Raw genomic sequence first — 70,151 nt, 5'->3', positions numbered from 1 at the left:
AGTTAAGGCATTACTGCCTGTTACTGCTCAGTGATAGACTTAAAAATAGGTTTTGTTGGAGTTGGGAGGTTGGGAACAGCATGCAGGGAGTATCACTAATTATTCCTCACACGGAATTTGATGTCTAGTTACTAATACTACTAATATTCAAGAGCAGTAAATTGTATGTCCTCTTCTTACTCTTCCTCAAAAATCAAATTCTCCTCAAATGAAAAGTGATCAGAGATCAAGGCATTTGCCCCCAAACATTGTTTTTTATGAGCACAGAGTTGTAGAATATCACTCTGCATAGAGTTTCTGTGCTGGGCAGCTGCAACGGTAAAATATGTGTCCAAGTCCATTGGCCACATCCATTGAACAAGTAGTCGTTAAGCATGTTATGTACCAAGCACTGTGCTAGGTGTACAGTGGAAACAATAAGGGCATAAGCTCTGTCATCATGAACTTTAATGTGCAGAAGGAAGTAGACCACATCTTCACACATATCAATGAACACTTTGAGAGAAGCATTAATTTCCTAGGGTCCCTCTAGTGTGGGGTCTGGTAGCTTCATTACATGAAGAGTGGGCAGAGGACCTGAGTGTATGGCTGTGTTCTAATTCTTGGACAGGGTCTTGTCTGTAATTCCTGCTGAATGTAGAACTAAGACTAGTTAAAGAAACCAAGGTAGATTCTGGCTCAAAATCAAGTAGTTTCTAGAGGGTTTTGCCACAATGGAACAAGTTGCCTCAAGGAATATAGTTTTGACCCTTGAACAACATGGGTTTGAACTGCGCAAGTCCACTTGTATGCAGGATTTTTTTTTCTTCACTAAGTATATCTACAGTACTACATGAACCCTAGTTGGTTGAATCTTTGGATTCAGAACCGTGGATGTGGAGGGCAGACTTTAAAGTTACACACGGATTTCCAGCTTCTCGGAGGATCGACACCCCTAAACCCATGTTGTTAAGGGGTCAACTTTAGTTGGTGAATTGATCAAGCAAAGGCTAGCTGTCAATGACAGTTATTTCTGATTTTGTAAGAACATTACATTCCAGGATCACTAAAATTATTTAAGCCCTGTTAAAGACTATATAGATAAAATGATGTGGAAAGATTTCCTGCCATCTAGGAACTTGCAATATATTAATTGCTAAGCATTTCTATGATAGATTTGAGGTAGATTTCCTTTTCCCACTGAACTTGTTTAGACTGGGTCTTTGCATTTTTATAACATTCATCACAGTGTTTTTTAGGTTACAGAAGTAACCTGAAAACACCAAGAGGAAAGTAGAAAGAATACACAACCCATTTAACAGCAGTGAACATTTTTAGTGTACTTCTGAGGTTTCTTTCTGTGAACATTTTGCATATATTCATTTTTAACAACCTGTCATTACTCTACTTTGCCTGCCTAGTAGACGGGCCAGGGGCAGAGGCCACCACTCAGATGTTTGGGGTAGAGGTCTCTGGGGATGGAGCTTGTAGACTGTGGAAGTGGGATGTACTCGTGGAGAGTAGCACACACCCTGAATGAGCCACTCTCTTTTGTCATTCTGATTTAGATCAAAATGACTAAAAATTTACATCTATGTAAATTGTCACATTTTTGTTTGAAATGTTCTGACTTTTATTACCTTTGTTGCTGTAGCGTAAGCATAAGTTTCAGACTCAGACATTTTCAAGTGCCATATTTTCTGAAAACATATTCAAATAGAGAGCACTGCAGTGACCGTCATCTTCACAGTAAAGTGCTTTTCATTTAGTTGTTCTATGCCACAAAAAGGACATGAAAGGAGACTGAGACTTTGCCCAAAGTAGGTTGCAGATCCTGCAGCTGTCACCACTAAAGGGTCTGTTCACTTACATTTATTGAATGGCTTGAATGCCTTTATTCCTGTTCTTTAATGTCCCAGGAAGTGGGGAAAGGCAGAGAAAGCAACTTAGCTGCAAACTGTGCTCTTTCCTTTTCCAAGCACAGTTGTTTCAGTTTCAAACACTAGCACTAAAATGTCCCCTTCTTTGCAAACAGGGCATGTTTGGAGGTTGATTAAATGAGGCTTCCTTCTTAGAAGTCATTTCATTTGGTGTACAATTCACGCCTTTGTCCTTAAAACTATAATTCTTGAATTTGGCACTTTTCTCTGTGTGTGTGTGTGTGTGTGTGTGTGTTACTTAAAATTTAGTCAAAGCTGGAAGAGGCCCTCAACCTGGCAACAGAATTCCAGAATTCCCTGCAAGAATTTATCAACTGGCTCACTCTAGCAGAGCAGAGTTTAAACATCGCTTCTCCTCCCAGCCTGATTCTAAACACCGTCCTTTCCCAGATAGAGGAGCACAAGGTAACAGTGGCATTACGATGCTGCCCTCCTTTTGAAAGCACCAATTGAAAGTGATGCTCCTTGATCTTATCTCCAGTTTAAAAAGAGCAATATTTTCCCCTCAGGTGTTTGCTAATGAAGTAAATGCTCATCGAGACCAGATCATTGAGCTGGATCAAACCGGGAATCAGTTAAAGTTCCTTAGCCAGAAACAGGACGTTGTTCTGATCAAAAATTTGCTGGTTAGCGTCCAGTCTCGATGGGAGAAGGTTGTCCAGCGATCTATTGAAAGAGGGCGATTGCTGGATGATGCCAGAAAGCGGGCAAAACAAGTAAGTTGTAAAAGAAAGATACTAATTTACTGAACAACCTTGGGCTGCATGTGTTGAGTCTCTGCATTGGTTCACATAAAAGTGCTGTGTAATGTGCATAGTCATTCCTGTTATAACGTATTTCTTACATAATTTTAGTTCCATGAAGCTTGGAAAAAACTGATTGACTGGCTAGAAGATGCAGAGAGTCACCTGGACTCAGAGCTGGAGATATCCAACGACCCAGACAAAATTAAACTTCAGCTCTCAAAGCATAAGGTACAGCAGTTCATTGCTCTTAGGTCCTGAGCTTGGTATTCACTGATGATTGTAGCTTGATAAAAACAAAGAACTAGTCAAAAGAAAACTAATCGGTTAATGTTAAACAGCCAAGATCATAGAGCCATTTTGTATCTGGACAGTGTCTAACCATGACAATTGCTCATTTAAATAAGAGTTCAAACAAAGTGACTGTGGGAGTAACCAGCTAAAACTGGGGGCTTTTAGAAATAGTCATGCACTGCTGTATGTGACACAGACAAAACCTTATAAATTTCTTCAGGGTAAGCTGTTGTTAATTTTAGTTCAAGAAGTAGTGACATTCATACTATTTCTGGTTACCCACCTGAAAACTCGATGTCATCTGACTTTTAGCGTGGTTTTGTTTTTGTTTTTTTTTTCCCCTTTCTGAGAACAGGAGTTCCAGAAAACTCTTGGTGGCAAACAGCCTGTGTATGATACCACAATTAGAACAGGCAGAGCACTAAAAGAAAAGACTTTGCTTCCTGATGACACTCAGAAACTTGACAACTTACTGGGAGAAGTCAGAGACAAATGGGATACTGTTTGTGGCAAGTCTGTGGAGAGGTGAATGTGAATGTCCCTTTCGTGGATCTGTGTGTTATCCCCAAAGTAACCAGGAGACAGTGACAGGATTCTAGAAAGTGGTAATAAAGCTAATGTATCAGTAACAGTAGCATCTTGCTATCTCCAGTTAATTCAGTGAGAGTTATGAAATAATTTGAATCAAATATATTAAAATTATCATATTTTAAACTTGAACCTTACTGTATTACAAAGAGAGAAGCCTATAAAATCAGGCCAACAGTAATAGAAGATCTGTAACTCTAAATACATGTAAATCACAAATTTGTAATGCCAGTAGCTGTCTCACTGAGTGTCTCTTGTGTCAGACGCTGTACAAATCCTCCAATGTAGTATCTCACTTAACCATCTTGAGGCTCATTAACCCTCACAACAACCACTGAGGTGTGGGTACTGTTCTTCCCATTTTACAGATGAGGAAATGGTCACAAAGAGGTTTCTTAACTCCCCCATGCTCACTCAGCTAAAGCGGCAGAGCTGAGATTTGGTTCTAAAAGTTGTACTTTTATCCACTTGTACCAGCTATGCTATGTAAGCATTATGATACCTCTGTATTATTTGTACTCCCAATTTTTCAGATGAAGTGACTGAGGTTCAAAGAGACAGCCAGAGTCTCACAACTGGTGGAGAGTTAGGAGTTGAACTCCTGACTCCAGATCGTTAATAGAACCACCACCCTCTACTGGAGTGGTGTAATGTAAATAAAAAGACCTTGGGTTGTAGGGTGTGCATAGCATACCGTGTGCATAGCAGTTGGACTCTAAAATGCCAGAAGGGCATCTACACCGGCCTCCTGCACTATGCTTAATCCATTTTAGAGAGTGGTTTAATTTAAAATGTCTAAACATCTCTTAGTCACTTTTTATAGTATTTCTAACTGTTCTAACACAGTGGTCCCTCTCTAGATAAACTTCAAGCAGTATTCCTGTTCAGTGGTCAGAATTGTGAGCCATTCATAAAAGAACCACTAAAACCAGTGAAGTTTGTGTGCTTTTCTCAGGCAGCACAAGTTGGAGGAGGCCCTGCTGTTTTCGGGCCAGTTCATGGACGCTCTGCAGGCCTTGGTGGACTGGTTGTACAAGGTGGAGCCACAGCTGGCTGAGGACCAGCCTGTGCATGGGGACCTGGACCTCGTCATGAACCTCATGGATTCCCACAAGGTGAGGGGCGAGATCTAGGCTGCGTGGAGGGCAAAGCCATTGGGTCCTGCACCTGTGTGTGCCTTTGGCTCATGGTACCCTTCTACAGCTCCCCTAGAAAGAAAGTCTGAAAGAGCCTGTGTCTCTGCTTGTCAGAGAGGCAGCTCCCTGCTCTGTGTGTTTAAACAAACTGTTACAGGGATTCTGCATCAGCCACAAGGAATTTACCAAAGTTGGTTTGATTCAGATTTGCCAGTGTGTAAACTTCACATTGAGGGCCCCCCCCAGTTTCCTGTTTATATCTCTCAGTTGAGTCAAAATGGATTTAAATTCAGGAGACCCTCAAGATATCCATTTCCACTGATTCTTAAAATGAAAATGAGTGCTTTTTAAACTACTTCTGAACCTGACAGGCCAGCTCCGTGCACACCAGCATTTAGTGTAACCTATACCTGTATGTTGAACTACATACTGTCCTCCTGCTTCAGCACAAAGCGTTGAGCTTTACCTTGAAGTTACACCAAATTCTTATGTGCGTGGCAGGTGGGCTCTTACCAAGGGGGAAGGGGGGAGGGAGGGATAAATTGGGAGATTGGAATTGACATGTACACACCACTACATATAAAATAGATATCTAATAAGAGCCTACAGTATAGCACAGGGAACTCTACTCAATACGCTGTAGTGACCTATATGGGAAAAAAATCTAAAAAAGAGTGGTTATATGTATATGTATAACTGATTCACTTTGCTGTACAGCAGAAAGTAACACAACATTGTAAATCAACTATAAAAATTAATTTAAAAAAAAAAAACCTCCCACAATTCTGGAGATGCTAGTACAGCATAATTCCTGTTTCACAGATGAGGAGACTGGGACTCCAGTTAAGCAGCTTACCCAAAGTCACGCCACTCACATTCAGAGCCACATCCTGTGGTGGTTCTTTCTTACTTGTGGTCCCACCTCCGTCTGTGCATAAAAGACACATAATTGGAACCTACCAAGGAGAATTGAAGGAAATGACTACTTTCTGTGTGGTTTTACTTCTTGAATTCAAAACATTTGTAAGACAAACTAATTCTCCTGTTTTCTTTTCCAGGTTTTCCAGAAGGAACTGGGAAAGCGAACGGGAACCGTTCAGGTCCTAAAGCGATCAGGCCGGGAGCTGATTGAGAACAGTCGAGATGACACCACTTGGGTGAAAGGGCAGCTCCAGGAACTGAGCACTCGCTGGGACACCGTGTGTAAACTCTCTGTCTGCAAACAGAGCCGGCTTGAGCAGGCCTTGAAGCAGGTCAGACAGCGCTTGGGGGTGGGCCTGAGCAGAGTCAGTCTAGCCTCTTTATCAGGATCGGTTTCAGCCAGTCTTGTAAGGAACACAAAGTCAAAAATTGATATTCTAAATGTTCAACAAGCTTTTAACCCACATCCATATAAGAGAAATAATGAATTTAGTTGGTTTTTCAAGTTGTGCAGATGAAAGATGACCTTTGTGGGGCTTTGATAGAGCCTTCAAGTGCCTGTGGTACTCCATTGAGTTCAGACCAGACCGTTCCCTGTCATACCGTGTCCTGGACCTTGGCTGCAGAGAGAGGTTCAGTCTTTTGTGCTTGGTTATTTCAGGCAGAAGAGTTTCGGGACACAATTCACATGCTGTTGGAATGGCTTTCTGAAGCCGAGCAGACACTGCGTTTTCGGGGGGCACTTCCTGATGACACAGAGGCCCTGCGGTCTCTCATCGACACTCATAAGGTAATCCAGCCCCCGGGTGCAGGGACCCATGCCACCCACATGGGGAGGGAGGCCCCGCCACCAACGGAAAGCAGCTTTTGCTTAGAAACGTTACACCTCATGTGAAAAGGAGCAAAGCCAGAATGGGCCCAGCTTACTCGTTATCAGGAATGAGAGGGAAACGATTGGTGGGTTTTGTGACCTCTTAAAGATCACTCATCCACTCATGCTTACAAAAGTAGCACATGCTGGTTGTAAACAAGTCAAACAGCTGGTGTTAATATAGAGGAAAACATGGGCTGCTCTACCTTTACGCCCCACCTGCACACACCTTGTGTGACTTTCCTTACGTTACCAGCTCCAGGCCCTGATTTGTGCCCCTAGAACTGCTCACCAAGCTGCAGAATATAATACAGTGTCTGGGGCTTCAGTGTGACTGTGCTAACAAGGTGGGAAATGTTTCCTTTTTTAATTTTGGTGTTTCCCACCGAGAGATTTTCATCATGGTTTTGTCATTGCATTGTGTTGTAGGTATTTTTAAAACGTTGTAGTGTTGGCAACAAAGCAGATTTGCCTTTGAAATCTGTAATGTAATGTGCATATATGAAGTTTGGGAAGAGGGGGTTGAGGCACCTGGGGTGATTCTGATGGGAAGACAGGGCTGGGAGCTGGTGGAGCTCACAGACGTGTGTCTTCAGGAGCTTCCTCTCTGGTTGTTAGGAAGGACACTTGGTCTCTGAGTCCAGGAGAAAAGCTGTGGTCATTTGATTGCCTTCTGTTCTATTAGTATTCATAATCTTTTTCCTATCTCATCTTGAACAACAACAACAACCAAAAAAAGTCATAGTGTTTTGTATCTGTCACTATATGTGTCCAAGACAGCACCATTTACACGTATGGAAATGAATCCAAGCAGGAATTTATAAAAAGAGAGAGAGATCAGGGAAAGGGTCATGCCTCTGTCTCTCTAGTCCTTATCATCTGTGCAGAGAAAGTCATTTTTGTGAAATCCCTCGCTTCCCCCCACCTCTGAGAACTGGAAAGAAAATGACAGAGATGCCTAAATGCAGGCTTTTAGAGTTCTGTGTCAACATATAGAGTGGAAAAACACACTAAAGTTGTTTTCCCCTCTCAGTGTAAACAGCGCTGCTAGACGAGGTTTAAGGTTTTGGTTTCAAATCTTGTTTGTTTAGGAATTCATGAAGAAAGTGGAAGAAAAGCGTGTGGATGTTAACACAGCAGTGGCCATGGGAGAAGTCATTCTGGTGGTCTGCCATCCTGATTGCATCACCACCATCAAACACTGGATCACCATCATCCGGGCTCGCTTTGAGGAGGTGAGTTCCTAGTTTTAGGGGAAGACCGCATGTGCCCCGTAAAATGGGTGAACAGCAGTAAAATACTCCAGAGCTTCCCCACCCCCACGTAAGGAATCTTTCACTCACTGTGAATATCTCAACAAGAATCAAGTTATTCGCATTTTAGTAGTGACTGTTTTCTTGATAATGTGCAGAAAACTGGAAGGATGGTGCTGGTGTTGTGATGTGTTCCTTGATGACGCCCAGTGGACACGTGGTGTGTTCTTCCCTCCTTCCTGAGAAGTTCTGTGTCTAATACCACGTGCTACATTTGGTTTCAGGGGAGCTGATTTCTTATTCCAGCTCTGTCCCCAGAATAAGAGTGAAGCCTCTTGACTGCTTGGGTGGTCTTTTCCCTAAAGTCATTGTTAAGCTCACACAAAAAAGGGCTTTGAAAACGAGGGATGTGCTTGACTGAGAGCCGACGGGTTCCCTCCCCCGCAGGTCCTGACGTGGGCCAAGCAGCACCAGCAACGCCTCGAAGCCGCCCTGTCAGAACTGGTGGCCAACGCCGAGCTCTTGGAAGAACTTCTGGCGTGGATCCAGTGGGCCGAGACCACCCTCATTCAACGGGACCAGGAGCCAATCCCTCAGAACATCGACCGAGTTAAAGCCCTTATCGCTGAGCATCAGGTATCCTCACCACATCGTGTGGTCGCGTGTTTCCTGCATGGCTCACGGAGCCCGTTTCCTTGGCCCTGTGCATCCGTGTTTTAATTGCTGCTGGACATACTCCCGCAGACTTAGCAGCTTAAAACACGCTTACTGTCTCAGAGTTTCCGTGGGGCGAGGCTCTGGGCCTGAAGTAGCTGGTTCCCCATCTAGGGGACCAGGGGACATCTTACCAGGCTGAAATCAAGGTGTCGGCCAACACTGCAGTTCCCACCCAGGCTCTTTCAGGTTGTTGGTGTCATTCATTTCACTGCAGTGTAGGATGGAGGTCTCCCTTTTCTCGCTGGCTGTCAGCTCCTGGAGGCCACCCTCAGGTCTTAGGCACACGGCAGTCTCACAGCATGGCAGCGTCTGTCTTCAAAGCCAGCAGGAGACCCTCCATCCTGCTCTGACAGATCTTATATAATAAAACGTAATCCAGGGCTTCCCTGGTGGCGCAGTGGTTGAGAATCCGCCTGCTGATGCGGGGGACACGGGTTTGAGCCCTGGTCCGGGATGATCCCACATGCTGCGGAGCAACCAGGCCCGTGCGCCACAGCTGCTGAGCCTGCGCTCTGGAGCCCGCGAACCACAGCTACTGAGCCCACACGCCTAGAGCCCGTGCTCCGCAACAAGAGAGGCCACCGCAGTGAGAAGCCCGCGCACCACAATAAAGAGTATCCCCTGCTCGCCGCAACTAGAGAAAGCCTGCGCACAGTAACAAAGAGCCTACTCAGCCAAAAATTAATTAATTAATTAATTAATTTTAAAAAGATAAAATCCAGGGAGTGACTGCCCACCCTTTCCACAGGTGTTGCCCACACTTGAGGGGGAGATTACACAGGACATGTATGTCAGGAGTCTTGGGGCCTGGCTTAGAAATCTGCCTGCCACATCCTGTTTCTATTGACTTGCCTCTATGCCAAGGTCCCATTACCTGGGACCTATCCCATTACACCTGGATTCAGAAAGACGTCTTGCATGAACTCAGAGATGGCCAGACAACACATCAAACTAAACTGAACAGAGGAAAGCTCAGTTAGGAGACAAATGTGGTTTTTAACCATGATAGTTTACACCAAATGCAAGCATGGATCTTGCCTAGTTATGCTGTGGACATAAGGTCTTTTTAGCTATGTAATTAGCCTGGCCAGTGAGGACTCCCTGTACTTCCCATCAAGTTTACGTACATTGACCCCTTCTCTCCTGAGTGAGATTATCTTCTTCCATCAGGGCCAGTCCCTCTCCCTTCTGTTATCACCTCTCATTCCTTGTGCCTTTAAGCTCCCCCTTCTTGTGTCCCCCCCATCTCTCTGACAATTCTTTCTCAGTCTTCTTAGCTGGTTCCTCTTCCTCTATCCACTTGTTAACGTTGTTCCCCGAAGTTCCATTCTTGACCCTCTTCTCATACCTGAGGTTGTATCTGGCCTGACACCTTCAGCCAGCACCTGTACACCAAGGGCTTCCACATCTCCTGGCTTGTCTGCAGCATACAGGAAGCCAGAGGCAGCTCTGAAACTCCATTTCATCCCTGCTTCCTGGCCCTGACCCCACCCCTCCCTTCCACACCTGCCTCCTCTCTCCTCATCCACCCAGTCACCCAACGCAGGAGTGACTCCTTTTTCTTTACCCCCTACATTTAGCCAGTCATCAGGTCTTACCTGTCCTACTTTCAAAACTTCTTGGCTCCTTCTCTCCTGCCCTGGCTCAGGCCCTCACTGTGTTTTGCCTCAGTTACTGCAATGGCTTCCCAACTTGCCTGCCTCCCCCCTTTCCATCCTCCCTCCTACACTGAGGCCAGAATGATAGCTCTAAAACAGAGATCTGATGGTGTCTCTTCTCTGGATTGGAATCCTTCAGTTGCCCTCCCCCCGCCACACACACACAGATTGCTCTCAGAATAAAATCCCAGTCCCTTAGCCTGACACAAGGCCTTTCTGGACCTTTCTCCTGCCTACCTCTCCAGCCGTCCCTCTTGCCTCTCCTCTGATTGTATCCTCAGCTCAGCCAGTGATCAGCAGGGCTCTGGCTCGCTCCACTGTCAGGCGTCCGTGGGACTGCCCTGCCCCCAGTCTTTGGCTCATTCTTCATCCCGCAGCACACAGCTCAGGCACCAGCCTCCGGGCAGCCTTCCTCCCCACCTCGGGCTGTGGGTGCCTGTCCTAGGCCTTCTTTCGGAGCCCTGGGTGCCACTCATTGCTCTGACTGCCTGGTTTCCTCACTCAGCTGTGAGCTCCTGGAAGTCAGAGCCATGTCTTATTCCTTCAGGTCTCCAGCACCTGATGAAGTGCCTCACTCAAGGCCACAATCATGTTTCTTGAAAGGAGTGCAGCCGTGTACGAAGGCATTTGCAATTGCTCCATCTGTCACAGGCTTGGCCCTTGTTAGTAAGAAGTTGCCTAATTCCATCTTAGTCCAAGAAAGCTCTCAACCCTTTTCCTTGTTGTTTGTGTTAACAGACATTTATGGAGGAGATGACGCGCAAACAGCCTGACGTGGACCGGGTCACCAAGACGTACAAAAGGAAGACCGTGGAGCCAGCCCACGCACCTCTCGTGGAGAAGTCCCGTGGTGGCAGCAGTACGTGGCAGCCCCTCGCGCAGGGCGCCTCCCTCCTGCTCCTTGATGAGCGCTGCCCCAGCGCCCGGCAGAAATGTCTTTGTCATTTTCAAAAACCATATTGGATTTGAACGAAAATCATTTTTTGAAACTCACTTTTCTTACACTGACGAGCAGTAACTAGGCTCCAGTTTGAATTGGTATGAAATTTGGAGTGGTTAAGCAGGTGCTTTTGCAGTGACCTTTCCATGTTTTGGTCCTCAGCGCTGACTGTTGCGCTAATTTCATCATAAAATAAATCTGCTCCTGTAGAACCACTGACATTTCCTCCATTTGCAAAGGTAGGACAGAATTGATGGAAGGTATGAGACAGGTACCGGTTGGCTGGGGAAGAGCATCAATAGTTTTTAAGTCAGTGTGCTTCCATGTCTAAGTGTAGCCAGGTCCCGACTTCCTTTTCTCAGTTACTGACCAGACGTCATTATGAAGATCTTTCAGGTTCATACAGATGGCAGTTTCTCTTTGTGAAGTGACAAAACCAGCTTTTCTAATCTCATGATTACGTTTCCTTTCAGGAAAGTCTTTGAGTCAGCCCACACCTCCTCCCATGCCAATCCTTTCACAATCTGAAGCAAAAAACCCACGGATCAACCAGCTCTCTGCCCGCTGGCAGCAGGTGTGGCTTTTGGCACTGGAGCGGCAGCGGAAGCTGAACGACGCCTTGGACAGGCTGGAGGAGGTGAGGCCCCGCCAAGCAGTCTTCCCTGGAGGGAGGTGACTTTTATCAAAACACAGCCCTTCTGAGGCCCTCTGAACATGACCTGTGTGCCTTGACCTACTTATGCAGAAGGAGGAACCGAGCAGTGTAGGCCAGGACTCTGTCCTCCAGGCCCCCTGGGAGGACAGACACACGTGAGGAAACCAACAACAGATAGGCCGTAGCACTGGTGGCGGAAAGCAGGCAGCCAGCCAGTCCAGGAGGGTCCAGCCTGTGACACGACCCTCCTTGGCACCTGGCCTTGGTTGAGGATCAGGGGCATAACTTTGCAAGGTTACCGCCAAGTGTGGAGCTTCTCACAAAAATGACCATTACTGAGCCTTTTGTGTAGATATAAGCTACCCAATTCTGAAACGAGTAATTTTTTTTATCGTCCTGTTATTCTATCAGTATTATTCTTCAGTAGATTATGGAAAGCTAATCTATTTTGAAGTGTCATTAACCAATCTAAAAAATATAGTACTTCACTTCCTAGTTTCTAAAACAAATTTCTAATATCTTCTATATTTTTTTATTTGTGCATATCAAAGCAGCTATGCCCAGAAGTGAGTGTTCTGTGTTTTTTGTTGTTATTTCTGTAGATCCAGTTGAGTTTTAAGCATATTTGGTTTTGGCTTTTTCTTTTTTCCCCATTCCTTCCAACTTTGGAGTTTGAAAGACCAGGGGGAAAACCGCTGCACTGTTTAAGTCATTCTGAGTCTGTGTCACTGACATAGTCCAAGTAGCTCAGCATCATTCTGCCCACTGCATAGGCCTGCTGCCATCTACCAGGGCCAGATATTTAAAATGGGAGTCAGAAGGACAGTTCACTCCCTCTGCTGCCATCCCAAAGAAACGTGCTTGGGTGCGGGACTGGATTCCTGATGCTTCCAACCGGAACTCAAATTATCTCAGAAGACCAGTGGGGAGCGGGGCTGAGCCTCGAAAACATAGGCCTCTGTGTGATTATAGTTCCTTTCAAAATCACATAAGTGAGGAGTGCTGAGGATGTCTTTTCTGGGATAGAATCCATTCTCTTACATCTAAGGGGATGATCTTTTGAAAAAGTGCCAAGGGAAAAGCAAGGCTGGCTCCACCCATTCTTGTTCTGCGTGCTCCGTATTTTCCATGGTGGTTGTTCAGTTACCGTTTCTCTCGCTGCTCCATTTTACCACAGCTCGTGTAAATAATCATGGCTTTAAGTGAAGGAGCCAGAGTGTGCGTTCCCAAAAGATGCAATACACAGATATCATCGTTGGTCCCCCTCGAAAGGCCCGCATGGCTTTGCTGGATGTCTGAAAGTTTTCGTATGCTCTGGGCAGGTTTGAAGGCCAAACAGTAGGTCTTGTTGACATCTCTGATTTCTGTCTAGTTGAAGGAATTTGCCAACTTTGACTTTGACGTTTGGAGGAAAAAGTATATGCGTTGGATGAATCACAAAAAGTCTCGGGTGATGGATTTCTTCCGGCGAATTGACAAGGACCAGGATGGGAAGATAACACGTCAGGAGTTTATCGATGGCATCCTAGCATCCAGTGAGTCCAGTCATAATTCCTTGCACCTACTTTATAGAAGCAGGCTATATTCTGGCTAAACAGTCTTTCTCAAGTTAAAGCTGTAGTCTTAGGGAAGAAGTAATGTACCTGCTTACTAAAATTGGTCTATTGTTTTGATGGAGGAAAGAACCTCCATCATTTTGCTGGGAATAAAAAAAGCGGGTCTGTTTGACACATTATGGCAAGCAAAACACATTCGAGGTACAGAAAAGAAGCTAACTCTTGTGAATAACGAGGTTCTAAGTACAAGCAGACCTTGGAGATATTGCAGGTTTGGTTCCAGACCACCGTAATAGAGCAAATATTGCAATAATATTGTTTCCCAGTGCATATAAAACTGATGTTTATACTATACTGTAGTCTGTTAAGTATGTAGTAGCGTTCTATCTTAAAAAACGATGTACATACCTTAATTTAAAAACACTGTATTGCTAAAGAATGCTGACCATCAGCTGAGCCTTCAGCAAGTCATAATCCTTTTGGCAATAGTAACTTCAAAGATCATTGATCACAGGTCACCATAACAAATATAATAATGATGAAAAAGTTTGAAATATTGCAGGAATTACCAAACTGTGACACAGAGACATGAGGTGAGCAAATGCTGCTGGAAAAATTGTGCCGACAGACTTGCTTGACACAGGGTTGCCACAGACCTTCAATTTGTTTTAAAAGGGGGAGGGAGAATATCTGAAGTGCAGTAAAGCGAAGCACAGTAACATGAGGTACGCCTGTTTTTTAAAATAAGTTTTTTACAATATCAGTTTCTCAGTAGGAATTCAGATTAAATTTTTATTCCTTCCAGTTCTATTGAGATATAAGTAGCATACAGCAGTGTATAAGTTTAAGATGTACAGCATAATGATTTGATTTACAGACTATGAACTAATAATCACAATAAGTTTAGTGAACATCCATCATCTCATAGGTACAAAATTAAAGAAATAGAAAAAAATTTGTTTTCCTTGTGATGATAACCCTTTGGATTTACCCTCTCAACAACTTTCATCTGTAACATACAGCAGTGCTAATTAATTATATTTATCATGTCATACATCACGTCCCTCATGATGTCAGTTTCTGGCATCTGCATAACGGCTTACAAAATGTATGATCGCATTTATTTTCAACAGAAGGAATAAGGCATAAAGTTGTAAGTGACTTGCCAAGATCACAAAGCACATCTCACAGCTGTGTTACTTCACATGGGCGGCCCAGGAAGGCCTGTCTGGAGGTAATATTTGAGCTGAGACCTAGGTGACGATAAGGATCCAGCCATGTCAAGGTTTCGGGGGAGAGATAGAGGCAGAGCCCCAGCAGATATAAAGTGCTGAGATGGGAACGAAGTTGGCATGTTCTAGGAATGGAAAGGTTAACACGGCTGGAGTGTCATGACCTTAGAGATGGTAAGATGTGAAGTTGGAAAGGTAGGAAACAGCCATTAATGCAGGGCTTTGTTGGCCAACATGAACGGATCAGATCTTATTCTAAAGACAGTGGGCAGCCAGCAGAGGTTTCCATCTGAGAGACAGTATAGTCCAGCTTACGTTTTAATAAGTCACTCTGGCTATTGTAAACATTCACACTCTGGAAAGCAGTTGTCAGGAACCCAAGGCAGTAATCTAAATGTAGAAAAACTTTATCCTATTAATTCCAAATGGTCACTCTCCTGAAATAATCTATATATCCAACAACAGTGGAGTGGATAAGTAAATTCTGAAGTTTGTTGGTAGGCCTCTGGTTTTAAATTGCATTGGGAGGGGGGTAGATGAGTCTATAAGCTAAAATGCCAAAAAACTTGAGTATGCTCTGTGTAATTTTTTTTTTGGTGATTTTTATCTTCTTTATGATATATTTTCTAAGTTTTCTAAAAGGAGTATGTACTGTTTTCCAGAAAAAAATCAAGACAAATTTTTTTTAAAGAAGTGTTTATATAACCACCAACCAACCAAGTAAGCCCTCTTAGTTAATGTTCCAAAATGTGATTAATTTTCTCCAGAGTTCCCTACTACCAAGTTAGAGATGACTGCTGTTGCTGACATTTTTGACCGCGATGGGGATGGCTACATTGATTACTACGAATTCGTGGCTGCTCTCCATCCCAACAAGGATGCTTATCGACCAACAACTGATGCAGATAAAATTGAAGATGAGGTACGGGAAGTAGTTGTATTTTGAGTACATTTTTGACCATAGGTTACTACTGTCCTGAATTTGGTTGGGTGTAATTGCCGTATCAGCCCTTCAGCGTGTCTGTTGGGAGGTGATTATCTGGAGTTCTTTTTGGGGATCCCCTTTTGGATGGTGTTGCCCCAGTGGATCTCCGACTCTTGAGCTGTAGCTCAGTCTCGATGAATTGTTACCTAAGTGAGTCACCTCTGTGTGGTGCTGTGCAGCTTGCAGAGAACCTCTCCAGGGCACCATGTTGCTTAGAACAGACTCATCTCTCAGTCCTGAGATCCTACCTCGGGATGCAGGAGAGCGTCTTCATGTGTAGCATTTAAGGGGTGAAACATAAAGTAATGTTTAAGATGATGTGTACCCACCAAACTTTCTGCCTAATTAAGAACTGTATCACACTGAAAATGGTATCACACCAAAAAGTGTGAATTCATTGGTAGCACATAGAGTTGATCCTGGGATGGGAGAGGCAGTGGGCCTGGTCTTGGAGAGTGGCTTGGAGCACCCCAGGACTGACTTCCAGGGAATTTTGGGCTCCTAGGTTGAAATTTAAATCAGCTCATAGTTTGCTTTATTTGTCAGTTAATATTGATGCATGCGTATTAGCACATTGAGGAAATTTTGAAGCAGGATGGAAGAATGTGTTGTATCATTACTGGGGAATTTCTTTCATACTCAGCGTCTGAGTATCCCAGTTAGCGAGACTCACAATAGAAGATAAAACGCATGTGTCAAAAGCCTGAGATGCCTAAAAAATATGTAATGAAGAGCTTCTCTGATGACATATAAAAATCTTTGTTTCTCTGAAGAGGAAGTCTTGCTTTACCCTTCACACTTTTCTCTTTTTCTGTTGTTCACAACCAATAGGTCACAAGACAAGTGGCTCAGTGCAAATGTGCAAAAAGGTTTCAGGTGGAGCAGATTGGAGAGAATAAATACCGGGTAAGAAAGAGAAAACCAGTCCTTTGTGGTGGTCATTCCTGCTGTGTGGCCCTTACAGGTGAAAGCAGCCTGACACACAGCAGATGGCTGATCCCACCTTCCCGTTACCGATGCTTGGAGTACCAAAGCCAGTGGAGACTTGCAGTGCGATCAGTCTCTGGCCCTCACCTCTGTAGGTGCCAAATTTCAGGTGTCCTGTGGGCTGAGCTTTAGTGCCCCAGATAGTTGCATCTGGAAAATCATGCCGTATCTAGCCAGCAGTAGCTTGTATGGGATCCAACATAGGAGACGTTTCAGAGCCCTCTCTTCACTGCCACACAGGTCTTAGAGGAAATGGAGGCACCTTTATCATAAGATAAGGAAACAGTTATCTAATGACTGACCATTGCCCCCAGGGAGCTGGTCATTGTGAGCCCGAGTGGCTCGCAGGCTCAGAAAGGGCTGGAGAAGCTCTGTCCAGGCCCACAGGACGCTCAGCCTGCTCAGTAGTCTTCCCTGGAAAGCTGTGCCAAGAGAGGCCGTAACTGACAGTGAACTGTGCTGTGTTTTAGCTTCTTTGGGGACCAGGGCGGGGCACAGAAGGGATCTATGACAGGAGCCCTAAAATGTATCCAGCAGTTTGTCAGGGTTCTCTACAGTCCTAAGGAAGATCTAGGATTGTCAAAGAGGATTTAGATGGCCAGATAGCACAGTTACGTGCACGCAGTTAGAAACAGGAAAATGAGGTTCCGTTAGCACGTCACAACTGTCTTCAAGGTCCAGCAGAGCTACACTGTGCTGCCCTGAGCTGGGGAGTGGAGTGTTGGGTGACTCTGCCTTGGATCCAGCCCAGGGTTTTGAGTTAATAAGGCTCCAAGCAATCTTATAATGGTTTTCTTTCTTTCTTTTTTTTTTTTTTAATTACCTGTGAGAGAAATGAGTTAACAAAGAATATGGTCAGTATGTGTCGTTCTGCTTGGAACTGGTAATATGATTACATGATTTTCATTCCTTAGTGTTAATTTGACAAAACATTCTTTTCTCTCTTTTTTTTTTTTCTCTTCCTTTTCCTCCCTCCTTTACTCTTACTGTCTGTAGTTCTTCCTCGGCAATCAGGTACAGTGTGCCTTGCAAACGTTCTTTTTGGTGGAAATGGTCTGTGTGGCTAATGCTGCCTGTTCTTTGCTGTGGGGAGAGGACGTAATCTGAAGCATGCCTGGGTCACGTCTGGTGGTCTTACCAAGTGGAGAAACTAACAGCAGGGCTGGTATTGTAAAGCTGTCTCAGAAGCAAAAGGATAGAAGTATATATAATTTTCCATTTAAAATTAGATTGGCTGAAGACGATATTTTGGTGGGCTGAGTTAAAAGTAGTATGGTTCTGGGGAAGTTAAAGCTATGGTATCAATCCATTCCCACTTCTAAAAAAGAGCCCAGTCTTGTCAGAATACCAGACAGCACAGTTCTGATTTACAGCCAAGTCTTTTGACCGTTAACGCAAATTTTATAATGCACACTAAGTCAGAAAACTCTTAGGGTATTTAAGATACTGTGTTTAAATACCTTACTAAAATTTTAGTTACCTGTGGTTATGTTATATTTTATAATCATAAGGGATGTGAGAAGGAGTGTGGAACTCATACTTGGCTGTAGCCCGACGTTTGCCGATTATGGCCAGCCAGCATAATCTAATGGGATCAAATTAGACTTGCAAAGATTGAATGCTTTTGACTCCACTTGGTAACTCTAACCTTTTAGATCTTTTTGAGGGCTCTGGGGTCCTATGTCTTAAAGTGGAAGGAAGTTGCATGGGTAAAATTTGTCTTGTGATATGAAATCAGAAACACTAAGAGTGGATTTGAAGCCTTCAATCAAAGTTCCAGGCACTGCTTTAACCACCAACTACAGTAACATTCTGGGCCAGTGGGAAGAGCAAAGGATGGAAAGAAACTAAAGAACAGTCAAACTGGCTTTAAATAAATCATTGCATAAGAGTGCCAAGTAGTACCTAGAGGTTGTACCTGTTTGCTAATGACTGCATGTGGGTACCAGGGGCCCCTTTCAAGTGGCACCGATGTCCTCCCCTACTCCACTGACCAGCAGAGGGTCAGAGGGTTAGTTCCAATGTTTGGAACAGAATTACGAAGTTCACTTTATACACGAGGCACCTGAGGCCTTAAGGACCACTGTGCCAACAGTCACACCGCAAATGTTAGAGCAGTGACGCAGAGAAGGAAACAGAGCTTACTGTTGCCTCTAAGACTGTTAGGAGGTCTTTGCCTCACTGGCAACCCCTCTCTGCCGGGTTTCTGCAGGTCCCTGTTTTTAGAGCTGCTATAACTCGTTCCACATTCATCTCTCTGGCCTCCCCCAGACACTTTGGCCCCCGGCTTGGGTCAAACCTCCTTTTCCCTATAGCTCAGTAAAAGCAAGTTAGAATCGTTCAGAGAGAGCTTCAGTAAGAAATTAAGGGGGAAACAAGAATGAAATCAATGGAGTTAATTCTAAAGGTTGACAAATCAATTACAGGGCACAGTAATGTAAGAATAAAGTACAGCTTGGGGTTCCTTCCTGATTCCCTCTGGAGGACACATAGGCCCTTACTTCCTTCTTCCCCTCACTTATCCAGAGAGGACCCCAAACAGTGACTCGGGCCGGCACTGCCCTTGGGTCTGGTGGAATCCTCAGTTCCTCCCAAGGGGCCTCCCCGTTCCCACGCATGGGGCCAGTGTCTGAGGGCAGCTTCCTTCCCGGGACAGGACCTTTATTCCCTCATGTTTCTGGGTCCCGACTTCAGTGCTCTTTACACTACACCATGCTGTGGCTGCAGTCACTTTGTATGAAAACCTAAAACCTGCATGAGATGAAAGATATAGGACCATTTTTATTTTCAAAGAAAAGGGCTTGGGTGGGGGATGATATTTTTTCAATCACCTTGCCTGTATAAACAGTGAGCTTGAATCAGTGCAAAGTAATACAGAGAATTACCACAGAAATATTAATTTTGAGGGGGGTTGGTTACGGGTCCTTCTTAAACATCCTTTCTGGCATTTTCAATTTTTGTGCCTTCTTTCAAAGTTATGGTTCTCCTTTATAACTTTGAAAATCCTAATTAAGTGATTAAATTACCCCCCTCAGCATTCTCCTTGAATTAAACAATTTTAGGAATTCCATTTCTCCAACCATATGTTTGATTTTTGTTTTGAGATCTCAGCATGATTCTCTTTTGTTACTTCTTAACTTTTATTTTGGGAAGAGGATAATTTATGCAGTGGGAAACTCCAGATGTTGATAGGGCTGGGAAGTAGGAATATTTGGCAAGAAAAAAAGGAAAAATAAATATCAGAAAATCATGCTTGTTTTAACATCCCAAAATGATTGTTGAAAACTACTTACAATCAGCATGGTAGATTTAAATTTTAATTTCTTCAACTAAATTTTAGTATAAACGCTAATCATTTGTTCAGCTGAAGAAAATTTTCTGCTGGTGACAACACAATTAGAGAATACTTGGGGGTTTATTTCTGAAAATGATGTGGAAAATCAAATTTCCTTCTAAGCTTGTAATAATGATGATGCTTTGCAAGGTTTTCCTTGAGACTTGAAATATTATTTGCTGTTCTCCATTTAACTTTCGAGCACACTGTATTCAGAAGCTGACATCCACCTTATAGCTAGCTACCTTTTCTTTTATGGAAACAAGCTAGCTTAACAAAGAATTGTATCATTGGGTTTAAATTTGGGCAGAATCTCTAAAAGAATCAAAGTGAGCTAATGCCTTGTCTGTCCTCCTCCCTCCCCTTTGGAGCAAGGTCGCAACCATCAACAGTTAACTTTATCCGAACAGAAAGTATGTCAAGATAATGACCTTCAGCTTTTCCATGTTTTAAGTTTTTTTGTGAAAAATGCAAAATAGAGTTAAAATTGCCCCCAAACTGTGAAGTTGTCATTCTGTCTGAATACAGTCTGCTTAGGAAAGAAAGTCTAGCCCTGCTCTCGGGCGCCCTCGCTCACCATTTCCCCTTGGCCCTGCAGTTTGGGGACTCCCAGCAGCTGCGGCTGGTCCGCATCCTGCGCAGCACAGTGATGGTCCGCGTTGGGGGAGGATGGATGGCCCTGGATGAATTCCTAGTGAAAAATGACCCCTGCCGAGGTAAGAAGCCGTTCGTGTTACTTGTTAGCTACACCCTCACCGCTGATCTTTCATGATTCCACAGGGTGTTGGTGGTGGGGTCTGTTTGTTGATTCTGTTGTTAAGCTGCCCAGGTGTCATCCCACTAGCACAGATTGGGACTCAGGGTGCAGGGCAGACCAGGGAGAGAGAGCAGGAGGGTGTGATGCTGTCAGGGGAGACGGGTTTCTAGGGACACACTAACGAGAATTGGGAGTTTATTGGTGTCATCAGATGTTCCTGTGTGAGGGGTTAAATTAACACCAGCCTAGAAAGAAGCCTATAAAGCCCTGTCGGTTCCATGTTAGTGCTGCAGATGACTTTGCCTGTAATTCCTGCACCTGAAACTCAGAGAGGGTATTGGGCCCCTCCTAGGCAGGGGAGGATTGGGAGCTCCCTTAACCAGGAGAGGAACAGAGAACACCTAGCAGTGAGCCTGGGCACTGCATTGTGAGGCATATGGTCACCTAAGTAAGTCCTTGGGGTCTCAGTCTGCTTCGACCTAAAAAGGCCCATAGGCCAAAGGCCAAAGATAACAGTCAACTCAATGTGAGTGATGACATCTGCAGCTAGAGGCGTGTGAGGGCCGCAGCAAGCGGGGACGATCAGATTCCAGTTGCTACATCCCGTTCAACTGCTCCTTTCCTTTCTCCTGTTAGCCAAGCTGCATGTGGGTACACAGGAGCCTCCCCCACTGTCTGCCAGTTTGTCTTTCTTGACCAGTTTCTGCGTTTCCTGCTCTGTTTCTTTGTGTTTATATATTTTTTATTCTAGTTCACCATCCTGGGAGTAAAATAAAGCGCTCTGATTCCAGCTCTTCGATTTCCAGTCAGTCTCCCATAGGTTGGCTTTTAAGCTTTGTCCCTCTTACCCACATCCCAGCCCGTTGAGAATGGCTTTGCTTTTTAAACTGTAGCATCTCTTGGCTCTGTGGTATCTGCTGCCTTTATGAATGCTTTGAAATAGCCAAACCATAGCTTTTCTAACTATTATAAGTTGACAAAACATAAAATATGCCTGTTGAGACAGTACCCATGGAATTTGTGCTGAGTTTCTGTTTATTTAACAAATACTTATAGCTTTGTATACCACACACTGTTTTATTTTAAGACCTTACAAATAATAACACATTTACACCTCTAGGAGGTGTAGCTACTATTATTATCTCCATTTTATAGAATAGGAAATTGAACCATAGGAAAGTTACATAACTTTCCCAAGGAGAGGCAGCTAATGGCAGACACAGGATTCACATCCAACACAGTCTGGCTTCTGACCCCCATGCTGTGTCTCAGATGCTAACATACCCACCACCACCCCTTTTTACATGTGTTTTACTGGTTCCAACTGCATAATTAACTTAGTAAGGCTTACTTATAAACCGAGCAGAAATGTTTACAATACTGTTATGTCACTTCTTTGGAAGCGATTTATAGTCAGAATCTGAAGCATTTGAAGCTAAAGGTTCTCACATGAATTCAGATACGCTCATGAATTAGTTCCTCTTAACTCATTCTGCATTTACTCCAATAAACCAGAGTAATAATAGAGTAATAATTTTCATTAGGATTTCCTTTTTATAAAGTAGTTAGTCTTAAAAACACCTATTCTGACAAAAACTAGAGCGGGTTTAAATTAGTTTTAGAACTTAATTATATTGCAAACCAATTTCTTTGATATAAAAGTGCCCTTTGATTGTTTTAAATGAGGAACTATATATATATATATATATATATATATATATATATATATATCTTTAACCTTAACTCAGTAAAGCAACATTATTCCTTTCCAAGTCTATTAATAAGGTTTTATTTTTCATGCTGTGTGTGATTGAACTAAATAAACAAAAGAGATACTGCATGTGACATTTTGGAATCTTTGACTGCCTGTTTGCTGCCTGTTGTACTTGCTCTCTTTACGATAACATTGTGCTGCTGGCCAAGGAGAACACTGCTTGCTTTTTCCTTATCTTGTTAGCTAGACATTGGAACCCCAAGGAGATTTGGGAGGGCCATCTAGGAGCTATTTTCTATGGAACATAGTAGCCTTTTTCAGCATCCCTTGGAGCAAACAAGGTAAGGCTTTCCCCTGTGCCTTTCCAGGAATGCCCTCACCCCAATTCCATTGACTACAGGGTCAAGAACTCCCAGCAGTCTTAGATATCATAATCCTACCAGTGAGGGACAGGATGAGCTACATCTAAGCAAATAAAAAATTGTGCTACGAGGGGAACACTTAAAGGCCCAGGTGGACGTAATACATGACTTAGAAGGGCATGAACATCACAAAGAGAAAAGTTCCTTGAGGCTACCTAGGGTTCTGTGAGGATTACTGTGGCTTATAGAAGCACCACTTGGGGTGGATTTTTTTTATTCATTTGGGTTTCATTTCCTTGGCTCTCTGCGCCATAGAGAATGTTATTCTGAGGACAGTACCAAATGTATATGACAGGGTTATAATACCAGTGCTGCACAATCGTGTTATCTGCCTTTACACAGTTGTTTAAGAAGATGAAAGTTGTCTCAGACTGCACGTTGCTTTAGCCAAATGTAAAAGGTAAAAGTATTCAACTAGGTAGGTTCCTGGTGCTGCCAAAATTCACTTTCTGAATTGAGCCATGGCAAAGGAAATCATGATGTTTGGATGGAGGTAAAACAACGTCCCTGCCTAATGAATAGGTGCACATTTACCCTAGGGTTCCGAGAATGTTTCTGAGCATTAGACAAATTCCCCAAATTTTACTGAAAATCTAGAAAAACTTTATGAGGATTTAAAAGACACAATTTGGCTTAGAACTGATTTTTTATTATTATTATGGTAAAATACACATAACATAAAAACTTACCGTCCTAACCATTTTTAAGTGTACAGGTCAGTAGCATTAAGTACATTCACAGTGTTGTGCTACCATCACAATCACCCATCCACAAAACTCTTCATCTTGTTATACCGAAACTCTACCCATTAAACAATAGAACTGAATTTTAACTAACAAGCCTGTTCCAGCCAACATCGGTGGCCAGCAGTAGTCTCTTAGAAAATCGTGGTCTCTCTGGTGGTTGAAAAACTGAACTTGAAATGGCTGTCTTTGGGGTCTGGCCCCCAAGATGTGATCTTCAAAAAATCATGGTCAAATGCGTTTGGGAGACACTGAGTTAAAACTAAACAGGTTTCTTTGCTGCAGGACTTCTCGGAGCTTATAAAATGCTGATTGATTGCATTAGAGAGAGAAATGTAGAATCCAGTGTTTACTAAACTGCTCTTCATAGGAAACCCCTCAAAAACCTCAGTTTGGGAAATTCTGCTGCAAGCAATGAAAGACCATGGAAAGATTTGGAGCTGTTTAGAGAGATCAGGTTTTTATTTAGAAATTCAGTGTGGGGAATGAGGAGTGAGGGAGGGATGGGGTTAAGATGAGAAGCAAGGAGACCATTTGGAAGCCTGTTACAGTGGTCCAGGGTGGAGGAGATACTCCATGAACCACGTAATTGTAAGGGGTACAGGGAAGGCTCGGGGATTCAAGAGGCACTTAGAAGGTGGAATCAATAGTAGACTGAATTGCCATCAGGAGGGAGGGACCTACATCAACAACCAGGTTTCAGGCTTCACTCGTGTCTAATCAGTTAGATGTAAGGTCCTGGCATCCAGGAGAGGTCTATGCTGGGGATGTATTTGAGAGTTAGGCAGGACCGTATGATGGCGCTGACGTCTCAGATGCCTGAACTCATCACCAGGTCAAAAGTCTAAGGGAGAACAGGACTGTGGATGGAACCAGGGGAACATTGGCGTTTAAGAAGTGGGTGGGATGGAGTAGTCAGGAGAAGGGGGAGAGGCAGGAGAGCGGGGGCCCTGGAAGCCAAGGGAGGAGAGTGTTTCAAGAACAAAATAGTAACTCCCCCGAGTGCAAATGACAACAGCAGAGAGGTGTTTTTACCCGTCAAATTATCAAGTTTTTACCTGACACGTACACATGTGTACACACACTCTCAATACAGAGAGCATTGGCCGGAGTGAAGTAAATTGAATATATTCATACATTATTTTTGAGAGTGTACATTGGTATAAAATTTTGTAGATCAGTTGAAAAAACCTTCAGTGTGCATCCTTTCTCCCCAGCAGATCCACTTGTAGAAATTTATCCTAAGGAAGTCATCATGGGTGGGCACAAAAACTTTTTACAAGTAGTTTGTCACAGCGTTGTGTACAGTGTTTTAAAAATTGTGAACAAAATACAAGGTTGGTGAAATAAATTATGTCGATATGATGAAACAATACTTTGCAGCTAGCTGAAGTTATGCAAGACACCTCAGGCATGGAGGAATGTTTCTGATATTTTGTATCTTTTATATATATATATATATATATATATATACACACATATACACACATAGTTGTGCAAAGGAATAAAGACACCAACATTTTAATAGTGCTGTCCCCTAAGATTAAACAATTTTTATTCTTTGTACTTTTCTGTAGATCTCAACCTTTCTACAATCTAAAAGCATCCCCCTGAGGCAGAAGTTGTCCGTAACCTTTGCCAGTAGTTAAACAGTAGTGTGGTGGGGAAGGAAAGGCGGAGTGGGATGAGCTAGCGTAGATGAATGCAAGGAGCTGGGCCAGGCAGAAGGCAGCTCAGGTGGAAGACCTTGGTTCTGGTCCCAGTTCTGCCACAGCATTCCTTGACCTCAGCCTCTGAATGCTTCAGTTCCTTTGTGACATGGGAATGCTGACTGGTCACTGATAACAGTCAAGTGCAGTATTACACGTGATCACACTCTGTAAACTGTACAGTGCATGGGGAACATGTTGTTATCGTCACACTTAAAATGTCATTGCCCTCATCTGCAATGCCATTTCAGAGTCTTCCTCTTGTGTCACTGTGTTGTTTTCTGGGAGGGTGGGCTCAGTGAACTGTTAAATCTCTACTAGGTTTAAACCACACGTCTGAAGTTCTTTATGGCTTAGGGCCATAAACACTTCTTCTGGGGTCCAAGTCCTCAGCTGAGTAATGATTTCCACTTGTCCCTGTTAACTCAGTGCTTGCTGTGTGTCCACCCTTGTGCTTGGCCCTTTAGCAAACATAAGATAAATGAGTGTTTAGCGATGTGGAATCTTACTGAAGTACCCAGGTTAGCGCTGAAGGAAATTCTCTTTGAGAACTGGACACTGAGGAAAGTGCTGGAGTTTGAAAAATGGATGAGTAGGGAACAGAGGGCCAAGGAATGAACCTTGAAGGGCACATTCTGTTGGGGCCTAAGAAGGGAGGAGACAGCTTAGCATTCCAGGGACCAAAAATCCTAGACCGTCCAGACAAGAAGGACTCTTGGACATCAGTGAGCCTGATTGATCACCTCTAGTGAGCCTGAGGAAACGGAGGCCCAGAGCAGGACGGATCCCAGTTGGGGGTGGAGCCTGGACTGTAATTCAGGGGTTTTGATAATGCAAGTTCGTCCTTTTAACCTCATACTTTGATATGTTATGTCAACTGAGTATATTGAAAAAAATTTTGATTTGATTTAGGAATTTAGAACCTCTCTGCTTAGACACTCATGCAACCTGATTTAAAATCTGATGCTACCAAGATTCCTCAAATTTCTTGAGGACATGTGGAGTTGGGTAGGAGAGGGTAGGCACAATTACCTGAAATCTTCTAAACTTGTAGTTTCTGGCCAAAGTAAAAAATCTAATATAGGAAAGAAAGACAAATACTTTGTTTCTAATGGTTCCCTTTTCCCAGGCTTTACCAGCAGTCCTGTTCGTTTAGATCTATCTAGTACATCCTAAAAAGTGAGCAGCTTGGGGATGAATGAGCAGACAGAAGGTGATTGCAGAATAGCACCGAAACAGTGAGGAATAATCTAAGAACACATTCCAGAGGAATTATTTCTTCTAAATTCATAACGTCTTTCACATTTAATGTTTGTGTTGGCTGTACTTGGTATCTTCTGACCGAATCCAGATTTTGGGTTCTGGTCTGCTGGCTCCAGGAGGCCCCAGGACAACACTGTTGGCCTTCAGTGGTGTTTCCAGACTCTCCAGCTGGATGTCCCTCTCCCACTGCAGGTGTGCCTTCAGCTTCTCATTGCTTTCAGCTTTTGACTTAACGGTTTCTCACTGGCAAGTTTTGTGCATGGTCTTGATCTCTCTGTCTCCTCCCACATGTTTACTTCTTAATGATTCAGTCCAGATCTTTTTACTGTCCTGAGTTCCTGGACCCCTTTCTTTAATATTATTATCGACTGAATTCAAATAGAAGAGTCTAGGTGACGTCGATTTCAATGATCTGTTTTTCTCTACTATTTCATTACCGTGTATCCTGCAACAGTTGAGCAAAAAGTACACATGTACTATGAGAGAGAAAAGAGGGGTTTTGATTTAACCTCAGAGGTTTGTGAACTGCTTCATCTCCTTTCTCTTGACCCCAGGGGACAGTGGCAAGGCAAGATCGTGACCACAGCATGGGATGGTGCTTTGTACACAAAGACTTCTTTATTACAGCAAACCAAGGGGCTTATTAGTTAGTGTGTCTGCTGTGGGTAAGAATCATGACAAGGCTGATAAACCATGAATTTATCCCTATTCTAAAAGAATCCACAGATGGTACTAAACCTATAAGTTATATAACTGTTATCATGGGGTCAAGCATCTGTATGACCATCGAAGATATATTTTTTTTCAAGGTTAACTGTTACTGTATGTGTGTGTTTATTCCCTTTTTAGCACGAGGTAGAACTAACATCGAACTTAGAGAGAAATTCATCCTACCTGAGGGGGCATCCCAGGGAATGACCCCTTTCCGATCACGGGGCCGAAGATCCAAACCATCTTCCCGGGCAGCCTCCCCTACCCGCTCCAGCTCAAGTGCTAGTCAGAGTAACCACAGCTGTACGTCCATGCCGTCTTCTCCAGCCACCCCAGCCAGTGGCACCAAGGTACGTACAACCTGCAGTGTGACCTCCTTCCCCGCTCCCAGCTTTGCGGATGTCCATTGTTCAGTGTAGCCTCTGAAAGACCCCAGTGAGGAGAGGCACTTGAAGACATGCAGACCAGGCTGGTCAGGCCCTAGTGGTACACAGATCCGGACCTTTAACATGACTGAAGAGGACATTATTAAATAGGAACTCGGGTTGTTAAGTCCAAAGCGCTTCTTTCCACATATTCCCATTTTGAGTTTGAGTCCATCCAGTTACTAATCCTGAAAATCCAGGCACTGTCTGTGCTGCTGGAGCTAACAGAGAAGTTTGTTGTTACGACAGGTGATGGATGAAGAATGCTGTTGCCTTTCTGCCTGGTCTCTTTCATCCCGTTGGACTGATGTGCATTTTATTTTGTCTTCTGTTTCTTTAAAATTTAGTGTCTTCTATTTATTTATTTTTTTATGTTCCCAATTTGCTCCCTTTCTGTTCCATTTTCAATTATTCCCGTCCTTCCCTTTGGATTTCCGTTTCACAGACTCCACTTCACTTCTCTCGCTGTTATGACAAACCCTGGTTGGTAAACAGTAAAGCTGGCACCCCTGTCAGGGACAGCCACTATCCTGACCTCCAGCTGCCCAGCCCCGAGGTAGAGTATGGCTTTGCTGACTAAGGACACAGTCAAGACCAGGCCCTCGCTCATGCCGAGGACTTGACCAGCTCTTCTTCCTGACACGAGTCCATGCTCTTTTCCATCTCTGTGGTGCTTGCTCTCACAGCTGATTCATCTCGTCCAGTGTTTTTCAGGGGTTTCTAACTCGGATTCACCAAAATTGGAGATAAATAAGAGATGCCTAAGACTGGATTGTTTAACAACTTCCTAACAGTCTTTAGAATGATAATTTGTTCAGGGTGAGAAACAGTGGTCATTTGTGGTGATTTGTTTATTGATACTGTTTATAATCAGGCCTCTTGGAGCCTTCAAACGTCATATCTGACACACACGAGTTATGAACACTTGAAATTCAACGACGGTGCATGTTCAACAGTGTTCTGTCTTTGCTTAGGACGGAAGAGTGGCTGGGGGCCCCGCCTCCCGCCCGAGCCACATCCCCGGGGTGGTGGTTTTGCCACAGTGGTCCGGGTGTGGGTGCTGTCTCCGTCAGCCAAACACAGTATCAGTGAACACTGCTCTGAGGCTCAGGTTTTAGCTTCGAATTCCTTGGCCTAGGCACTTGGGTTTCTATAGCCTTGATTTGAATACATATGCCAGCAATTAAGCATGTTCAAGTACAGTCATTAAAATGCCCAAGTACTGTTGGAAGAGCAGTGTTTCAGAAATAAAATGTGGACTAGAGGCTTGTGTAATAGCACTACAATTTGCATTCTAGCTCCTGCTGGGAAACATTGGGTTCTTGTGCCGCAAAAGGTAGCATTGCCTTTAGTCATGTAAAGCTTCAGCCAATAAAAGCGGGAGGTACAAGAAGCCAATGCCCACGAATGGACTTGCTGCTTTGGGATTCATCCCACTCCAAGCTAAAGCTCCAATTCAGAAATACATCTGGCTTAGAATATGATCTGGGGACCCACTGACACTGAAACCCCATGACTCAACCTGCTTATCCTGCTTTTCTTCTCCTTTAATGGCTCCAGTTTCATGAAAGTCTCAAAAGTTCTAAAATTTTTAATGTTTTAATTATGAAGTGCCAATTCTCATAGGATTCTGATAGATCCGCATTTTTGTTTCATCTTAGGGTTTTACCTTTGGTTTCATTTCATTTCGAGGTTTCATCTTTCCTTACCCACTGGTGTTCTGCAGGCTGTGTCCTGACGCGGACGCCCAGCCCGGCATCTCTGGCGCCACGTCTTCCCAGCTGCAGTAGCTTCTGAAACTGGTGCTCTTCCTCCTGTGTGGGCCAGGAGGGTTTGTGCTGGAATGTTAATCCCTCTCTGTCGCTTTTGCTCTTTCTTTATAAATTAAAGATATAAGAAACACCATGCAATGGGTTGCTTTACTCTTCTCTTTGTGTAAACATCTTAAAAGTCCTGGAAAACAATTTACACGATTGATTTCAAAGAAAAATTGGAATAGCATGCTGTGGCATGAGTGATACTTAAAACAGATTTAAAATATTCTTTCTCCAAACTAAATCTTTAAAAAAAAATACACTCAAATGGGAAATGGAGCTCCTATCAGCAGCAGTAATGATTATGTACATCTATCCAGCTCTTCTCCAGTTTAGGAAGTGCTTCCACACATGACTTATTCACTCAACAAGTTTTTATTGAGCCCCTCGCCTGTGCCAGACGTGGTATTAGGTGCCAAGGGTGTGACAGGGAACAAAACAAAGTCCCTGCTTTTATGGAGTTTCTGCTTTAATACAAGAGATTCAGGCAACAAACAGGGAACTTTCCTGGGCTGTTACAGGAGGAACAGCCAGGAGGCCAGTTGCTGCGGTGGACTGAACGAGAGGGAGTGTGGTAGGAATGGGGTCTGAGAGGCAGGACCCTTCCCTGGTTTCCAGAGGGAGAAGTGAAGGCACAGATGCCCATTTAGATAAGCCAAGAGCCCAGACCCAAGCTCAGTTCTTCTGGCCCCTCGTTCAGAGCCTTGTTCCTGATATCACAGCCCCACTCGTGTGTGTGCTTCTCCTAATCATTTATTTGATCAAGTCAAGTAATTTAACCTGCATTCTGCCAGTGAGAAAATAGAGCTTTACTTGACTGAAGTTACTGCATCTATCTAGTAGAGATTGGAGTGATATTTGGATCTCCATGTTAAATATTTGGAGTTAGAACTCATATGTCACATTTCTAATCCCAAAATTTGATACTTGGGAGTATTTGGATTTTTTTCCTTTACTCATTTACCATGTTTCTGTTTGTTATGACTACTATAATCTTAACATTTGAGGATTTTTTTTTTTTAAGTAGAAATTTGTCAGTAAGATAAAAGGTATTGGAAGACATTTTAAAACTTTTAATTGGGACATGAAACCTTTATTTTGGGAATCCTCAAAATACATGACCTAGGACACTTTCAAAATAAATCTTTGTTTTCCTGGACTTTTAATTGGCTTTTCAATTGATTAGACATAAGGAGGGCTTAAGTAGACCTTTTAAAGTGGAATTTCTACCAAAGATTACACCAAGTAAATATGACCTTTTTATTTTTATTTTTTTAAGATTATTCCATCAACAGGCAGCAAGTTGAAAAGACCAACACCAACTTTTCATTCGAGTCGAACATCGCTTGCTGGCGATACTAGCAATAGTTCTTCCCCAGCCTCCACAGGTGCCAAAACTAATCGGGCAGGTAAGTACCTGCCCCAGCATTTCTGCATCGGGATGAGGGTGAGGGGAGCGGCCAGGCTAGGAATTTGGAAACAGCAGCCTCTCAGCAATGCTTCACTGCTCCCCAAGGAGCAAATAATGAGAGTAGCACTGAGGTGTGATGCTGAAAGACAGCCCTGCGGATTTCCTGCCAACCTTGACTTCTTCTCCTGTCAGTACAGGTAGCTCGAACCTTGCCTTCTGAGAGCAGATGATGCTCTCACAGCCAAAGCCAGACCACCTGTTCTTGACCAGAAATGATAGTATTTGAAAGTAGAAGGAAAAAAGGGCCTCCTGAAGCGGGGCCTTCCTCAGAAGCCCGTCCAGTATTGGACCTGGCAGTTTGCTAGTAATTTTTCCGACACCCCATGTTTATTATCGCTGCTGGGGAGCTGAGAAAGTCAGGGAGAGATTACATCTGCTCACCTGTTGCTGTTCCTTTTGGGAGCCTAGGGATTTGGCTTCCGTTTCCTACCGTCGGTTTGCCATCCCTTCGCCCCCATTCTCAGTCTGCCCATGCAACTAGCAGGCTCTCTCCTCTGTGCCGAGGCCATGGGATAGCCCTGCTCGACTCCACCGTGGGGGGGGTGTGAGATAACAGTGCTGCTGATAGAAGCTGGTTTCTAATCCTCAGGACGCTTCTCAAGTAGAAGCACAAAGCCAGAAAGGGTTTCAGCAACTTCTGTGTAGGTGAGAGGACCTGGGTTCAGAAAGGCTGTTGTTTGCCCAAGGTCACACAGCATATCAGGTGGTATTAGGATCAGAACCCTGGCCTCTTGTGACAACCTAGAGGGGTGGGTTAGGGAGGGTGGGAGGGAGATGCAAGAGGGAGGGGATATGAGGATATATGTACACGTATAGCTGGTTCACTTTGTTATACAGCCGAAACTAACACAACATTGTAAAACAATTATACTCCAATAAAGATGTTTAAAAAAATTAATAAGTAATAGGAGATGCTGTACAGCAGAAATTAATGCAACATTGTAAATCAGCTATACTCTAATAAAAATTTTTTTAAAATAAAAGAACCCCGGCCTCTGGTAACTTGTTCCCCCCGCCGCCAGCCCCCCCACCCCCGCCCAATGCTGTCTCTATTAAGTCTGTGGCTTTATTCTTAAATTCCAGACCCTAAAAAGTCAGCCAGTCGCCCTGGGAGTCGGGCCGGGAGTCGGGCCGGGAGTCGAGCCAGCAGCCGGCGAGGAAGCGATGCCTCCGACTTTGACCTTTTAGAGACGCAATCTGCTTGTTCAGACACTTCAGAGAGCAGTGCCGCAGGGGGCCAGGGCAGCTCGAGGAGAGGGCTAAACAAGCCTTCCAAAATCCCCACCATGTCTAAGAAGACCACCACTGCCTCCCCCAGGACTCCGGGTCCCAAGCGGTAACACTGCACAAGCACCCCCAAGCCTCTGTCCACTTTGAATCCTGCTCCACACATTGGGTGTATATTTATTCTGAATGGGAGAAGTTATATTGTTAAAAGTGTAAAAGAATAATTGTGTTATGAAGCTGCCTTATTTTTTTTCTTTTTGTAAGTTACTATTTTCATGTGAATATTTATGTAGATAAAATTTGCCTCCTGGTAACCCTGTAATGGATGGGGCCCAGAAATGAAATATTTGAGAAAAATAAGCGAACAGATCAAGATGCAAATGTGTATTAAAATTTTAAAAAGCCTCTAAATAGGGTTTCTGTGCGGTGCAGGGTTGTAAACCTGCTTTATCTTTTAGGATTATTCCTAAATGCATCTTCTTTATAAACTTGACTTGCTGTCTCAGCAAGATAAATTATATTAAAAAAAAATAAGAATCCTGCAGTGTTTAAGGAACTCTTTTTTTGTAAATCATGGACACCTCAATTAGCAAGAACTGAGGGGAGGGCACTTCTGACTGCTTTTTCCATTGTTTTTAATGTTGCGTAATTTTAGCTGAAGAGAGGGAACCTCATCTAGGTAATGTTTGCACATGATACAGCAAAAGGAGTTCATTGCAATACTGTCTTTGAATACTGTTTCAGTACTAGGTGTTTAAAGGACAAATAGCTGCTAGAATTCAGGGGTAAATGTAACTGTTCAGAAAACGTGAGAACATTGGGGTTTTTAAGAGTCCTGGTTTATAACTTCCTATCCAACCCGGCCACCAATAACTCCTGTGCTCACCGGGACCCAGGCCGTCGGCAAGGGGAGACTCCTTGGTGACATCATGAATTACAGATTTGTTTATCTGCATTTTTTACTATTTATTTAAAATGGTCGATCAACTTCCCACAAACTGAGGAATGAATTCCACAAGCCTATTCTGAAAATGTGGACATAAAACACTCGCTCGTCCTTTAAAGGAGTTCACCAGCACACTTGTTAAGAAGTCCCGTTTGCTTCCGTCTTTTTTTTTGTGCGTAATAAAGTTAGCTGACCAAGTGATCATGAAGAGGGGCTGTCTGGGGCTCCTGGTTTTTAGCTGCTGTTCCTCTTCAGCTCCGACCACGTTGCTGTGTGATTATCTCAATTGATTTTAATTGAGGCAGAAACTGAAGCTCTACCAATGAACTGTTTAAAAACAAGACACACTTTTGTATTAAAATTGCTTGCAGTAACAAATATTTTGTATTTCCTGCTTTACTTCTGAACCATTACCTTATGTATAACATATTACTCTTTTAGGTACTTCAGTGCATTATTCAAATCCAAATATCTTGATGGATAAATTATGGAGCTCATTAATAGATTTTTTCTTATATATTTTATCCTCATTAATTTTATTTAACAAGGGAACAAAGGATCAGACTGTTGTTAATGTAAATCTGTAGGGCTATCTGGCCCACTTACATGATTAAACAAATAACCAGTATGTAAGAAGATTTTTGTTTTAGAAATCACAGGTCCTGGGTTTTGAGAGAATGGGGCCAGTTTCCCACAGTATGCTATTTCTGGTTAAATGGTAGAATTTCAGAGGTAGAAACAAAATTGGTCATCAAATCTCACCTCCTTTGTTTTACAGAAGGAGAAACGAATGGGAAAGTGGGTGAGAAAGTGATCTGCCTGAGATCACATAATGAATAAATGGCAGAAGAGGACCTTGAATCTAGTCCTTGGCTCCCTATCCAAGTCAGGCAGCTGTCTTCCCTCCAGTCCCTGATTGGCTTTATAATATTTAGAACAGCCAAATATTAACTAATTCTGATGACAGGAATTAGACTAATAAATAACTAGAGGGCTTTCCTGGTGGTGCAGTGGTTGAGAGTCCGCCTGCCGATGGAGGGGACACGGGTTCGTGCCCCGGTGTGGGAGGATCCCGCGTGCCGCGGAGCGGCTGGGCCCGTGGGCCATGGCCTCTGGGCCTGCGCGTCTGGAGCCTGTGCTCCACAACGGGAGGGGCCACAGCAGTGAGAGGCCCGCGTACCGCAAAAAAAAAAAAAAAAAAGAACTAGAGAACTTGAGAGGTAAGAGGGGTTGAACATCAGCCGCCTGTGTTCTTGATCATTAGGCCATACTCCCCTTGTGATAGGGGAATTTGGTAATATGGACACATGTTTGCCAAAGCTGTTTGAAGCCAAATATCCAGATTAAAAGGAATGTGCAGCCTGATGGATTCTGAAGGAAGTGCTTAGTGTATTCTCCATGGAATTGAATAACTTCAGGCTGCCAGAACTTTGTAGGGTGGTGTTTTCACCCAAATCTGCTTCCCCCTCTTGGCCTCCTGGCTGCAGAAGCATGCTGAAAGGAGCTTGACTTCCATCTTCTCAAAGTCTGGACCATGGTCACTTGTTTTTCTTACCAAGTAATTCAGGTTTTCCCTCAGTCTTTGCAACAAAGCTCAGCTAGTGGTGCAATCTGCAGGAAGTGTATTTCCATTCAGTGAACACCTGTGTGCAAGACCATGTGGGAAACGTAAGGATGGCAGGAAAGGGGTTAAAACTGCAGTTCTGGGCTTCCCTGGTGGCGCAGTGGTTGAGACTCCATCTGCCGATGCAGGGGTCACGGGTTTGTGCCCTGGTCCGGGAAGATCCCACATGCCGCGGAGCGGCTGGGCCTGTGAGCCATGGCCGCTGAGCCTGCACATCCGGAGCCTGTGCTCTGCAACGGGAGAGGCCCCAACAGTGAGAGGCCCGCATACCACAAAAAAACAAACAGAAAAACTGCAGTTCTGTGATACAAGTGCTAAATAAGTAATGCAAACTTGGTGTCTGCTAGGATAGATGAGGGCCGGTTCTGGGGCTTTGAATAACAATAGCTAACATGTATTGAGTGCTTCCTGTGTTCCAGTCACTGTGCTAAGTGCTCTGTGTACATTCTCATGTAATTCCCATCACAGTCCTACAATCGTGAGCCTTACTGACAGATGAGAGACAGCCTCAGAGAGGTTCAGTAACTTGCCCAAGGTCACAGAGTTGCCAGGTGGCTGGGGAAGCCCTTGTTTGACACAACTTCCTCCAAGAAACCTTCCCCGTGTCAGTTCCCATCCAGTTGAGGAGTTCCAGGATTCCACTCGCAGATCGCCTGTCCCCACTTCCTCTGCCTATCTGGGCACTTTGCCAGCTCCTCTGTCAGAACACAGCCTCTGTTTTGCCTTCAAAAAGACTGCATGTTCACCTGTCACCCCTGGGGTGACCCCTGGGAGCCACTAGAGGGCAGGGAGCTGGTCAGCTTCATCTCTGGCTCAGGGGACAGCACGGAGCAGCACCGCTGGTTTATAGGAATGTGAGGCCGTTGTTTAAAGAGCACAGCCATCTCCGCTCATCCTAAATTGAGATAAATGACTTCTATGAATCAGACCAACACTGGGCTGCTTGCAGTCTTGCTGGGAGGCCAGCATTTTACAATACACAACTGGAGGATTACAGGCTCGATCTGAGACCCCCAGTGATGTATGGACTCGGGAATGCAGAAGGATGCCCGGGGACAGTGAAGGGGGCAGGAGATTCAGAGACCCTGACCAACTCTGACAAGGGAACACCCCCTTGACTCTGCCCCCTGCCTCTGCATGCAGTCACCAAGCCCTGTGGATTTGCCCTCCTAACAGCCCTCCATTCCTCTAATGATTCTCCATTAGAGGATCATTGTCATCATCCCCTGACCCCTCCCATTACTGTACCTGTCCCCAACTGTGGGCCCTGACTCCAATCTCACTCCCTCCAATCCATAGTCCCCTCTGCATCCAGGCTCTGATCTTGCCTTGAGAACTTTCAATGGCTCATCTGCAGCATTCTCATCCAGCTTTAGCAGCCTGGTGGAGGTTTACCTGTTGAGTAAAAGGAAGACTAGGCATGGACTTAAGTCACCAGCAAATGATTGGATTTAAGATTTGATATTTTTTAAGTTTGAAGTGATCTTGGGGAAATGTGAATTTTACTGGACATCATACCTTTATTTTGAAGTTTAATCTTGAACCCACGTTGGGACGCCATAACCATCTGCTGTCCAGAGCCCCTCACCTGGCCATTTGCCCCCCAGGCTCTCCAGCCTCCACTGAACAGCTCACCTGCATGTGCCCACCTGCTGCAGCCCACCTCCAGTGTTGTGTGACCTGAGGGAAGTCCCTTAACCCTTGTGGGCCTCAGTCTCCTCGTCTGTTAAATGAGGTGGGAGAGGGGCGGTTAGGTATCTACCCTATGACAACGTGTGAGCCTGAAGAAATGGTACAGAACACGGCTGGCACATGGACAGTGCTCACTGTCACCTGCCACTTTATGCTCCTGGGAGTCTCGGCCTTCGCACAAGCTATTTCCTCTGCCTGGAACATTCTCCTCCCACTGACCTTTCCTTCATCCCAAACAATTCCTTCCGGCCTTCAGAGCTCAGTCTAAGTGTCTCTTCCCCTCAGCGCAGCGCCTTAACCATAAACGAATAAATGCGGTGAGAAGGCGCCTAGGGAAGAGCAGGGTGTGCAGAAGGGGGCTAGTCAATGGAGGCGTTTCCGTGAGGAGTCTTCTCTCGCAAGCCGCTGAGGGCCGTGACAATTCAGATGCGCAAAGGCTCAGGAACGGCACCAGAGCTCCTTGACCGGCGGGAGGCGGGAAGCGGGTGCGCGTATCCCGCGCGCGGCTGGACCGGCACCGGGGTCCTAAGTGCGCCCAGCCAGACCTAGTGGTGGCAGTGCGGCTGCTGGAGCTGCCGGGGCGGCCCGCCGGAGGCGCCAGCCGGGAGCGCGCGGAAGCTAGGCGGGTGGGCGCGCCAGGAGCAGTGACGGAGCCGGCGTCAGGTGTCCGGGAAAGAGCTCGCAGAGGCGCACGCAAGGGGACTGCGGGGAAGGCGCCAAGAGGCCGGCGAGGAGCTGCGGTGGCTGGGAACCCGGGCCCGGCTGCTGGCAGAGGGATGTGCCCCACCCTAGGGCCTGCCTGTCACCCACGGGGCCCCTCTACCTCTAGACCCGACTGAGGCATTTCCGGTCCTGGAGCGACATTCGTGCACCAGGAGCGGCTGCCGGGTCACTCCTCGGGCCGGACCGAGAGTTGGGATGCCGCCCGGGCAGGGTGATCAAGGACACGCCCCGCGGGAGGGCAGGGTCCGATCTCCCCGAACCGCTCCACTACCCTGGGTCACCAGGCCGAGTCCCCGCGCCCGCCCGACAGCGCGGCCAGCGGCGGGAGGGGAGCCCAGGACGACCGCGAGGCCCCCGACGGCGGGGCTAGGGATTTCTCGCCGACCACCTACCAGCGGGTCGCATCTCACGGTCGCCAACACCTGGCATCCAGAGCCCCTTCCTGGGGCGTCTGTTCCTTGGCCTTGGTCCCGCCGCTGTGCCCCCATTGGTCGGGTCCGGAGGGGGCGGGACCCGACGGCTGCAAGTTGGACTGAGAGAGGCCACCTCGGCCCGGGGCGCGCGGCACAGACTGAGGGTCCGCGCCTCCCGGAGCCCGGCGGGAGCTCGCCCTCCGCCTCTGAGCTGAGCTGCCTCGGCAACAGCAGGACTGTCTGGCGCGGCGGCACAGACAGACTAGCCAACGGTCCCCGGTCCCCGGAGGAGCCCTTGCCCGAGGAGGTGCGGCCCCATCCGACTACCCGGAGCCACGACAGGCGCCGCGGGCCGGGCGCTCTAGGGACCGCGCTGCGTTCGCGGGGGACGCCCGCCCCGTCCCGCCGGCCCCAAGCCCGTCCCGCCGCTCGCCCTCGGGGCGGCCCCAGCCCCGGGCCCGGCCGGGAGCGGATGCGCGCGCGGTGAGGCCGCCCGGGTCCCTCCATGGCCGCGCGCCCCGGGCCGCTCTGGCTGCTGGGCCTGGCACTGTGCGCGCTGAGCGGTGGCGGCGCCTCTGTCCCGCGCCCCTCGCCCGGCTGCCCGCAACGGCGCCTGGGCCCGCGCGAGCGCCGCGACCTGCAGCGCGAGATCCTGGCGGTGCTCGGGCTGCCCGGGCGGCCCCGGCCCCGGCCCCGCGCGCCGCCCGCCGCCTCCCGGCTGCCCGCGTCCGCGCCGCTCTTCATGCTGGACCTGTATCGCGCCATGGCCGGCGACGACGACGAGGACGGCGGGACCCCCGAGCGGCTCCTGGGCCGCGCCGACCTGGTCATGAGCTTCGTCAACATGGGTGAGAGCGGGCCCGGGGTGGGCGGCGGCGACCTAGCGTGAAGGCGCGTGGGGGACGGCGGGCCGAGGGGCCCCTCGGGGGCTGAGCGAGGGCTGCGGGGGCGTGTGCGCCACCTCGGGCAGGGCGAGCGCCCTGCTGGGAACGGGGAATCCCCTTGTCGTGGACAAGGAACCGCGGGAGGGAAAACCGCCCGGGTCAGGGCAGCGAAGTCTCAGGGGGTGGGGGTCGGTGAGCTGCCGATCCGGCAGGGACAGATGAGGGATGTGAGTCCCAGAGGCGTACATGCACCCGCGGCCAAACACACCCGATGGTAAGATTCATGTAGTGTCGGGGGACGCGGGCAGTGCCAGGAAGACAGTCTCGTCCTGGGGGGACAGATGAGTAAACAGAGGCTGTGATGCCGTCACGTTGATAAGGGCGGTACTGAAGAGAGGGACAAAGTTCAGCGTGGAGAACCCTGGTCACGTCATCAAAGCACCAGAGTCGAGATGAGGACCCAGATGTTCTGAGTCCACAGCAGCCTCTTCCCTGGGCCACCCGGGGGTGGGGTGCTGCTGGGGGGTGGGACGGTGGGGAAGGAGTAGACTCTGAGCTCAGCGGGGCAGGGACTGTGGTCTCGTCACCCTGGGCTCACACCCGGGACTTGGCTTGTCATGGCATGAGTGTCCAGGCCATTGAATGACCTGATGGGCAGCTTGGACCCTCTTTGTCCTCCCAGGTAAAGCCCAGCTTTTCCTCTCTGCAGAAATTATACTCCAAATCGTGGAGCCATTTACCCCTTAAAGTTCTCAAAGATTAACGTTTTCCATTACTAAACTCTCTTTAATCTACATTCATGAACATATGTCCCCCATCTGCTTTGCCTCCTGTCTGTGGCCAGTGAGGGGCAGGAGTCTGGGCTGAGGCAGACACTAGGCTGGACCTGGGGACCCAAGGACTACAGCTCAGCCCCAGGTGGGGAGAAGCTTTGGGACCCAGAGCAGGGAGAGGACCCTTGCCATGGTCACCAGCCTCCCTTCACCTACAGCACCGCTCTTGACCCTCCCAACAACCCTGTTAGCGACATGATATTCACCCCCATGTCCCAGATGAGGACAGTGAGGCTCAGAGAGGCAGTGTCTTGCTCAGGACAATGTGGCCTCTATGTGGCCAAGCCAGGACAGGCCCAGGTTGTTTGGCCCTCCATCCAGTGCTCAAGGAGGTGACATTTCTGTGTCAGGAGGGCAGGCTTTCAAGGTGGAGAGAGCTTTCAGAGGGATTTCAGCAGAGGAACCCAGGGGTCAGAGTGACAGTAAGTTTTGTGGGTCTTCAGCCATTTGCCTCAAGGAGGCCCGTGTCCCCCCAAACCTGAGCTCATGATGGGCTCAGGTGGGGGAGCGAGCAGCAGGAGGCAGCTGTTAACCTCTATGGAGAGCCCAGTGCCAGGCACAGGACTTGGGCTGGCGGGTTCTAGATGCCACCTTCCTGGTTAGAGGGCAGGGGTGGCGACCACATGTGGAACTGAGGCTGGAGCTCCGTGCTGGGGTCATGCTGACCCCGGGCTCAGGACCAAGAAGAGCTGTGGATGCAGTCACCCTGAGAATGCCTCCAGGGGAGCCGTCCATCTGAGTGAGTCACCGCCTAGCCCATGTCCCTCTTCCCCCAGCATCCCCTGGGGCAAGGGGTGCACAGCCCTGGTGGGAGCTGCTGCTGTGAGTCAAGCAGCACCCTGAGCTCAGGAGGAGCTGGTTGCCCTCCTGCTTCTGTTCTGTGATCTTAGGGAAGTCCCTTGCCCTCTCTGAGCCTCAGATCTCTCCTTGTAAAATGGGGCTCCTAGCGATCCATCCTCAGAGTTGTTGTGTGATAGGTTGATAGAGGGGGAGGGGCAGAAAGTCAGCCCCCTTTTTAGGGTGAACCTGGCCCTGGTCAGTGCTGATACCAGACCCTCCCAGCTGCTGCTCAGCCTTGGTGTGGATGTGATGGAAATGTCCCCACATGTCTTATAGACATGTGAAACCCAGAAACAGATTTTTAAAGTCAACCAAAGGTGTTTCTGTTTTTGAATAAAAACTAGCATTTGAAGTTCCATAGTCCTATAAATACTCATTTCTTCCATGCAGCAACTTGTGAAGCTGTTTTACCAGCCTCATTTCATGGGCTCAGAGAGGTTAAATAACCAAACCAGGGCCACACAGCACGTCCATGGCATCATCCAGGCTGTGGATTCCAAATCCCAGTTTCTTCCCACACCACCTCTGTGTGTTTCATGAAGATCTAAGGCCTCTGACGCTGTGGATTAACAAGCAGATCTTTGTTCAGTGGAAGCCTGGCCTGTGGGCAGTCCAGCCAGCTGTCTGAGGGCCTTCTTTATTCTCACGTACTAATTGCACTAGTAAAACTCCTTCAGTTCGAGTAGTTTTAACTGGTAATTACCTAGGCTGATGTGGGGGATTAGAACCTACCAGGATGGTTTCCTCCTTTGGAGGCCCCGGCTCCAGGCCCCTGAATGTCAGCGGCCCCTGAACCACAGTGGGGTCTTACAGCAGAGTTGCTGTGGCGTTAGCGCCCATGCCAAGGCTCCCACACCTGTTGGCTCCAGCTCCACCTCTGCTATTGGCCTCATCAGCTCCTGAGCAGCCGGCCGGGCCTGGTGCTTGCTGGGCCCCTGACCGTCAGTGGCATCTGTAGGACCCAGAGGCCTGGGCCTGCCGTCCAGGGGTCAGGCCTCTGCTTTTGAGCAGATGCTTTAGGAGCCGTGTCGTGACTGACAGGGCCTGTGTTGGGGGCCAAGGCTGCGGTCAGAGCTGGGCCCTGCCTGGCCTGCCTGTCGATCTCCGCCTGTGGACTCTTGGCTCCCCTTGGCCAGGACACAGTGACGGGGCCGGTGCCCTCGAGGAGCAGACAGAGCCTGTCCCTGGTGCCGCCTGAGCTCAGGGGAGGAGGCCCTGATCTGGGAGGCAGCGCCCAGGTTCTTGTCCCTCCTGGGCCTGCCGTGGACTCCTGCACGTCCCGAGCCACATCCCTTCCCTTCTCTGGGCCTCTGCTTTCCTGTCCAGTCCACAGCGATGGTGTCAGAAAAACGAGGTGCCTCCCAGCTCCGGCCCTGTGGCTCCTGGGAGGCAGCTTCTCACACCACCACCCATCCCTCCGCCCAGCTCGGTGTGACTGGCTGGACCCCCGAGGGCCTCAGCCGGCCCAGCCAGCCCTGAGGGAGGGATGAGGCAGCAGAGACCACCTCTGCATGTTCCTCCTGAGCCCTTCTCCACCTCCTCTCCTTGGAGCACCAGGTGCCCATGCTCTAGAGTGAGAAACTGAGGCACAAACAGCACTGCAGGCAGAAGTGTAGTCAGAACTGGATGAGCCGTCTTCACTTTTGTCCTGACCCTTCCCTGGACTGGACTAATTCACTCCCGTGATCCTGGGTGGCTGAGGACAGGGGTGGGGATGAGCTGAGGCTGTTGGATTCGGGAGACACAGGGCTCAGTGCGAGCGAGGGACCTGGCCCGGGTCCTGCTCAGCCCCCTGACCTTCACCTCCGTGAGCCCCAGGGTCACTTTCTTTGGTTCTTTAGTAGGCAATTCTTACATATTTTCCTGAATTCACTCCACAAATTGTCATGTAACACCTGCTCTGTGCCAGGCTCCGTTCTAGTTCCTGGAATATAACAGGGAATGAAACTAAGTCCCCCCTTGTGGAGCTGACCTTCCAGTGGGAGAGAGAGACAGATAACAGTACATCAGCCACAAGGTGATTGTCACGTGGTCTAGACAGTGACGCCTCTCTCTGGAAACCGGGAGCGGATGGACAGTGGGAGGGCAGGCAGGACTGGGCTGGGGGTTCTGACCTGGGACTCAACAGAATTTGCATCTTGACTCCACCCACTGCTCTCAGTGTGATCTGCATTTTCAGTCCACCTCTAGGAACCTCAGTCTTCTCCTCTGTAAAATGGAGATACTCACCGTACCCACGCTAGGGGCTGTTCAGGGATTGTGTGAGATGACACCCAGTGGTGACCACATGCCCAGAACCTCCATGTCCGTCCTTTCATTTCATCTCACAATTACTGTCATATCTTTGTTTAATAAGAGGACAGTGAGGCTCAGAGAAGCTAGGTGGTTTTCCCAAGGCCACACAGCTGGTCGTGTCCCTGCCTGCACATCTTCTGCTCTTGGCCTACACCGAAGTGGCCTCTCCCCCGGCCCAGGGCCCATCATTAAGGTGCAGTACATGCTGCTGAATGTGACTGTGTTGAATGTGTGTTGTAAACTGAGAATCCTGTTTTTAAAGTGTCTTTATTGCTTTGGGGTTTACAAATAATGCATGCTCATTGTACAAAATTCAGACCACAGAGGAACATATAACACGAGTGCCCCTGGGAACCCTATTTCTACCAGCCAATCTCCTCAGGCAGCCACTTTCTGATTTCTATCACAAAACATTCCTTTGATCTGTTCTTGAACTTCGTGTGAATGGAATCATACAGTACCTACTCTGGGTCTAGTCTTTCACACAACATATTTTCTTGAAATTCATCCATGCTTTTGTTATGTATGTTGTTCTCATATAAATGAGTTGTTTGCATTGCAAACCATTCTTATTAAGGGACATTTGGGTTGTTTCCAATTTTTGGTTGTTCATAAAGCTATCTGGACGTGCTTGTACACATTCCTCTGTGGATATATTAAACCTGGATTTTCATCCTGACTCTGCCACTGGGGAGCTGTGAGACATCACACAGTTTCCTTTTAAAGTCTCTGCACCTCATTTCCTCACCTTTAAAACAAGGTTCATAAGGGCTACCTCCCAGGGTTGTGTAGGACTAAGTGAAACATGCAGTCAGGCCAGCCTCATGCCTGCCACACGGTAGGAGAATAATAAATGGGAGCTGATATATTGCGTCCTACTTCCATGCCTTTGCTCACATTGTACCCTCTGCATAGAATATACTCGCCCCCATTTCTTCTTTTAAAAGGGATGGGCAGGGCTTCCCTGGTGGCGCAGTGGTTGAGAGTCCACCTGCCGATGCAGGGGACACGGGTTCGTGCCCCGGTCTGGGAAGATCCGACATGCCGCGGAGCGGCTGGGCCCGTGCGCCATGGCCGCTGAGCCTCCGCAACGGTAGAGGCCACAACAGTGAGAGGCCCGCGTACCGCAAAAAAAAAAAAAAAAAAAAGGAACGGGCAGGGTTTTCCATAAGTCTCACTCCTCCTACTGCTCCACCCCCGAAGAGACAGACTCCTTCCATGATTAGAGCCCTCAGCCTTGCTCGTCTGGATTCCTTAGGATTCTGCCTGTCTGATCTGGGGGCACATCTAACCCCTCTTTCTGCTACTCCCCAGGAAACCATGAATAACCTGAGAACAGGGACCAAATATGCGTCTCATGGCAACCCCCAGACTGTAACCCCTTCCCCCGCATGGCCACAGGGCAGCCTGGCAAAGTTGAGGGAAAGAGGAAGGCAGTGGGAAAGCAGGGAGTGCCCAGAGCCAGGCGAAGGAGGCTTTGCAGACACCCTGTCCCTCCCCTGGGACCCGAGTCCCTTCAGGCCCCTGCCTGGAGGACAGTGGCCTCAGCAGGCCACCTCTTAGCCACCTGTTCATGAAAGAATCTTGTGAACAGGTGACCACCCTCCCATCTCAGAATTGCCACCCAGAGGTAGTCCAGGGCCACTCATTTTACATGGGCTCCAAGTCTGCAAAGTTCACATGTCAGGTTAATCCAGGCCCCTAACCTGACACATGACCCCCAGCAAGTCCCTGCTCCCCTGGGCCTCAGTTTCCCATCTATGCAGGGTTGCCCCGAAGGCCTTTCCAGCTCCCACAAAAGAATGTGTCCCCCACCCTCCCTGCCCACTAATGGGGCTCCTCCAGGGCTGAGGCACAGGGTGGGAGGACACCCGCCGCTCCTCACGGGCACCCATTCTCCACGGGAGAGAGGGGATGTGTCACCGTGACCACGTCTTTCTGGAAAGCCCCACAGTTCAGGTCTTTCCTGGGTTTGAACTGGAGGAACCGCATCCTTCTTGCTCACATCTCCTTGGATCTATTTTTGGCCTTGGCGGGCTTGATGTGGTGCAGTGGGCAGGTTGTTCCCTTTCAATTTGGGCTCTGAAGCCGGCCGAGGCCTGGACCAGTAATTATAAGCACAGAGCCATTTATGGAAACAGCTCTTGAAAGAGTCAGTAATGAGAACTGACTAAAAATACCCCCAGCAGTGAAGCGGGGGGCCTGCTCTGGGCAGCGCTGAGATTCCTGGGTGGGAGGAAGCCCTGAAGAGGCAGAACCGGGAGGTGATGGATTCTGCAGCTCACTCGGGACCCGCACGGGCCGTGGAGACCTGGGTGTTTCCTTAGGTCTGAGGGGCCCCTCGGCCTTGTTACCGGCAGGACCAGCCAGACGGGCCCAGCCCATCTGCCTCCGGGGCCCCGAGGGAGCCTGTCCTCCACCTCGGGGGCTGGGCCGTGAACGGAGGCGAGTCCCACAGTAAAGTGAAAACGTGGGTGGCTTGGGTTGGAAACCCTCGGTGACGCGGAAGCCACTCCCAGACCAGCAGGACGCCCCAGCCCAGGGGCTGCGCTGCTGGATGCGGAGCCGCTGTCCTGGGGACCAGGAGCTCTTGGGATGAGGGGCCGGGCATCCCCTCTCTGGGCCCCCGGGGCACGAGGGGCTGGATGAGCAGACTGCTGAGGCCTCCCGTTTCCACCCCACACTGTTCAGTCTCTGTCCTCAAATTGGTCACCGCCCAGAGGGCAGATGAACCGGGGACGGGGACCCCCGGGACAGGGAAAGGGAGAGACCGGCAGGCTGATGTGTGTGGGGTCAGAGGCGAGCAAGGGGGCTTTCACAGCTGGACCGAGAAGAAAGTAGCCTCTATACTTGGCTGAATGGGGCAACCCCGGAGAGAGCGGCTTCGAGGAGGGACTCCAGGGGGAGGGTGCTTGCACCAGAAGGCCCAGGAGGCCGTGAGGATGGGCAGGGCCAGCCTGTGTGGGTGAGGGGCGGTGGCTGGACAGCAGAGCCAAGCGTAAGACCCTCCCATGGGCCCTGAGGGGCTGGGGAAGGGTTTGAGGGCAGGAAGGACTGTCCGGTCAGAAGATGCCATTCTGTCTCTCTTTCTAAAAACTTTATTGAAGTATAATTGATTTACAGTGTTGTGTTAATTTCTGCTCTACAGCAAAGTGATTCAGTTATATATATTCTTTTTGATATTCTTTTCCATGAAAGTTTATCACAGATGTTGAATATAGTTCCCTGTGCTATACAGTAGGACCTTGCTGTTTATCCATCCTGTATATAATAGTCTACATCTGCTAATCCCAAACTCCCAATCCTTCCCTCCCCCATGCCCCCTTGGCAACCACAAATCTATTCTCTATGTCTGTGAGTCTGTTTCATAGATAAGTTCATTTGTGTCATATTTTAGAGTCAACGTATAAGTGATATGGTATTTGTCTTTCTCTTTCTGACTTACTTTGCTTAGTATGATAATGTTTAGGTCCATCCATGTTGCTGTAATGGCATTATTTTGTTCTTTTTTATATATATATACCTCATCTTCTGTATCCTTTCATCTGTTGATAGACATTTAGGTTGTTTCCATGTCTTGGCTATTGTAAATAGTGCTGTTGTGAATATAGGGGTGCATGTATCTTTTCAGATTATAGTTTTGTCTGGATATATGCGTAGGAAGAGAATTGCTGGATCATATGGTAGTTCTATTTTTAGTTTCTTAAGGAACCTCCATACTGTTCTCTACAGTGGCTGCACCAATTTACATTCCCACCAACAGTGTAGGAGGGTTCCCTTTTCTCCACACCCTCTCCAGCATTTATTATTTGTAGACTTTTTAATGATGTCCATTCTGACCAGTGTGAGGTGGTACTGCATTGTAGTTTTGATTTGTATTTCTCTAATAATTAGTGATGATGATTATCTTTTCATGTGTCTATTGGATATATGTCTTCATTGGAGAAATGTCTATTTAGGTATTCTGCCCATTTTTTGATTGGGTTGTTTGTTGGGGTTTTTTTTGTGTGTGTTATTGAATTGTATGAGCTGTTTATATATTTTGGAAATTAAGCTCTTATTGGTCCCATCATTTGCAAATATTTTCTCCCAGTCCAGTCCATAGGTGGCTGTCAAAGTTTCCTTTTTTTTTTTTTTTTTTTTTTTGGCTGTGACGTGCAGCATGTGGCATTTAGTTCCCCAACCAGCAATCGAACCCAAGCTCCCTGCAGTGGAAGCACGTAGTCTTAACCACTGGACCACCAGGGAAGCAGATTCCATTCTCTTAATAGGCATGCTGAACTGGAAGAAGAGGGTGTCTTTTGAAACAAGATAAATTTTAGTCAGAAACAAGACAGATTTGGGTTGTCTCAGTGACTCTAAATTTGGTCCAGGGCACAAAAATAGCCCAAGCCTTTATTGGTGTCAGGCTGGCGGATACAGGGTGTGACATCTGGAGATCTAGCCTTTGTGGAGGGTGCAGCCCTCAGACGTGGGAAGGCAGAACATGGACGGTGGCCGTGATGGTGGAGGCTGCCTCTTGCCCCCGGCAGGCTCTTCCTGCAAATGTGGGATCTGGAGGCCTTTTTATCAGAGGCTGGAGGAGAAGGCCGAGGGTCTGAAACTGCTTATTTTCCTAGAGCCACAATAAAGGGTTAAGAAAGTAAACACTCTGACTGCTTCCCCAAGCGGAGCTTTGTAGAAAAGAAGGTACCTGTGGAACCAGAAGTGGCATTGTGCGTCCCCAGTGCTGGGCCCATCCCTCACCGCTCAGGTATCTCAATGGAGCTGGATGTCAAGAGTCTCTGTTGGCTTCAAGAAACTACAAGTGGCTTCCAACCCACCTCACAGGGTCATGAAGTGTCATAGCATCAGCAAGAGTTGAACTTTATTAAATTCTTCCTAGGTCACAGAACTTCTTTGAATCACTGTGATGAATTCTTGAAGGCTGAGAAGTAGGATTTATTGTACATGAACTGGCCTTGCTTGTCACTCCAGCCTCATCTTGGACACCTAGACCCTGGACCACTAGAATCCAGCCCTGTGGACCTCCTGGATGTTTCTCAAAGATTCAGGGCCTTTGCATTTGTGGTTTCATCTGCCTGGAAGGCTCTTCCAACACCTCTTCAAGCGACTGCTTTTTCTTCCTCCTCCAGACTTGACTATTTATTTCCCTCATTTAACCAGGGTTTAGAAGAGTGAATTGATTCCTAACATTCTGCAAAGGCGGTGGTTCTCAGTCTCCCAGGAGACATTTGGCAATATCTGGAGACATTTTTGGTTGTCACAGCTGGGGAAGGGAAGGTGGTGCCACCGGCATCCAGTGTGCAGAGGCCAGGGATGCTACTAAGTAGTCTACAGTACACTGTACAGTCATCCACAGCAAAGAATTATCACCCACAACAAAGAATTATCTGGCCCAAAATGTCAATAGTGCCAAGTTTGAGAAATTCTGTCCAAAGATGACCAACGCTGCTGCTGCTGACCTAATGGATGTTAATATACGTGATACTTTTCCATCTATTACAGTTATCTCTGATGCTCAAATTGTCCCTTCCATGGCTCTTATGAAGCCTCTTCAGGTTAGCTTCAGAGTACTTTTCACTTTCTCCTAGGAGGTTCAGGGAGCTTCCTTGCCTTCTGGGATGAGATGTTCCAGGCTGTGCTTATGCGTTTCCTGCCCTGGGTCAGAAATGGGTCATTTCTCTAAGAGCCCTGGTGCCTTGTGGTGGAGTTGATCATTTAAGACTACACTCGGGGGCTTTCCTGGTGGCGCAGTGGTTGAGAGTCCGCCTGCCGATGCAGGGGACACGGGTTCATGCCCCAGTCCGGGAAGATCCCACATGCCGCGGAGCGGCTGGACCCGTGAGCCATGGCCGCTGAGCCTGCGCGTCCGGAGCCTGTGCTCCGCAACGGAAGAGGCCACAACAGTGAGAGGCCCGCGTACCACAAAAAAAAAAGAGACTACACTCGGGGCATTAGAGCTCCCCACTGTCCCTCCTTGGCCACCATTTCTAGGCTTTTTCAGTGGACAGAGCTAGGGAATATGTATTTTCTAAGAGAAAAAAATCACGAGTTCAAACAAATATTTCCTTTTTTAAAAAAATTATTATTATTATTTTTTGGCTGCGCCGGGTGGCATGCAGGATCTTAGTTCCCTGATCAGGGATCAAACTTGTGCCCCCTGCAATGGAAGTGTGGAGTCTTAACCACTGGACCACCAGGGAATTCCCCAAACTAATATTTCTTCTTCTTTTTTTAAAAAAATATTTATTTATTTTATTTTTGGCTGCGTCGGGTCTTAGTTGCCCCACGCGGGATCTTCATTGCAGCATGTGGGATCCTCTGCTGTGGCGTGCGGGCTCCTCTTTCTTTGTGGCCCGCTCAGTAGTTGTGCGAGCGAGCTTAGTTGCCCCGCGGCATGTGGGATCTTAGTTCCCCAACCAAGGATCAAACCTGCGCTCACTGAATTTGAAGGCGGATTCTTAACCACTGGACCATGAGGGAAGTCCCCAAAATTTTCTTTTTTTTTTTTTTTATTGCGCTACGCGGGCCTCTCACTGTTGTGGCCTCTCCCGTTGCGGAGCGCAGGCTCAGTGGCCGTGGCTCACAGGACCAGCCGCTCCGCGGCATGTGGGATCTTCCCGGACCGGGACACGAACCCGTGTCCCCTGCATCGGCAGTCAGATTCTCAACCACTGTGCCACCAGGGAAGCCCAATATTTCTTTTTTTTAATTTTTTTTTATATTGGAGTATAGTTGATTAACAATATTGTCAGGTGTACAGCAAAGTGATTCAGTTATACATACACGTGTCTATTCTTTTTCAAGTTCTTTTCCCATTTAGATTATTACAGAATATTGAGCAGAGTTCCCTGTGCTATACAGTTGGTCCTTGTTGGTTATCTGTTTTAAATATAGCAATGTGTATATGTCAATCCCAAACTCCCAATCTATCCCTCAAACTAATATTTCCAATTCAAGCTTAGGATTATAGATTTACTTAACTTCTTTTTTTATATATTTTATATTTCTATTTTCTTTTGCACTGAATAATTTGGTCCTAACAACATTAATATGATAGTCGTTTACTTTATCCTACAAGTATATATATATAACTTATGTATATTGTATATATAAATATGTTATATCCTACACGTATAATAGGTGTAGAATAACATCATCATAGCAATATGATTACTGAAAAATTAAGATTTATTTTTAGTTTATTTTGTCCTTAAGCTATCCCACTAGGGATATACAGTCAAATTACTCTGTTTGAAAATAACTTGAAATAATTCCTCACTGTGTGGGTAAGCCACCAACTCAATATACCCACCATTTATTTACTTTATTCTGCATTTTAGTCTTAGGTATTACTCTTTGTTTTTTGAATTATTCTTGTTTTATACTTATGTGAAATATTTACAAAATTTACAAAGCAAGGGACATTCAGAGAGGCCTGGCTTCCATGCCTGTCTCCTACACTCTGTCTCTGTTCTCTTCCTCCAGCAAAAGATAATTACATTTTTTAAGTTGAAATATAGTGGACATATAATATTATGTTTCAAGTATACTACATAGTGATTTGACATTTGCACACATTATGAAATGATCACTGTAAGTCTAGTAACCATCTGTCCCCATACAAAGTTATTACAATATTATTGACCATATTCTTTATGCTGTATATTACACCCCATGACTTATTTATTATAATAACTGCAGATTTGTACCTCTTAATCCCCTTCACCTATTTCACCCACTCCAACTATTTTTTAATTAATTTATTAGTTTGTAGTTTATCTCCGTTTTAAAAATACAATTACATATATACGAACCTATGATGTGTATGCATTTTTATAATATTTTTATTTTGACCTGTTCTTAGATAAAAGGTATATTATCTGTACTGTTCACCTTAGTTCTCTTTAAAAAAACTGTCTCCTGGAGATCACTTTATTGCAGAATATAGATGATCTCTTTGTTCTAATTTACAGCTGTTTAGCACCCCATCATGAAGAAGTACCATGGTTCATTTATTCCATCTTCTGTTGATAGACATTTGGGTTGTTTCCAGTCTTTTTCTGTAACAAGTTACAAAATTGGGTCATAACAAATAGTCTTATATGTACATCTTTTTATATTTTTGTGAGTGTGTCTTTGGGACAATTTCTTAGAAATGAGATGTTTGGGTCAAAACATGTATAATTTTGCTAGATATTGCCGGATTCCCCTTCATAGGGATTATGCCATTTTGCGTTCCTGCCAGCAATGCACGAGTGCTTGATCCAGTCTTAGAGTGTCTTTCTGGGAAGATTTCTCCAAAATACCGCATCTAAAGTAAGCCCACACTGGGGGCTTCCTTGGTGGCACAGTGGTTGGGAATCCACCTGCCAATGCAGGGGACACGGGTTTGAACCCTGATCCAGGAAGATCCCACATGCCACAGAGCAGCTAAGCCCGTGCGCCACAACTACTGAGCCTGCGCTCTAAAGCCCGTGAGCCACATCTACTGAGACCACATGCCACAACTACTGAAGCCCATGCACCTAGAGCCTGTGCCCCGCAACAAGAAAAGCCACCACAATGAGAAGCCCACGCACCCCACAGCAAAGAGTAGCCCCCACTCACTGTAACTAGAGAAAGCCCACATGCAGCAAGGAAGACACAATGCAGCCAAAAATAAATTAATTAAATAAGTAAATTTATTTAAAAAAAATAAAGTAACCCCACACTGAACTGGAACTAAAGGTATAACTCCAATTTTTAAAATAGATATATCCAGAAAAATAGAAATAAATACAGATGTGTGTTTATGCATGGGTTAGTATACACACATATATTTCCTAGCTCTGTCCACTGAGAGCGCCTAAAAGCATGACACTTTATTTTAATGAGTACTCCCTGTGCTCAGAGCTTGGTGTTTAAATCCCCATTCTATAAATGGTAAATAAAATGAACCAGAGCTCCTTGGAGAAGTTACTGATGTCAGCGGCAGGGAATGGGGAATCACAAGATGGGCCTGGAGCATCTGGTGGTGCCAGACAATTAGGAAGTACTCAAAAAAAGGATGGGGAGGGGGGCATGTCAAAGGGACAAGGGGCCCACACAAAGATGCTCCCAATGGGCAAAGCTAGAACAATCTGAGCAACAATTGTATTGGATTATAACCCATAGAATAAATGAAATATCCGTGAACCCATAATGATATAAATAAATAACAGAATAATTATGGGAAGAAGGGCAAGTCTTCCTTTCAAAAGAATTCCAATTAATAAAAGTAGAGGGAGGGGCTTCCCTGGTGACGCAGTGGTTGAGAGTCCACCTGCCGATGCAGGGGACACAGGTTCGTGCCCCGGTCCGGGAGGATCCCACATGCCATGGAGTGGCTGGGCCCGTGAGCCATGGCTGCTGAGCCTGCGCGTCCGGAGCCTGTGCTCCGCGACGGGAGAGGCCACAGCGGTGAGAGGCCCGCATACCGCAAAAAAATATATAAATAATAAATAATAAAAGTAGAGGGAAAGAAGGAAATAGAAAATCACTATTGCAGATATTACAGTAATAATTGCTAAAATTAGTGGGCAAAAGTTTGAGGAGAAATATACGTGCAAATCTCAAAATCTCTCCCTAAAGATATTTATTATGTCCAAAAGAAAAATAATGACATTACAGTGAAGATACCTGGCAGATACCACCTTAACCAAAGAATTAGTTACCATCACTAGTAATAATACATATTGACATTATATCACCCAATTTGACGTGCTTAGAAGAGGACACAAATTCCAAGGTGGATTTCTCCAAAATCCGTAACTTCAATCTAATAATGAGAAAACATCAGCTAAACCCAAATTGAGGGACAGCCTACAAAATACCTGACTAGTGCTCTTCCTAAGAAAGGGCATGAAAGACAGGGAACGGCTTAGCACTTGTTACAGGTCAGAGCACATCAGGGAGACCTAACAATGAAATGTGATGTGGGATCCAGGATTGAATCCTGGAACAGAAAAAGGACATAAGTCGGAAAACCGGCAAAATTCTAGAAAAGTCTGTAGTGTACTTAATAATATCGTACCAATATCAATTTCCTGGTTTTGGTCATTAAGCTGTGCTTTGGTTATGTAAGATGGTTATCGTTAGGGAAAGCTGGGTAAAGAGTATATGGGGGCTTCCCTCGTGGCGCAGTGGTTGAGAGTCCGCCTGCCGATGCAGGGGACGCGTGTTCGTGCCCCGGTCCGGGAAGATCCCACACGCGGCGGGGCCCATGAGCCATGGCCGCTGAGCCTGCACGTCCAGAGCCTGTGCTCCGCAACGGGAGAGGCCCCAACAGTGAGAGGCCCGCGGACCGCAAAAAAAAAAAAAAAAAAAAAAAAAAAAAAAGAGTATATGGGAAGTTTCTTGCAACAATTTTCTCTGAATCTAAATAATCTAAAATTACTACAAAATAAAGTTAGAAACATAAAGTAACCCCACACGCCCTCCCTGCATTATCCGCAATCCCACCTCTCTCTTGGTGTCCTTCACACGGCTCATCACATACAATGACTTTGTTTGTTCACTCTTTCCTACCTGACTTCCCCCCTGCACATAAACTTCACAGGCACAGGGCCACAGTTTCCCCAGTGCCTAAATACTGACTTGTGTTCAATAAGCACTGCTTTCAAATGTGTTGCATATACAAATTAATTAGTATTCCTAGATGTGCCCGGGAAAAATGAAGGGAAAAGTGAGTGTTCTAGAAGACCTCCAGAGCACGAGAAGGCAGCAGAGTCAGGCACTTCTCCCACGTGCCCAAAGGTGAACTTATAGGGCCCCCCCACCCCCACCAGATTAGGAATTCCTACCCCAGATTCTGCAGAGAGGGGGAATAATTTACTCTCCTCTTGCTTCAAACATCAGCAGTCCCCCCAGGACGACCACAGAGAGCGGATTCTTGGCAGGACTTCGATGGCCAGGATCCAGAACATAGGCCAGGCAGGGAGCACCCCTTTCCCTTCACCCCCCAGCCTGTCTTAACCTGCCAGGGGACCCGGGAATGAACTTCCCAATTCCACAACCTGCAGCAAATTTTACCAGGAAAACCCAAGAAATCACATTGTGCAGACCTTGGCCTTTCCCCTAAATTCCCTCTACAGAGCATCCCACAGTAGCAGCGGGGCAGGAAGCAGGGAACTGCCAACTCTAAGGTGGAGGGCTTATGCTGTTTGGTAGCCTTGGACGGTGGAGGGCCACTGCAGTGAAAAGGAGCCCAGATGGGAGCCAGGACTCCTGGGATCTGTCTCCACGTGTGCGTAAAAGTGAGAGGAGACTGCATGCAGTGATCTGTCCTTTGAGCTCTGATGTTTTGGAATCTTCAGCACTTTCATAAAGAAGGGGTCAGTTTTTGCATTGTGCCCGAGCTGGAACACAGTGGACGGCACCACTGGCATTGCTGAAGGGCTGCCTCTCCAGGCCTGGGCATGTTTGGGAGATTCCAGACTTTGGTTATAGGGGAAGGTGGAGGCTGGGCATGAATGTGCACCAAAAAGGAAATGCTCCTGAAAAACAGGTTAGAAGCATTTGCTGGACCATACCAAGTGCGGCCACAGTAGCAGACAGGGCTTTTTACACTTTAATTTCAGTTTCATCTCTGTATCAAACATTTTGCAGATGTGGATTCCGAGGCCCACAGGATCGAGTGTCTTCACAAAGGTCAGGCAGGTGGAAAGAAGGCAATTTGAAGCCATTCAAATGCCTTTCAGATGCATTGATATATTTTTATTTTATATAATCTTTCATTTCACACTTTTATTTAGAGGAAGAAGACTGAATGTCTCTCTTTTCTCTTCCATGGCTTTGGAGTCTCACACATGAAACTCCCGATGGAGCTGGCAGGATGTTATTACTTTGATATGTCAGTTAAGTTAGGAAATTAGAGGTCAACACCCCTCCCACCTCCTAAGGAATGGCCATCCCTCCTATCTCATGATCCCTGTCCTTTTTGAAGCCCTTTCCCAGCCTTATGTGGAAAGGATCCTAGGATCCCCACTTCCCAGATGAGCAGACTGAGGCCACCCAGGGTAAGTACCTGATTGCTGACAGGGTCAGGGCTGGGACCAGAAGCCCCAGCTGCAGGTCAGAGCATCTACCCTTCTCAATGCTGTTTTAGTGGCTAAAGCAGGGGCAGCCAGCCCAGGAACTACCATAGGGGACATCCAGGTCCCAACAAATGCTGTTTCTTAACACCAGCTTTTGAGAAACATCTTCCCCTAATCCACAGAAGCAACTACTGAAAAGCTGTACATTCACGTGGTTCCAGCAAAGAAAGGGGGTGGTCTCCTTTGGCTAGCTACAGTAATGTCCAGTTTTATGATGCATCCCAGAAGTTTTATCAATTTCCAATGAAAATCATTTTCCTAAAAATGTCCCACCACTAATGCTTGCCTGGAACACTGGGACAGGCAGTTTCCTGTGCTGGAACTATTGGGCAGGGGTGGGGGGTTGGTGGGGGCAGTTATCGATTTCACGAACCCACAGGACAGCAGATTGGAGCTGAGGTCAGTCCAGGTGAAGAGGGCTTGACCCAGCACTGGCGGGCCCCCAGGTCAGCAAGGGAGGGAGGCCACAGAGCTTGGTGCCTGCAGGAGCTGGGAGGTTTGTGGTTGTTCCCTCAGTCCTGGATCCAACATGAGTCAGTGTCAGGCCTGCAGACAGAGGCTCCCAGTGACCCACCAAGGGTCACCCACTGTGCCTTGGGGTCAGATATACTTAAGAATGCTTTGAGAGGGGTCGGGCTCAGGGCGTGGCTGAGTGACCCCTCCTTATTCTTGGGGCCACACACCCTGTGACAGCCAACAGCCTGGACCTATTTCATCCTGCAGATCAGGGATGCATACACAGCCATGTAACCAAGGTGGTCTCTGCAGTTACCAAATCCACAGAAATTGTCCCCAAAGCTCTGTGTGTGAGTGTGTAGGGAGGAGGGGACTCTTGTGGTGATATTCATGGCGAGCATCACTCGGCAAAGGTCCAGAACCGTGCCCTCCACATCCTGCCTCTGTGGGAGGACCCAGATCCGTCCTGTGTCATGCTGCCCCTGAAACAGTGTGGCTTGTAGGTGGGCATTTGCTGCAGGTCCAGCACCCTGTCAGATGATGGAGGTGCTATTTTCCCTCCTCCCTGGTCAGGGGATGAAACGCCCATCTCCTGCCCAAACATGTGTCCACTGGCCCCGCCCAGCACAGCTGTTTGCCCATCCATCACCGGACCAGGTCCCCACCGCAAGGACAGGAAGTGCTCCCCCATCCGCCTCTGCCACCAGCCTGGTGACTTGTGGTCTCTGAGTACAGTAGTCAGAGAACTTTTAAAAAGACTCACAGACGTGTAATTAAAATCTCAGTGTTGGTTTTGGGGGAAGGCTCTGGGAGGCTCCCGCCCCTGCTTTGCGGAAATACAGAATTTTAGTGTTTGAAAGTGACAGGAGGCTAAAGTGAGATGCTCTAAATATACTGTCCTGGGCATTTCCGGGCAGCTGGGGAAATATGGGGTTTATTCTGCTCCTGTGGTCTCTCGCCCAGACTGTTAGAGCAGCCCTGCCACTGGCCTGCCTTGGGTCCCCTCCAGCCTGGGCTTTACCCTCGCCTCCACAAATAGCTTCCACTCTACCCTTAAACCACACTCCCTTGCTGCCCAGAGCCCTGACCCCCCACTGGCCAGAGCACAGCCCACATTCCGAGGCCAGAATTCCAGCTCTCCGCAGTCAGGCCACAGCCAGACTTATGCCCTGAGCCGCACATTGCGGGATGGTGGGCGGCCCCAGCACCTCACACCTGTGCAGGACCTCTGCCTAGAATGTCTTCTCCCCCACCTTATCCACCTACCAAGACTCAGTCCCATCCTTCAAGGCCAGTTCAGGTGTCACCTCCTCCGGGAAGCCTGCTCAGATCATGCCATGGGAACCTCCAGCTTCCCCAGCACTTGACCCAGCATCTCCAGGAGCTGTCATCCTACCTCATCTCTTCCTGGTTCTTTCCATGTCTCCCTCCGGCCCCCTTCCTGCTTCCCCTTGTTCCAAAAAGGGTCCTGCCATCCTTTCACCCTTTGCTGGGTCTTATGGCTGTTGTTTTCCCTGCCAGTGCTGTCGTTCCTCGGCTCTAGGCCTTTGCTCAGGCTGGACCCTGCCTCTGCAGCGTCCTTCTCCCTTGACATCGTGGCAAATTCACTCTCACCCCTCAAGGCCCAGCTCCAAAGCCCTCTCTCCCCTCAACTCCCATCCACATACCAGCTGACTCCGGGAGCCCCATCCTGCTCAAGTGTACTCAGCTATGTCCCTGCTGCCACCGTGGCCCTTTTCTGCCTTGGGTCTGATGTCCATCTCCCCAGAGGAGGGACCTGTCCTGTGCCCCATCTGTGGGTCCCAGAGCCAGCAGGATGCTGAGCTGGGCAGGCTGGATTTGGGGCTTGTGGACCAGACATGGACACTGCCCTTGTGGCACCATCGTGTGCCAGGTGCGGTGCCAGGCGCCTCACGACACAGCTCCCGGAGCCTTCTCGGCACCCAGGAGGCAGAGCTGGGACAAGCCTGTTCTCGAGGAGGGAGCGGTCCCACCCAGACTGCCCAGGCCCCCAGACCCCACCTGGCCCTGCCCACCCCGGAGCCCGAGCTGGAACCCCAAGTGACCACCAGTCCCACTTTGTCTTGCAGTGGAGTGGGACCGCACCCTGGGCCACCAGGAGCCCCAGTGGAAGGAGTTCCGCTTTGACCTGACCCAGATCCCAGCAGGGGAGGCCATCATGGCCGCGGAGTTCCGGATTTACAAGCTGCCCAGTACCCACCTGCTCAACTGGACCCTCCACGTCAGCATGTTCGAGGTGGTCCTGGAGCAGTCCAACAGGTGCCTGCCCTGCGCCCCGCGGGCCCGCTCAAGCCTCTGTCGGAGGGTCCGGCCCAGCCCTGGGTTCTGGGGGGGACATCTCCCAGAGGACAGAAGGGGAGCTTCCTGGGCAGCCCACCCTCAGAGAAGAAAGATGGTTGGCCCGAGGCCTCGTGTAACCGTGGGGAGAGGCCCAGCATCAGTCCTGGATTCAAGTCCCCATCCTACTGTCCTAGCTGTGGGACCATGGACAGGTCACTGAGCTCCTGAGCCTCAGTTTCCGCAGCTGTACACGGGCACAGTAACACCTTTGTATGGTAGACGCAGTGAGAAAAGGCATGTAAGGCCCCCAGGTCAGAGCCAGGCGGGGTAGATGCCCCACTAATGGTCCCCCAGGAGGGCACTGGAAACACAAAGGCAGCTGTGCCGGCCCTCGGTTAATTGTTCTTTCGTGTCCACAGGGAGTCTGACTTGTTCTTTTTGGATCTTCAGACGCTCCGATCTGGGGACGAGGGCTGGCTGGTGCTGGACGTGACAGCAGCCAGTGACCGCTGGCTCTTGAACCGTCACAAGGACCTGGGACTCCGCCTCTATGTGGAAACAGATGATGGTAAGACTCGGGTCATCAGCGAACCTTCCCCCGGGGGCTCCTCCGAGGAAGCTGCTGGCGGCAGACGCAGCTGGAGCCCCTCACGGGGCCCTGGAGGCCTGGCCTTTTCCACCTGTGCCGCTGGGGGATACCTCCACCCCTCCGCGGGGGCTCAGTGGGTAGAGAGCGAGGTTCCCGCAGTGCGGGACAGCGGGAGACCCCCTACCAGCCGAGAGTGCCTCCTCTCCTTCTGCAGGACCAACAGTTGTGATGCTCAGAGTGGGTCCATGTTTTCCCTCCCCAAGAAATGGGAGATTCTTTCTACTCTATGGAGCTGCCTTCTGCACCAGGAGTTCCCGTCCTGGGCTGGGCGAGGGGAAGCGCTCACACCCTCAGGCTCTGAGGCAGAGGCCTGGGTGTGAATCTCAGCTCTGCAGCCTTCTAACTCGGTGACCTTGGCAGGTTACTTACCTTTCTAAGCCTCCGTTTCCTCATCTGTAGAATGAGGATTCACACCTTCATTCATTTAGCAGGTGTTTGGGGGAGAGCCTCCTGGTGGGCCCAGGGTTGGTGTGTCTGCGGTACAGCGGGGGCCACCATGGCTGGAGCACAGGGGGCTAGGCAACGGCTGTGAGGAGGCTGAGAGAAGTGGGCAAAAGAGTAACTCTGAAATAAATGTCATCTTATTTAATAGCAGTGGAGGGGGACAGGATCTGATTCAGCGTTCTATAAAACAACCCTCTGAGACACTCCCCCTCCAGGGGGTGTAGCATCTCTCCCCCTCCTTCAGTGTGGGCTACGCTTACAGACTTGCTTCCCAAAGTATGCCGTGGGCTGGGGCAGTACCTTTGCAGGGGCAACCTGAGCGGCACCCCTCAGCCGGGTGCTCAGGCTCCCATGAGCACGTCATGTAGCTCCCAGACACCCTTGATCTGACGGGGTGGGAACAGCACTTCACCTCCATGGTCTTCGTCCCCAAAACCCAGAACCCCAGTCTCACCATGAGAAAAACATCAGACAATCTGGAACTGAAGGACATTCTACAGAATACCTGACCAGTACTTCTCAAAACTGTCAAGGTCATCAAAAAACACGGGAGGTCTGAGGAATTGTAACAGCCCAGAGGTGCCTAAGGAGTTGTGATGACTATATGCCAATGTGGGACCCTGGGTGGGATCCTGGAAAAAAGACACTGGAGAAAACTAATGAAATCTGAGTAGATCGTGATGTTTAGTAAATAATAAGAAACCAATATTGGTTGATTAGTTGTGACAACTGTGGTTCCAGGACAGTACGTGCTGGGGACACAGGTGTAGGAACCGCTGACGTGCAGGTGGATCTGGGGGCGGGGGGACGGGAGTAGCGCGCCGGGGAGGAAGGGTGACGATGGAGAGGAAGGAGACGGCGCCCAGGCTTCCCCGGAGGGACGTCGCCTCGGGGCCTCCGTGCGCCAGTCCCCGGATCCCTCCAGTCCCGCCTGACGGTCCGGACCGGTCCCGCCTCCCGCCTTCGCGGCCCGGGGAAGCTCGGCGCCTCGGGCCCTCGGAGCGCGGAGACGGAGCGGGGCGGCGGGGAGCCAGCCGGGCGGCTGCGTCACCGCCGGGAGCCCCCTGCCCTGTGACGCGCGGGTGGGCACGCACGGCCGCCGCCTGTCCCCGCTGGGCCCGGAGCCGGAGCCCCAGCCGGAGCAGAGCGGACGATGGCAGCCCTGGGGCTCCTGGAGTCTGCGCTCGGGCGCCGGGTCCCCGCCGGCCGCTCGGTGCCCGCGCTGGCGACGGGCGGTGTGTGCGGCTTCGCCAGCAGCGCCCGCGCGCGTGCCAAGTCCTACGCGGACCCCGTGGAGGCCGTGAGAGACATCCCGGACGGCGCGAGGATCATGGCCCAGGGCTTCGGCCTCTGCGCGATCCCGGAGAACGTGATAGGGGCGCTGCTCAAGACCCGCGTGAAGGACTTGACCGTGGTCAGCAGCGATGTGGGGGAGGAGAACTTCGGGCTCGGCCTTTTCCTGGGGACCAAGCAGATCGCCCGCAGCGTCTGCTCGTACTTGGGGAAGAACTCGCTCTGCGAGCACCGGTACCTGGCGGGCGAGCTGGAGCTGGAGATCACGCCCCAGGGCACCCTGACGGAGCGCATCCGCGCGGGGGACGCCGGCGTGCCCGCCTTCCACACCCCCACGGCCTACGGGACCCTGGCCCGGGAGGGCGGCGCACCCAGCAAGTACTTAGAGGACGGCCACATCGCCATCCTGAGTCAGCCCAGGGAGGTGAGGGAGTTCCACGGACAGCACTACCTTCTGGAGCACGACGTCACGGCAGATTTTGCTTTGGTGAAAAGGTGGAAGGCCGACCCGGCAGGAAACGTCATCTTCAGGGCCAGCGCCAGGAACTTCAACGTGCCCATGTGCAAAGCTGCGAGAACCTCAGTGGTGGAGATTGAAGAAATTGTAGACCTGGGGTCGTTTGCCCCAGAGGACATCCATGTTCCTAACATGTAAGTAGATCGAGGAAAACGGGGGAAAATATGAGAAAAGAAATGAGCGTTTAAACGATGCGGAAAGAGGATGATGAAATATGCAAGTCTGCAGATAGTATAAGGACACGGGTCATCAAGCAGGCAGCTCTTGAATTTGAGGACAGCCTGTATGCCAATTTGGGCATAGGAATCCCTCTTCTGGCCACCAACTACATCAGCCCCAGTATAACTGTTCCTCTTCACAGTGAAAATGGAATCTTGGACTTGGGTCTGTTTCCACTGAAAGAGGAGGTGGACGGAGATCTCAACAATGCGGGCAAGCAAACAGTCACCCTTCTTCCTGGGGGCTGTTTTTTCTCCAGCGATGAATCATTTGCCATGATTTGAGGGGGACACATCGACCTAACCTTGCTGGGAGCCACGCAGGTTTCCAAATACGGTGACCTGGCTAACTGGATGATAACTGGCAAGAAGGTGAAAGGAATGGGGCGTGCGATGGATCTGGTGTCCAGTACCGAGACCAGAGTGGATGGTGGTCACCATGGAGCACTCCACCAAGGCCAGTGAACCCAAAATCTTGGAGAAATGCACCAGACTGTTGACTGGGAATCGGTGCGTGGACCGCTTTGACCAAGAAGGTGAAATCGTCACCGAGAAGGCTGTGTTTGACAGGAGAGGACTGTCCCTGATCGAGCTCTGGGACGGCCTGATGGCAGAGGACATCGAAAAGAGCACAGGGAGCACCTTTGCCATCTCCCCGAATCTCAGACCCATGCAGCAGGTCCAAACCTAGCCGGAAAGTGAACCTTGGTCCCAGAGCGTGTGCTTCTCCCTTTAACCTCCTGGATTGCATCCTGAGAAAGCCGCAGTCACATCTCTACATTTCACCAGCATCTGGCCGGCTTTCTCCTGCCGTCCCAGACTGGCTGCCACTGGGTAGGCTTTGTTCTCTCAAGAGGGACATGCCTTTAGTTAAAAAGAAAAGGAAACCAGAGGCACTGACCTTATACGTCCTGTGAGCTCTGAGAAAGCTCTGCTCCAATCACCCTCCGCCCTGTCTGTGGTTTTACATTAAATTCTATGCAGCTTGAGATGATCCCATGGGAAAGGTTTCACTGAAGTGCCTGCTCTTGTGAATGAATCATGAAATATAGGGAAAAGTGATGGGCGAGGAACTGTTACCGAGCCCAAGCTCACTCTGCTCACTGCATGACAGGCCAGTAAATCGGGAGATGAGTGTTGAGACAAGGAAGAACGACTTTAATTGGAAAGCTAGCAGACTGAGAAGATGGCAGACTAGTGTCTCAAAAAACCATCTTGTCCCAGTCCAAATCTGGGCTCCTTTTATACAGAAGAGGAGGAGAGGGAGGGAACTACTGCAGTGCCAACCAATGGCTTAGCGGGACCACTAATGGTCACTTGTTGACAGTTGCTTGCTTGGGGGAAGGGCTCACTGTGGCATTGACCAAAAGCTGAGCAGGATTGCTTAGGTTGCACCTGCCCCACCCCTATTACAGAACACCTCCACCCAGAGTCTATGTAAGGCACTGGGTTTTTTTGGGGTTTTTTTGCGGTATGTGGGCCTCTCACTGTTGTGGCCTCTCCCGTTGCGGAGCACAGGCTCCGGACGCGCAGGCTCAGCGGCCATGGCTCACGGGCCCAGCTGCTCCGCAGCATGTGGGATCTTCCTGGACCAGGGCATGAACCCGTGTCCCCTGCATCGGCAGGCGGACTCTCAACCACTGCGCCACCAGGGAAGCCCAAGGCACTGTTTTATTAGAACCATAAAAACATACACACTTACATGTGAATTTGTAACTGGGAGAAACGCTGTCTGAATGAAAGATGTTTTTCCTTTGGCCCTTCTGACTTTCCTTCTGGGGCCTTTCATTTTGTCTCCTTGTAGCCTCACCTCCCCTGCCTCCCACATTTCCCCTCCTCGTAGCTAAATAGATGTCTCTAGAAGGGAAGCAAGACGGTTTAGGCAGCCAGTAAACTGGTAATAGGGGCACCTGAAGCGGGGAGAGACCGTTGGTGCAGACATTTCTCCGGGACGTCTCCTCTATGAATAAAGAGCTCGCCTGTGTGTGGCCAAAGGCTGCGGCTTAGGATGGGAGGAGTTCTAGAAACCCGGCCGATGGACTTCAATTGGTTTTTTCATCTCAAATCATAGCATTCCTGTGTCGTCCAGATCAGACCGTTAGACCCTTCTTCTCTGTAATGCAGCCCAAACCAGCCTCTTGTTCATACTCCCTTGAAACTCATGAGAGGCAGTGAGGTACTTCATCCTGAATCCACAGTCTCACAAACTAAACAGAAAAAAATGAGTTTCCGTTTGTGTGTGTGTGTGCATGCGTGCGTGCATGTGTAGGGTTCAAACCCAGGCCTGCTATGGAGCCCACACTTTCTCAATGTGGCTCCAGGGCTGCACAAAATGAATGGGAGCCCGTGGGTAAGAACAGGAAGCTCCAGCTAGTCAAGGAAGGCCTTTCAGAGAGGTTTCCCTGAAGCCTCACCCTGACAGGAGGCCCGGATCCTGGAGTGGAGCGACAGTGCACCTGAGGGGACAGCCACAGAGTATCAGGGGACCGTGACCAGGCGGGCAGTGGATGGATATCACTGAGTGGACTGTGCAGCACCTTCTGGGGCTTCTGGGGAGGAGGACTGATCTGCCCTGCATGTTGGGAGACGTCTTCTAGCATCAGCCTGGGACAGGCAGAGGTTTCCAGAAGCAGACGGGTTACAGGGCTGTTCAGCAGTAGAAGAAGGAAAAGCATTGAGTTCCTAGTTCTCATGCGGTGAGGAAATAGATACCCTGTGGGACAAAAGCACACCTGGTCACAGCTGGCTCCCCTCCAAGGGTTTCAGCCAGGCGTCCTGATTGTCCTTCAACGTGGCACTAGGGTCACATCCATGACCGCAGGGTGAGGTGGGGCAGGGGCTGCAGGGAAGGGGCAGGTGGCACCCAGAGCAGAAAGAGGCCTTGGGGAGAGAACTTGGCCTGGCCCAGGGGGAAGGGGCATGAATCCCCAGGGATGGGATAGGTCAGGGGAGCTGCTAAGACATCCGGGCCCTGATGGGGTAGACTCAGAAATGGGGGGAGGCTGGAGTTGTCAGGGGCCTTCCTGGCCCAGAGGAGCAGTATCTTCATCTGGACCTGCGTGCAGGGGGAAGCCACAGTGTGGCCCCCATCTCGAGGTGTGGCCACACATCCCACGTCCCTCACAAAGGGGACAGCATGCCTGCCAGCACCCTCACAGTTCAGGTCTAGAGGCAGGGACCCTGGGCCTCAGAGGTTCCTGAAATTCCTGCCTGTGCTTTCTGGAAAGGATCCTGCCAGAGCCAGGCAGCCTGGGGGCCACCACCTGGACAGCCGGGGCCTGCCCTGTGACCCAATATCTCTGTGCCCAGGAGACACCAATACGATCCTTGACCAGACAGTTGCACAAAGAAAAGCCTACAGTGAACACAGCCTCGGAAGCACCGAAGGTCTCCCTGGCCTCTCAGTGGACAGGGCTCTCCAGGGACTCACAGGACAGGGCAGCTGCACACACAGGCCTGGAGGGCTGCCGGGCCAAGGCCGCCGCATGTGTCCACCAGGTGTGGAGCTCTGCTCCAGTGCCGCGTGGAGGACAGCCGCCCACCTGCCCCCGTCGCTCACGGCCTCCTCCTGCTGCCCTCACGGGCCTTTCCGGCTGTGGTGGCGCTGCTGTGTGTCTCGTGGCTCTGCATCCTCACGGGCCTGCTCTTCCTCGTGACCCTAACCTGCCATGACCCAGACTCCCTGAACGGCTTCTCCCTGGGCCCCTTCCAATGTCAGCTCCTGTCCCAGCAGGGTCATCCCTGAGTGGCACCTCTGATGGGCCCAGTGCATGTTTGTGGCAGGTGATGTCATAAGTCAAAGGTTAGTCTCTGGTCGATTAGTTGTTTAGTCAACTGTGGCCCATGGACTCAAGGGTAAAGCACAGCTGTGTAAGGGCCGGTGATGTCCTTGACCTGTAGTGTGCAGTGGAGGATCATGAGACCCACTAATAGAACACACATGTTTATGTATGTGCACATGTACACTAGCTGTATAAATGCACACGTGAGTGTACACATACATATATGTGCATGTGTGTATATGCCTGTATGTCACTGTTGCAACACTGGGGTGAAATGTACATGGAAGTGGGATGTTCGGCCCTGTGTTTTAAGAAACCTTAACAGTGAGCTTGTAGTCATCCCCTGTTGTTTAGTGTGAGAAAATTCCACAGGGAAAGGAAATGAAGAGATTCTATCACATTCTCATCTTTATGATGAAAGCCAGGAAATAACTTAAGTGTCTAAAGATGAACTAATATCTAAATATTCAGATGTATCTACTCAAAGGAATTTTATACATTTGAAATGTTCATAGTTGAGACTTAACAACCGAGAAAATGTTTATGTGGAAAAATTGGGAAAAATACAGACTTCTTACGCTCACAATATAAATTAACATACGAAAATATCCCAGAAAAATGAAAATGATGCGTTTTAGCAGGGGAGGGGTTTTATGGGTGATATTTTTTCTAAGTTTCTTTACAGTTGTTATATATCACTTTGACAATTAAAAAACAAGAGGTCATTGGAACTACAGAGAGCTACAGGAAGATAGTTTTTCTGGTGGAGGTGACTTTTCCAGGGATAACCAGTGTGTTTTTCCGGCATCGTCAGGCTTTAAGCAGCTGCGGGTAAAATCCCAGTTTTACAAGTATCACTACTCCTAGGCTGAGGCCCCAGTCATGTCGCTGCCCACAGCCTTTTCTCTCTTTCTTCCTTTTCAAACCACAAACCCTCTGGTTAAGAACCTAAATGGATAAGAAGGGCTCTGGAATTAGATGCTCGTGTCTGAACGTGGACTTGGGGTAAATGTCTCTGCCCGTGGAGCCTGGGGTCTCGTTTGGGGGCATCAGGACGGTGAGTGGCCTGCTCTCAGGCGGTGCTCAGCAGAGCAAGCATTGAGTCCTGGCAGCCGCTCCCGCTAGCCGGGTGTTGTAAATCCTACACTGATCCCCAGGAAGGATGGGGTGGAAGGTAGAACTCGGGCCTTGGAGCCCCGAGATGGTTGGGAACCCTGGTTCTGAGAGTCCCCAGTAGTGGTGCTCCGAGCCGTCACCGAGGGGCTCTGATGTTGCCCAGTGAAATGATGGGTCTGGCGTCACCATGAAGACTGGTTGAGATCATCACGTGAACTGACTGAAGGCTGTAAAGCGCTGTCACAACTGGCGGTGCCCTGGCCCATCACTAATCCCGAGCCTGTGCTCCCGAGGACCCTCCCCCTCTCCTGCAGACCTGCCCGCTGGGGGCTGGGGCTGGACTTGGGACTCGGGTCTTCAGAGGAGGAAACCGAGGCCCAGTGGGTCCCCTGCAGCCTCAGGCTCCGTGCTCCTGGCCCGCCCACAGAGAGGTCCCTGCTGTGTCCCCCTGCAGGGCCCCACCCTCGAGTGACCGCCCTCTCTGCTCTCTCCGTCTCAGGGCGCAGCGTGGATCCTGGCCTGGCCGGTCTGCTGGGGCAACAGGCACCGCGCTCCAAGCAGCCTTTCATGGTCACCTTTTTCAGGGCGAGCCCCAGCCCCATCCGAGCCCCTCGGGCAGTGAGGCCCCTGAAGAGGAGGCTGCCGAAAAGAACCAACGAGCTGCCGCCCCCAAACAAACTGCCGGGGATCTTCGGTGAGGTTGGGGACCAAGTGGTGGGGACAGAACCCTCCTGGCCTCAGTGGGGTCAGGCTGATGGTCAGTCACCCAGCCAGCTTTCCTGACACCGCTTTGCCCCTGCACCCTGGGGACCAGCCACTGCACGGTCTCCAGGGCTCTGAGCATCTGCCCTCGCCGCCCTGAAGTCCCTTCCTGCCCTCCCTGGCTCACCAGGCCCCCCCTCCCCCCCACCCCCGTCAAAATCAGATGCCCCTGGTGGCCCTCGGTGCTGCCCCGGGAGCCCTGCAGGATCCAAGCGTTTGTGTGAAGGTGTCCCTACCAGGCCAAGCCCCTCGGGATCAGAGCCCCCTGGTGCCCTCCTTTCCTTCACGGGGAGCCAGGCTTTGCTTGGCCTCAGTAGGAGCCACTTGTCCTGTGGAATGGGCATGGCTGGAGAGGCAGATGAGGTCAGGGGTGTCTCCGGAGGAAAGGAGGAGGGGCTGCTGGACGGCAGAGGGTCCCCGGGCTGTTTAGTGGACCATCGGGAGTCACAGGCTGAAAGTCAGGGGAGGCTGGGTTGAGCGTGGGGTGGCTGTAACCACGGGGAATCATCTGGAGCCACTGAAGGTTCTTGACCAGGGTCACGGCACCAGCAGAGCTGCAGAGATGGGCTTTATGAGACCAAATGTGTTAGTTTCCCATCATTCATTTACTCAACAAATGAGCCCATCAGGGCGTCCCCCGCCCCAGGAGCTCCCCGTGGTGGGTGCACAGGGCAAGAGCCCCAGCAAAGACCTTGCCCCTTCTGTTCCCCACAGACGACGTCCATGGCTCCCATGGCCGACAGGTGTGCCGTCGGCATGAGCTCTATGTCAGCTTCCAGGACCTTGGCTGGCTGGTAATTCCTGACTCTCCCTCTTTCCTAAATGACAGTCCCCACCTTGAAGATGGCAAGTGTATGTCCAAGAGGAGGTAGAATCATGGGGGATTTGGATTTTCTTGTTTTATTTTCCTCTGTGTTTTTCCAAGTTCTCTAAAGGGAGAATGTGTTGCCTCTGTAGTGAAGAGTGCCTTTTTGTGAAAACCATGAAACTGGAGACTGAATACTTAGTCATAAAATGTCAGAGCTGCAGCAGGAAAACTGAGGCCAGGGTGGGCAGTGCCTCTGGCCTTTGCTGTGACTGGGGGTGGGCTGGGGAGGACGAAGCTGAGCGCTGATGGCGCACGAAGGGGACGGAGATCGTGCCCAGCCCTGTCTGCTGAGGGTCTTCCGGTGGATGTCAGGCCTCTGGGGGAAACTGCCCTGGGAGGGGCCCGAGGGTGGGTTGATGGGCCCTGAGGCTGAGGCGGGGGGTAAGGGGCAGCCCTGAGTTGCGCTGTGACAGGTGCTGGACTGGGGGGCTCGGGAGGGGCACATGGATGGGACTCACCTTCTCCCATTACCTGCCCCCAGGACTGGGTCATCGCCCCTCAAGGCTACTCAGCCTATTACTGTGAAGGGGAGTGCTCCTTCCCACTGGACTCCTGCATGAACGCCACCAACCACGCCATCCTGCAGTCCCTGGTCAGTACCGCGTCCCTCTGCCTGGACGCCCAGGGGAGGGGTTTGCGGAGGAGAGGGGCGTGTGCAGCCAGCAGGTGATGGCAGCGCTGCTGTGTCAGGGAGCTTTCCCTACATGGAAACCTTTCTGCGTGCACATGCAGTGAAATCCCACAGCGGTGCAGAAACTGGTCCCCGTGTGGGTCACCCCCAACCCGTGCACCTGAACACACGTGCACGTGGGGGACTTTCATGTCCATGCGGTGGGTACCAGACTTATAAAGCCCCGCCTGCTGGTGGTCAGAGGCACAGCCCGTGCATGATAGGCAGGCATCCCACACGGCTACTTGTGCCCTCGGAACACACACGTGCACCATGTTCACAGGCACGTTCGGCCTCCTGTGTGTCACACACGCCCTCAGGGTCGGGGTGGGTGACACACGTGTGGGTTCTGCCCCCTCTTCCTGTGCAGGAGTCACCAGGTACCCCCTGCCCTTCTGGTTTCCCCTCCCGTTCCTTTCCCGTTGGCTCTTTTTTCTGGGTCCCTCTCGGCTCTTTGTGTCTCTACAGCCTTTTGATGCCCTGGTGTCTGGGGAAACTTTAAATGCTGAAAAAGTTTCTAATGGGAACACTGTTGCTGCTGCTTATTGCTAAGTGTTTTAAATGTTTTTTAGTGCTGAGGCTTCTTTCTAGAACATTGACCTGGACACTGTAGTTACAGGTTGTTCAAGGTGATGCCCTAGAGCAAATGAGTTAAGGCAGCATGGACCCCAGGATAATGCCTCCTTTCCCAATGGTCACATGGGATTTGCTGGACCCCTGGGGAGCTGCCTTCCTTGAAGAAGGTCAGGGGTGATGGAGCCTGTCCTGGCAGCAGGCTGCTCAGAGCTGGGGCTTCTGGGGTAAGGCTGGGCTCTGGGGACCGGGCGCCAGGCTGCCGGACAGGGCCCCCCATGAGACGGCTTCGCCCAGGTCCTGCTCAGCGGCCTCCGTGAAGCCTGGGAGGTCCCGGTGGATGGAAGCAGGTTCCCTTTTCTCTCCAGCCCCTGACAGGCTGGGGGGCTGCCTTCAGGGCCCTTCCATGTGGGGCCCCGATGAAGAGTCAGGGTGAACGGCAGCTCATCCTGCCGAGTCTCCAGATAAATATTTTTGTAGAGGCTGCAAGAGCTCACTCAGTCGGGCTGTCTTTAGGGGTAGAGCTGTTTGGAGGAGGGTAGCGGGATCCCCGTGCCAGGTCCCAGTCGTGCCGCGGCCTCGGCCTCAGCCATGGAACTGGGCAGGTGACTCGGTCCCTGTGCCCTCAGTGGTCATCTGCCCAGAACAATCCCTGCCTAGAAATTGTTAGGAGGGGTGGAGGTGCTTTGAGAAACAACAGTGTCGGACACCCCAAGGGTGAGCCTAGAAGTCTGGCCGCTAGCAGGTGTAACACGGACCTTCACCGGCTCCCAGTCTGCAGGGGGAGACGGACCAGAAACAGCTCATGCGGACAAGACACGATCAGGGACGTTGCAGAAGCGCAGGGAGGAGAGAGGAGCAGAGGGGACCCCGGGGGCGGCGCTGCGGGGGCGCAGGCAGGACCTGGCACACCTGCCGGGGGCCAGCAGGGTCAGGGTTGTCCTGTCTGGGAGGAGGGGCTGTGACAGGAGCCACAGGTGCCCAGGCTGGGCCTGAGGGCAGCGGCGGGGTGGCCAAGGGGGGGCGGGGCCGGGGCAGAGTTCGCGCCAGCACCTGCAGGGCTGCGGGGCGAGATGGCGCCGGGGAGGGGTGAGCAGCTGGAGCCCGGGCCGCAGGAGCTGGGGACTGGGACGGGGTCCCCGCGGTTCTCACGCCTCTGCCTGCCGCCCCCTCCCCGCCAGGTGCACCTGATGAAGCCTGACGCGGTCCCTAAGGCGTGCTGCGCGCCCACCAAGCTGAGCGCCACCTCCGTGCTCTACTACGACAGCAGCAACAACGTCATCCTGCGCAAGCACCGCAACATGGTGGTCCGCGCCTGTGGCTGCCACTGACGCCCCGCCCCTCCTGCTGCACCGCCCCTACCGGGTCAGGTCAGCCCTCCGCAGGGGACACCCCCCAACGCCCTCACAGCTCAGGCAGGGCGGCAGCGAAGGCGCCCCTCCGCTGCCCACATCCTGCCAGCGGCTGGTCCTCCCCAGGCCCCTCTGCCCCGCTCCCGCCCGGCGCCTGAGGCGGTGGTGGAACTCTGGCCTGGTGGTCTGCGTCCGCAGCAGGGTCCTACCCCAGCCCCCTCTCCAGAGGCACGGGCTGACCGTTCTTTGGGGTTGGCAGAGAGTCCTGAGGACCTGCCCTTGTCCACTGCTGGCCCAGCTGTGGGCAGGTGTGGGACGAACTCAGAGGCACCTGCAGCCCAGTATGGCCACCTCAGGCCCTTCACCGTCCACAACAGGGTCTGGGGTTGTGTAGACAGGTCCTGTTCCATATCCAGTTGCCTCCCCTTCCCGGGGACAAAACTGAGCATTTCTGGGCACTTCTGTTAAGAGTGTGGAGTTGCCCTCGGTGGGCTATATTTGTGGATCTGAATTACCAAACCGCTGGCCACAAGGAGGCATGTGGGTCACCTCCAGAAAGAGCTAAATGAACAGCATGATTTAGGGCCAAGGCTGATGGCATTCATCTTCCCTGTCTTCCTCCCTTGACCTGCCTCTGCTGTCTGGGGAAGACGTGCAGTGCACGGACACTTTAGGGAAACAAAAAATCCTGGGGGCTTTATTGACCCCATCTGTCTGTCACCATGTTGAACCATCA

The 70,151-nt window shown here is 49.1% G+C and overlaps 2 protein-coding genes and 1 pseudogene across 22 annotated transcripts in view; all 3 read left to right on the top strand.

Annotated features, from left to right (window-relative positions):
* Positions 1–33,369, top strand: part of MACF1 (microtubule actin crosslinking factor 1) — a gene marked incomplete at its 5' end in the record, with an annotated part of 344,512 nt that extends 311,143 nt beyond the window's left edge. For 12 of the 19 annotated variants that reach the window (XM_081226355.1, XM_081226367.1, XM_081226365.1 and 9 more), the window contains 20 exons: positions 2,169–2,324; positions 2,429–2,635; positions 2,774–2,893; positions 3,312–3,481; positions 4,500–4,659; positions 5,739–5,933; positions 6,263–6,391; positions 7,564–7,707; positions 8,173–8,361; positions 10,839–10,959; positions 11,514–11,677; positions 13,068–13,230; positions 15,251–15,405; positions 16,300–16,374; positions 17,452–17,469; positions 20,388–20,505; positions 27,247–27,458; positions 27,979–28,089; positions 30,627–30,756; positions 31,902–33,369. In XM_081226355.1, the coding sequence (XP_081082481.1) occupies positions 2,169–2,324; positions 2,429–2,635; positions 2,774–2,893; positions 3,312–3,481; positions 4,500–4,659; positions 5,739–5,933; positions 6,263–6,391; positions 7,564–7,707; positions 8,173–8,361; positions 10,839–10,959; positions 11,514–11,677; positions 13,068–13,230; positions 15,251–15,405; positions 16,300–16,374; positions 17,452–17,469; positions 20,388–20,505; positions 27,247–27,458; positions 27,979–28,089; positions 30,627–30,756; positions 31,902–32,158 (2,994 nt within the window). In that variant the 3' untranslated portion in view covers positions 32,159–33,369. The remainder of the gene's footprint in view (positions 1–2,168; positions 2,325–2,428; positions 2,636–2,773; positions 2,894–3,311; positions 3,482–4,499; positions 4,660–5,738; positions 5,934–6,262; positions 6,392–7,563; positions 7,708–8,172; positions 8,362–10,838; positions 10,960–11,513; positions 11,678–13,067; positions 13,231–15,250; positions 15,406–16,299; positions 16,375–17,451; positions 17,470–20,387; positions 20,506–27,246; positions 27,459–27,978; positions 28,090–30,626; positions 30,757–31,901) is intronic. The other 7 variants (XM_081226358.1, XM_081226356.1, XM_081226362.1 and 4 more) reach the window with 3 other exon arrangements.
* A 4,579-nt stretch (positions 33,370–37,948) lies between these two features.
* Positions 37,949–69,471, top strand: LOC308613222 (bone morphogenetic protein 8B-like; the record flags this gene model as incomplete). 2 transcript variants are annotated; one of them, XM_081226348.1, is made up of 7 exons in its annotated part: positions 37,949–38,291; positions 56,961–57,150; positions 57,591–57,739; positions 65,690–65,884; positions 66,667–66,746; positions 67,302–67,412; positions 69,245–69,471. In XM_081226348.1, the coding sequence occupies 7 exons, from the start codon at positions 37,949–37,951 to the stop codon at positions 69,392–69,394; spliced, it is 1,218 nt and encodes a 405-aa protein (XP_081082474.1). In that variant the 3' UTR covers positions 69,395–69,471. The 2 variants fall into 2 exon arrangements, with proteins under 2 accessions (XP_081082474.1, XP_081082473.1); XM_081226347.1 differs by having other exon boundaries at positions 67,302–67,469.
* On the top strand, positions 59,418–60,983 carry LOC308612033 (succinyl-CoA:3-ketoacid coenzyme A transferase 2, mitochondrial-like; annotated as a pseudogene). The gene has a single exon. The product of its transcript is annotated as a succinyl-CoA:3-ketoacid coenzyme A transferase 2, mitochondrial-like (transcript).
* Positions 69,472–70,151: the final 680 nt, after the last annotated feature.

The sequence above is a fragment of the Mesoplodon bidens genome (genome assembly GCF_964165515.1).
Source record: "Mesoplodon bidens genome assembly, chromosome: 2".
Classification (NCBI taxonomy): domain Eukaryota; kingdom Metazoa; phylum Chordata; class Mammalia; order Artiodactyla; family Ziphiidae; genus Mesoplodon; species Mesoplodon bidens.
The sequence above is the reverse complement of the archived record's forward strand: the minus strand, read 5'-3'. Positions and strand labels throughout refer to the sequence as shown.